The 72,089-nt window shown below is 47.0% G+C and overlaps 2 protein-coding genes across 5 annotated transcripts; both read right to left on the bottom strand.

The window, feature by feature from the left end:
- Positions 1–21,716: 21,716 nt before the first annotated feature.
- On the bottom strand, positions 21,717–44,625 carry cd74 (CD74 molecule). 4 transcript variants are annotated; one of them, XM_033029737.1, is made up of 10 exons: positions 44,356–44,625; positions 36,514–36,692; positions 34,417–34,499; positions 32,013–32,078; positions 31,164–31,259; positions 30,390–30,504; positions 28,518–28,628; positions 27,486–27,686; positions 26,631–26,672; positions 21,717–22,639 (listed from the first exon to the last, which is right to left on the bottom strand). In XM_033029737.1, exons 1-10 carry the CDS (start codon positions 44,466–44,468, stop codon positions 22,626–22,628), a joined length of 1,020 nt encoding a protein of 339 aa, XP_032885628.1. In that variant the 5' UTR covers positions 44,469–44,625; the 3' UTR covers positions 21,717–22,625. The 4 variants fall into 4 exon arrangements, with proteins under 4 accessions (XP_032885628.1, XP_032885630.1, XP_032885629.1 ...); XM_033029739.1 differs by lacking the exon at positions 27,486–27,686; XM_033029738.1 differs by lacking the exon at positions 26,631–26,672.
- A 16,785-nt stretch (positions 44,626–61,410) lies between these two features.
- rps14 (ribosomal protein S14) lies at positions 61,411–71,348 on the bottom strand. The gene is made up of 5 exons (XM_033029741.1): positions 71,264–71,348; positions 68,043–68,192; positions 64,468–64,629; positions 63,508–63,584; positions 61,411–61,525 (listed from the first exon to the last, which is right to left on the bottom strand). Exons 2-5 carry the CDS (start codon positions 68,189–68,191, stop codon positions 61,458–61,460), a joined length of 456 nt encoding a protein of 151 aa, XP_032885632.1. The 5' UTR covers position 68,192; positions 71,264–71,348; the 3' UTR covers positions 61,411–61,457.
- Between the last annotated feature and the right edge of the window lie 741 nt (positions 71,349–72,089).

Below are 72,089 nucleotides of genomic sequence, written 5' to 3' on the forward strand. Positions count from 1 at the left end.
CATGGACACACACACACACACACCAGTACACACACACACCCGCACGTGCAGACGTAAACATAGACACACACACAAACACACACAAACACACACACATGCACACACAGACACATACGTAGACGCACACACACAACCGCACAAACAAACACATTGAACCACTGTCTTTGGCACTATGAGGCAACGTTTCTACACGCTGAGCTTCAGGCTTGTAGGCTCATTACAAAATGAACAGTTAATAGGTACAAATTAAATTCAGCTGTTCCTCGACCTACGATGGGGTTACGTTCCGATAAACCAATCATAAATCGAAAATATCGTAAGTCAAAGACGCATTTAATGTAATGCAATCACGTGCCCGGAAGTGATGTGCGGCTCGCTGCCGTTGCCCAGCATCTGCACCATCGTAAAGTCGAAATATCGTAAATCAAAGCATCGTAAATCGGGGAGCATCTGTAGTGAACTGTTCGTTACAATGGCTAATCAGAGTTAATGGAGGGTCGAAGCTGATTAAGCCTCAGCGAAGCTGGTCTCTCTAGAGACCCTCTGTAAATGGCCTCCTCGTGGTTAGGGAGTGGATCTATAGTCGACGTGGACTCGGTGGGCTGAAGGGCCTGTTTCCATGGAAACTATTTTTTTGGAAATGTGGTTAAGTTCTCAAATATATTTTCTGAGATTAATTCCAGGGGGAGGCTTCATGGAATCTGCTGTCAGGCTTTTATATTTCATACCTTTATTAATCCCAGTGCTGCACAACTATATGGAAATGCAGTGAGGGTTTTTTTCTGTGTGTGCATTGTCACAGGTTTAACCTTGTGGCTTGTAAGAATATAAAGCAAAATCACAGTTTTTAATTCATCAGTGACTCATCTACTTCAGAAAGAAGTCGGAAGAAGAATTATTAGTGTCAATGAGATGGAGTCTCAGACTCCCTCTCCGAACCGTGGGTGCACAATTCATTTGAAGACGGCTAGTTTGTTTTATTTTAGTTTATTGTCACGTGTACCGAGGTACAGTGAAAAATGTTTTTGTTACGTGCTATCCAGTCAGCGGAAAGACTAGTTTAGTTTAGTTTATTATAAAACAGCATTTAAAGTATTGTGTTCAGTTCTGGGCCCCATGTTATAGGAAAGATGTTGGAAAGGGTGCAGAGAAGATTATTGAGGATATTGCCAGGACACGGGGGAGAGGCTAGGACTTTATTTCCTGGAGCGCAGGAGGATGAGGAGTGATCTTATAGAGTTGTCCAAGATTCATGAGAGGAATAGAGCGGGTCGATGCCCAGAGTCTCCTGCCCGGAGTAGGGAAATCGAGAACCAGAGAATAGGTTTATGAAGGGGAAAAGATTTTATAGGAGTCTGAGGGGTAGCTTTTTCACTCAGAGGGTGGTGGGTGTATGGAATGAGCTGCTGGAGGAGGTGGTTGTGGCAGGCACTATCGCAACGTTTAAGAAACATTTGGACAGGTACATGGTTAGGACAGGTTTAGAGAGATATGGGCCAAATGCAGACAGGTGGGACTGGTGTAGATGGGACATGTTGGTTGGTGTGGGCAAGGTGGGCCTAACGCCCTGTTTCCATGCTGCATGTCTCTATGACTCTATGATGCTATGTCACGCACACCGAGGTACAGTGAAACGATTTTTGGTATGTACTATCCAGTCAGCGAAAAGACTAGTTTAGATTAATTTCGTTTAGTATAGTCACATGTACTGAGTTACAGTGAGAAGCTTTTCGTTGCGTGCTATCCAGTCAGCGGAATGACTATACATGATTAGAATCATGCCATTTACAGTGTACAGATACAGGATAAATGGAATAGCATTTGGTGCAGGATAAAGTCCAGTATAGATTAAAGTTGGTCCAAGGTCTCTATTGAGGTAGCTGGGAGGTCAGGCCCGTTCTCTAGTTGGTCATAGGATGGTTCAGTTGCTTGATAACAGCTGGGAAGAAACTGTTCCTGAATCTGGAGATGTGTGTTTTCACACATGTACCTCTTGCCTGATGGGAGAGGGGAGAAGAGGGAGTGAGCGGGAGTGAGACCAGTGATTGATTATGCTGGTGGCCTTGCCGAGGCAGTGTGGTGTAGATGGAGTCAATGATTAGTGAGTACATTCGCCAGTCAGAGAAAGCATCAGTTTCATGTTATGAAGAAAGGTGAATTCAAATGTCACTCTTAGGATTATAGAGCTAGATGGCACAGAACTGGCCCCTCAGCCCAGCCTGTCCATGCTAACCATTGTACCCAACCACAGACAGCTGTGAAGGCCAAGTCTTTGGGTATTTTTAAAGCGGAGATTGATAGGTTCTTGATTAGTTCAGGTGTCAAGGGTTATGGGTAGAAGGCAGGAGAATAGAGTTGAGAGGGAAATATAGATCAGCCAAGATTGAATGGCAGAGTAGCTGAATGGCCTAATTCTGCTCCTAGAATTTATGAACATAAGCTAGCCTCTCATATCGCATCTCATTGTAGAAATAAGGAACTGCAGATGCTGGTTTACAAAAAAAGACACAAATGCTGGACTAACTCAGCGGGTCAGGCAGCATCTCTGAAGAAAATGTGTAGATGACATTTTGGGTCTGGACCCGGTGAGCTACTCCAGCACTTTGTGTCGATGTTTAAACCGTGTCTGGGAAGTGGAGTTGTAGTTGTTTTGTGGGCCTGTTGCTCCACCTGCTGGTGAAGATTTGCCAGCACCAGGGATGAACATGGACAGACCCTCGAGCTCAACCCTCAAGATCGGTCCCACAAACACTTCCGTGGCGAGCGTGGCCATACCCTGACACAGGCCTGGCCCCCCTGCAGCGGAACCACCGAGCCCGGCCCTTCAGGTGTCAGCGGTTACGGGAAGAAGACAGGAGAATGGGGTTAGGAGGGAGAGATAGATCAGCCATGATTGAATGACAGAGAAGATTTGATGGGCCGAATGGCCTAATTCTACTACTATCACTTCTGACCTTATGACCTTATAGCCCCTGCACACCCCTGAAGACAGGGAACCAAAGAGGAGGGTGGAGGGAGTCGGTCATGGTGGCAGACGCTGGAATAAAGGCCTGAAAATATCCAAGATGGCAGGCACGAGGAGCAGAGGGCCGGTAAGCAGACTGGCTGCAGGAGGTAGTGCACGGTCTCGATGGTGGAGTGGGCCGCTGGAGAACCTGCAGCAGCCTGGGGCTCACCTGGACCGGGGGCCGCTCCAAGAGGCCCGAGCGCATGGAGCGAACGTGGCCTGCATCTTGCCTGCAAACCTGTACATCTTTGGAGAGTGGGAAGAAACCAGAGCACCTGGAGAAAATCCACACGGTCACAGGGAGAACGTGCAAACTCCGTACAGACAGCACACGTAGTCAGGATCGAACCTGGGTCTCTGGCGCTGTGAGGCAACAGCTCTGCTGCTTTTAAAAACGTTTTAAAGACATGGAAAAGTGGAACAGGCCAACTGTCGTGACATTACTTAGACTCAAGGTGGTGACTGTGTTTCGTTGAAAGTATTGGCTGCATGGAACTGCCTTGGTTGCTGTAGAAACAAGGAACCGCAGATGCTGGTTATTGCACAAAAAGACAGAAACTTTCGTGCTGGAGTAGTTCAGCAGGTCAAGCAGAACTCCCTTTCACATAGGTCATTCCCACACTGACCTTTCTGTCCCGGGCCTCCTCCTCTGTCAGAGTGAGGCCCAGCGCAAATTGGAGGAACAGCACCTCATATTTTGCTTGAGCAAGAACGTTGATTTCCCCAATTTCAAGTGACTCCTGCATTGCCTCCCCTCACCTCTCTCCCCCTTCCCCACCCTAGTCCACTGTTTGGATCCTTGTATTCCTCACGTTATCACCGTTTCCAAGCCGACAATGGGACAATATATGAACCATTTGTTCAGGCCTTTTCTTGCCTCCAGTTTATGTCGACAAGGGACTGCAGACGCTGGTTTGCACAAAAGAACACAAAGTGCTGGAGTAACTCAGCGGGTCGGACATCATCGGTGGAGAACATGGATAGGTGACTTTTCGGGTCGGGACCCTACTTCAGACTGTGTAGGGGAGGAGAACTGGAAGCAAGAAAAGACCAGAACAACAATAGATGACCTCTGGCTGGGATGTTCATGGTGGACCAATTGTTGGTCAACTCAACTCTGCAGATGGCTGGTTTCTGCAACAACCACATCCCATCCTGCATCCAGGTCGTTAAACAGCTTGGACTTCTGCGTCGACTCCGTTACATCCACAGAGGCTCTCGGCGCAGGCGTGTTTGCGTCAACCACGGACGTTCCATTCCATCCGTCTGCTCATTACCACGCTCTGCCCCCCCTCAACCGCGTCACCCCCCATCCCAGCTGACCGCACGCACTGTCAACCGGGACAACCTCAGATCTCTCCAGCCTGCCCCCATCCCTCCACCCTCTCACAATGCCAACTTTGCCCTCCTCAACACCAGGTCGCTCAACAACAAAGCCCTTGCCCTCCATGAACTAATCCTTGACAACACTCTGGACTTCCTTCTGCTCACTGAGACCTGGCAACAACCCAATGTCTTCTTCTCCCTCAATCAAACATCCCCACCTGGATTTAATTACATTTCCAAACCCCGCCCCTCCCGCCATGGAGGTGGCCTCGCTGTTATTTTTAACCAGAATTTTCGTATCACTGAACTCACCTTCCCCCCAGTAGCATCATTTGAATTCCTCGCCTTCAAAGCCCTTTCCTCCATGACAGTCATCCTCATTTACCGGCCACCTAAACCAAACCCCTCCTTTCTATCTGACTTCACTGAACTCCTCACACTTGCCTCATCCCTCTCCTCACGTCTGCTACTACTTGGTGACTTAAATATTCACATGGACTCCCCCACCTGCAAGCTCGCATCTGAATTCGCCTTTTTACTGGACAACTTCTCTCTCTCTCAGCACGTCACCTTTCCCACCCATGACAAAGGTCACATCCTTGATCTGGTCTGCTCCACAAATCAACCGGTACTCGACCTCCATCCTTGCCTCTTCCCCCTCTCTGATCATAAGCTTATACGGTTCACCATCCCTTCTCCGACACCTCGCCCCCGCTTCCTCCGAGAAATCACCTTCCGGAATCTAAAATCCATTGATCCCCTCCATCTCTCTGACCTGCTCTCCACCACTCTCCCCCTGGACTCAACCCCCATCTCACCTGATGATCTCACAAACCATCTCAACTCCACCTTGTCTACCTCCCTCAACACTCTGGCCCCCCTCAAAACAAGAACCGTAACTTTCAACACATCCTCACCCTGGTACACACCTGCACTTCGTAAACTGAAACAGACTGGTCGCCAACTCGAACGACTAATAAAGAAATCATCTCTCACAGTCCACCTTGAAGCTTACAAACTCCACCTCACTGACTACAAAGATGCCCTCATTGCTGCAAAATCTGCCTACCTCTCCTCCATATTCACCGATCCCTGCCTAAACCACAGAACCCTCTTCTCCACAGTGGGCAACCTCCTCAAGCCTCGAGCCAACACTCTCCCTACCTCTACTCCGGCTCTCTGCAACTCATTCCTCCACTTTTTCGCTGATAAAATCAGCACCATCTATCAATCTTTATCCCCTGTACCCGACTCCCCAGCATCTACTCCACCACCTACCACGGCCCCTCCTTTCAACATCTCCACTGACCTCCTTACCCCTCCTCCACACTGCTTCCTCTCCCAGTTTGACCTGGTCACCCCTATTGAAATCTCCAAACTCATCAGCTCTTCCAAACCCACTACCTGCTCCCTCGACCCTCTCCCCACTCCCCTGTTGAAGTCCTGCCTCCCCGTACTCTGCCCCTACCTCACTAATCTCTTCAACTCCTCATTGTCCCAAGGAATTGTCCCCTCCGCTTTCAAAACTGCTGCCGTTACACCAATCCTAAAGAAACCTGGTCTTGATCCCTCCTCTCTCATTAACTACCGCCCAATCTCAAACCTCCCCTTCCTTTCAAAAACCCTGGAGCGTATCGTTGCGTCGCAACTTCATTCCCACCTCCTTGCGTATAACCTACTTGAACCCCTCCAATCTGGCTTTCGCCCCCTCCATAGCACAGAAACTGCTCTCCTCAAAGTCCTCAACGACCTCCTCACCTCTGCTGACACTGGTTCCCTCAACATCCTCATCCTCCTCGACCTGAGCGCAGCCTTCGATACAGTGAACCATAACATCCTGCTCACCAGACTCAAGGACCTCGGCATTGAAGGCTCTGCACTCAGCTGGCTCCGTTCCTACCTTTCCAACAGATCCCACTTCATCTCTCTCCACAACCACACCTCTGCTACAGCCGCAGTCACTCAAGGCGTTCCCCAAGGCTCCGTACTCGGCCCCCTCCTCTTCATCATCTACATCCTCCCCCTTGGTCAGATACTCCGCCACTTCAATCTGGACTTCCACTGTTACGCTGATGACACCCAGATTTACCTTGGCACCAAATCCCCCCACAACCCCCCCCTCTCCCATATCAACTCCTGTTTGTCAGCTATAAAAACCTGGATGCAACATAATTTCCTCAAACTCAACAGCGATAAGACAGAATTCCTCCTCATAGGCTCCAAAGCAACACTCAGCAAAATCAATAACCCCACTCTCACCATCGACGGCACCACTGTCTCCCCATCTCCCCAGGCCCGCAACCTTGGCGTGATCTTTGATTCCACCCTCTCCCTTGAGCCTCACATCCGCCATGTCATTAAAACCTCCTTCTTTCATCTCCGCAACATCGCCAAACTCAGACCCTCTCTCACTCCGCCTGCTGCTGAAAGACTCATCCATGCCTTCATCTCCTCCCGACTGGACTATTGCAACTCACTTCTCCTTGGCATCAGCTCCACCTACATCAACCGACTCCAACTGGTCCAGAACGCAGCCGCCCGACTCATCACCCACACCAAATCCTGGCATCACATCACTCCAGTCCTCAAAAAACTTCACTGGCTTCCCATCTCCCACCGGATCACCTACAAAATCCTGGTCCTCACCTACAAAGCCCTCCACCATCTGGCCCCCACATATCTCATTGACCTCCTCTCCCCCTACCAACCCTCACGGTCCCTCAGATCCACATCAGCCGGTCTCCTCTCCATCCACAAGTCCAACCTCCGCAGTTTTGGGGACAGAGCCTTCTCCAGGGCAGCTCCCAGGCTCTGGAACTCCCTCCCCCAACTGATCCGCAATTCCATGTCCCTCCCCATCTTCCAGTCCCGCCTCAAGACCCATCTCTTCACCTCTGCCTATCCTTAGCCCCACGTCCCCGTCCCTTTTCATCTGTGCATTAATTGCCTCATGCTGTGTTTTGTATTGAATTCTGTCTTTACTTTGTGTACTAGTCATGTCTCTACTATTTATTTCATTCCCCTTACATGTTTTTCCTATACATGCTCAATTTTTGTAAGGTGTCCTTGAGACTCTTGAAAGGCGCCCATAAAAATAAATAAATAAATGTATTATTGTTGGCTGGGGACAATGTAGTCGCGACGGGATATCTCGTTGCACCGGGATAACCAGCGGGCCTTGATGGACCGAGTGCAAGTGTTCGGCGAAGCTTGAATAGGTTTGTTGAACATGTCTTCCCTATCATGTTGCCTCTCGCTAATCCGATTAGGGCCCTGAAACCAGTTCCGTGTTGGTGAATTCCACCATTTGCTCGTGGACAGCACCGCACTTCCTCATTTTCTGTCTTCCTTTTTCTTAAATTGTCGTGCTCCACTTGCTACCCCCTAATCTGTCGGATCTGTTCTCAAATCCATGGAATTTGGGAAGATGGCCGTCAGGCTATCTTTAATCGGACTTTACTGGACTTTATCTTGCACTAACCGTTATTCCCTTTATCCTGTATCTGCCCACTGCGGAGGGCTTGATTGTAATCATCTATAGTCTTTCCGCCGACTGGATAGCATGCAACAATAAAGCTTTTTAACGTACCTCGGTACATGTGACAATAAACTAAACTAAACTAAATTAGAACGCATCAATTTCTCCATTGCCACCTCTCAAGCGACAGGTCCTTAGGCCCCACCAACCAATTCCTATTGATCTCTTCAGTACTACTTTAGTTTGAGCAGCACAGTGGCACAGCCGGTGGAGTTGCTGTCTGTGTGTACGTATATATATTTGTTGCTCATTATTCTATGTTCGCTCCTCTGGGTGAGATGCTAACTGCATTTCGTTGTCTCTGTACTGTACACTGCACAATGACAATAAAGATTGAATCTGAATCTGAACAGCGCCAAAGACCCGGGTTCAACCCTGACCTCAGGTGCTGATTGTGTGGAGTTTTCACGTTCTCCCAGGGACCAGGTGGGTTTTGTCCGGGTGCTCCGGTTTCTTCCCACATCGCAAAGACGTGCAGGATTGCAGGTGAATTGGCCCTCTATCATTTATCCCCTGGTGTGTAGGGAGTGGATGATAAAGTACAAGGTAATACCCTCAAGTTTAGTTTGAGTTTAGTTTATTGTCACGTGTACCGAGGTACAGTGAAAAGCTTTTTGTTGCTTGTTGACCAGTCAGCGGAAAGACAATGCATGATCACAATCGAGCCGTCCACAGTGTACAGATGCAGGGTAAAGGAGATAATGTTTAGTGCAAGATAAAGTCCGATTAGAGATAGTTTAAATGTTTACAATGAGGTCAGGACCGCTCTCTAGTTGGTGATAGGATGGGTCAGTTGCCCGATGGGAGGTCAGGACGAAAAGTCCAGGTACATGAATAGGAAATGTTTCGAGGGATACGGGCCAAATGCTGGCAAATGACACTAGCTTAGTTGGGGCAACTTGGTCAGAATGGACGTTTCGCCTGAAGGGTTGATCTTTGCTAAAAGGTTGCCTACAGGAATATAAGACTAATTGGTGTTAGAATGCAGACCAACTTCGAGTTGGTTGAATTATAGCATGGGCTGGAGGGACTGAATAGAAACATAGAAATTAGGTGCAGGAGTAGGCCATTCGGCCCTTCGAGCCTGCACCGCCATTCAATATGATCATGGCTGATCATCCAACTCAGTATCCCGTACCTGCCTTCTCTCCATACCCTCTGATCCCCTTAGCCACAAGGGCCACATCTAACTCCCTCTTAAATATAGCCAATGAACTGGCCTCGACTACCCTCTGTGGCAGAGAGTTCCAGAGATTCACCACTCTCTGTGTGAAAAAAGTTCTTCTCATCTCGGTTTTAAAGGATTTCCCCCTTATCCTTAAGCTGTGACCCCTTGTCCTGGACTTCCCCAACATCGGGAGCAATCTTCCTGCATCTAGCCTGTCCAACCCCTTAAGAATTTTGTAAGTTTCTATAAGATCCCCTCTCAATCTCCTAAATTCTAGAGAGTATAAACCAAGTCTATCCAGTCTTTCTTCATAAGACAGTCCTGACATCCCAGGAATTAGTCTGGTGAACCTTCTCTGCACTCCCTCTATGGCAATAATGTCCTTCCTCAGATTTGGAGACCAAAACTGTACGCAATACTCCAGGTGTGGTCTCACCAAGACCCTGTACAACTGCAGTAGAACCTCCCTGCTCCTATACTCAAATCCTTTTGCTATGAAAGCTAACATACCATTCGCTTTGCTGCTGCACCTGCATGCCTACTTTCAATGACTGGTGTACCATGACACCCAGGTCTCGCTGCATCTCCCCTTTTCCTAGTCGGCCACCATTTAGATAATATTCTGCTTTCCTGTTTTTGCCACCAAAATGGATAACCTCACATTTATCCACATTATACTGCATCTGCCAAACATTTGCCCACTCACCCGGCCTATCCAAGTCACCTTGCAGTCTCCTAGCATCCTCCTCACAGCTAACACTGCCCCCCAGCTTAGTGTCATCCGCAAACTTGGAGATATTGCCTTCAATTCCCTCATCCAGATCATTAATATATATTGTAAATAGCTGGGGTCCCAACACTGAGCCTTGCGGTACCCCACTAGTCACTGCCCGCCATTGTGAAAAGGACCCGTTTACTCCTACTCTTTGCTTCCTGTTTGCCAGCCAGTTCTCTATCCACATCAATACTGAACCCCCAATGCCGTGTGCTTTAAGTTTGTATACTAATCTCTTATGTGGGACCTTGTCGAAAGCCTTCTGGAAGTCCAGATACACCACATCCACTGGTTCTCCCCTATCCACGCTACTAGTTACATCCTCGAAAAATTCTATAAGATTCGTCAGACATGATTTACCTTTCGTAAATCCATGCTGACTTTGTCCAATGATTTCACCACTTTCCAAATGTGCTGCTATCCCATCTTTAATAACTGACTAGCAGTTTCCCCACTACTGATGTTAGACTAACTGGTCTGTAATTCCCCGTTTTCTCTCTCCCTCCCTTCTTAAAAAGTGGGGTTACGTTTGCTACCCGCCAATCCTCAGGAACTACTCCAGAATCTAAAGAGTTTTGAAAGATTATTACTAATGCATCCACTATTTCTGGAGCTACTTCCTTAAGTACTCTGGGATGCAGCCTATCTGGCCCTGGGGATTTATCGGCCTTTAATCCATTCAATTTACCCAACACCACTTCCCGGCTAACCTGGATTTCACTCAATTCCTCCAACTCCTTTGACCCGCGGTCTCCTGCTATTTCCGGCAGATTATTTATGTCTTCCTTAGTGAAGACGGAACCAAAGTAGTTATTCAATTGGTCCGCCATATCCTTGTTCTCCATGATCAACTCACCTGTTTCTGACTGCAAGGGACCTACATTTATTTTAACTAATCTCTTTCTTTTCACATATCTATAAAAACTTTTGCAGTCAGTTTTTATGTTCCCTGCCAGTTTTCTTTCATAATCTTTTTTTCCTTTCCTAATTAAGCCCTTTGTCCTCCTCTGCTGGTCTCTGAATTTCCCCCAGTCCTCCGGTATGCTGCTTTTTCTGGCTAATTTGTACGCATCATCCTTCGCTTTGATACTATCCCTGATTTCCCTTGTTATCCACGGATGTACTACCTTCCCTGATTTATTCTTTTGCCAAACTGGGATGAACAATTTTTGTAGTTCATCCATGCAGTCTTTAAATGTCTTCCATTGCATATCCACCGTCAACCCTTTTAGAATTAATGGCCAGTCAATCTTGGCCAATTCACGTCTCATACCCTCAAAGTTACCTTTCTTTAAGTTCAGAACCATTGTTTCTGAATTAACAATGTCACTCTCCATCCTAATGAAGAACTCAACCATATTATGGTCACTCTTGCCCAAGGGGGCACATACAACAAGACTGCTAACTAACCCTTCCTCATTACTCAATACCCAGTCTAAAATAGCCTGCTCTCTCGTTGGTTCCTCTACATGTTGATTTAGATAACTATCCCGCATACATTACAAGAAATCCTCTTCCTCAGCACCCCTGCCAATTTGATTCACCCAATCTATATGTAGATTGAAGTCACCCATTATAATGGTTTTGCCTTTGTCGCACGCATTTCTAATTTCCTGTTTGATACCATCTCCAACTTCACTACTACTGTTAGGTGGCCTGTACACAACACCCACCAGCGTTTTCTGCCCCTTAGTGTTTCGCAGCTCTGCCCATACCGATTCCACATCCTCCAAACTAATGTCCTTCCTTTCCATTGCGTTAATCTCCTCTCTAATCAGCAACGCTACCCCACCTCCTTTCCCTTTCTGTCTATCCCTCCCGAATATTGAATATCCCTGGATGTTCAGCTCCCAGCCTTGGTCACCCTGGAGCCATGTCTCCGTGATCCCAACTATATCATAGTCATTAATAGCTATCTGCACATTCAACTCATCCACCTTATTACGAATGCTCCTTGCATTGAGACACAAAGCCTTCAGGCTTGTTTTTACAACACTCTTACCCCTTATACAATTATGTTGAAAAGTGGCCCTTTTTGATTTTTGCCCTGGTTTTGTCTGCCTGCCACTTTTACTTTTCACCTTGCTACCTATTGCTTCTACCCTCATTTTACACCCCTCTGTCTCTACGCTCACACATTTAAGAAACCCTTTCCCTTTAACTCCATCCTCCACTATCCCATTCGACACCCCACCCCCCTTATTCAGTTTAAAATCACCCATGTAGCAGTGGCAAACCTGCCTGCCAGAATGCTGGTCCCACACCTGTTAAGATGCAATCCGTCCCTTTTGTACAGTTCCCCCTTATCCCAAAACAGATCCCAGTGATCTAAGAATCTAAATCCCTGCCCCGTGCACCAGTTCCTCAGCCACACGTTCAGGTCCCGTATCTCCCTGTTCCTGCTCTCGCCAGCACGAGGAACTAGAAGCAAACCGGAGATAACAACCCTGGACGTCCTGCTTTTCAGCATTTTTCCGAGCTCTCTAAAGTCACGCTGCAGAATATTCATCCCCTTCTTTCCGACATCGTTTGTGCCGACATGCACTACCACTTCCGGATGTTCACCTTCGCCCTTGAGGATTTTCTGCACTCTGTCCGTGACATCCTGGATCCTGGCACCAGGAAGGCAGCACACCATCCTCGCATCCCGTCTGTTGCCGCAGAAACCCCTGTCCGTACCTCTCACAATGGAGTCTCCCACTACAATGGCGTTGCCTGCCTTAGGCCTTTTTGGTTTTGGCTCAACAGCCCTATTCGCATCACAAGCCAGTCCGCCGCCCAGTGTAAACACCTCTTCTGTCCCGACAGCTTCTAAGTGGGTGAACCTGTTCACAAGAGGTCTCCACACTGCCCTCTGCCCCCTTTATGACTTCAGACTTTAGAGATACAGAACAGAAACAGGCTCTTTGGCCCACTGAGTCCCCACCAACCAGCGATTATCCTGCATGCTAGCACTATCCTACACACTAGGGACAATTTACAGTTTTTACAGAAGCCAATTATTCTGCAAACCCACATGATTTTGGAGTGTGGGAGGAAACCGGAGCACCTGGAGAAAGCCCACGCAGTCATGGGGAGAAGGCACAAACAACGCACAGACAGCACCCGTAGTTAGGATCGAACCCGGGTCTCTGGCGCTGTGAGGCAGCGGCTCTACTCAGTTTGTCGTGAGGTGTGTGACATCAGTCTACAGCGCACAAAACGGGAAGCGAGGGCAGGAAGGGGAAACGTGAAACCTCAACAAAAGAGAACTTCAAGAGAAAGTGGCAAAGGGGTCACTTCATTCCAGTCAGAGAGGAAACATCTGTTTTACCAGTGTATTTCATGACCAGAAGCCCATGAAGAACAACTTTAGGGGCGGAAGTGTCGAGTACAATGGAAACAAGAATGTTTACCTCAGACTTTACCCATTTCCTCTTTTGCACTTGAATGTACAGATTAATAGGACTTTGGTCAGGTCATGTTTGGGGTATTGCATGCAGTTCTGTCCCCCCCCCCCCCCCCCAATTACAGGAAGATGTGGAAGCTTTGGAGAGGGTGCAAAGAAGGTTTACCAGAATGCTGCCTGGATTGGAGGAAATTAGCTTTCAGGAGAGATTGGACAGGTTTGGATTATTTTCTCTGGAATGGCGGAGGCTGTGGGGGACTTAATAGGTTTATAAAATTATGAGTCATAGATAGGGTAGACAGTCAGAACCTTTTCCCCAAAGATTAGGGGGCATAGGTGAAAGGTGAGACAGGCGTAGTTTAAAGGAGATGAGTTTTTTGGCACAGAGGGTGGTGGGTGCCTGGAATACACTGCCAGAGGGGGCTGGTGGTGGAGGCAGGTACGATAGTGGTGTTTAAGAGACTTATGGACAGGCACGTGGATATGCAGTGAATTGAGAGATATGCGCAGGCAGATGAGGTTGGCATCTTGGTCAGCATAGACATGCGGGTTTGAAGGTTATGCAGAGTAGAGGAATCAAGAGCCAGAGGACATTTATTTTTAATAGGACACAAAATGCTGGAGTAATTCATGGGGTCAGGCAGCATCTCTGGAGAACATGGATCGGTGATGTTTTGGGTTCGGGCCTGACTGATCAGAAACATAGAACATAGAACACTGCAGCACAAGAATGGCCCACAATCTGTCTGAAGAAGGATCCCGGCCTGAAACGTCACCTATCCATGTTCTCCAGAGATGCTGCATGACCCGTCGAGTTACTCCAGCACTTTGTGTCCTTTTGGGATAGGGCTAGGTTTGGAATGACAGGATTGCACAGTGGTGCAGCGGCAGAGATGCTGCCTCACAGCGCCAGAGACCCAGGTTCGATCCTGACTACAGGTGCTGCCTGTATCGAGTTTGTACGTTCTCCCTGTGACCGCATGGGTTTTCCCCAAGTGCTCCAGTTTCCTCCCACACTCCAAAGACATGCAGGTTTGTAGATTATTTGGATTTGGTAACATTGTAAATTGTCCATAATGTGTAGGATAGTGCTAGTGTATGGGGTGGTCACTGGTCGGCACCGACTCAATGGGCGAAAGGGCCTGTTTCTGTGCTGTTTTTGTCCAAAGACTCTGTTAGGGTCAGGTGCTAATTTAGCACCTACGTAGGTGTCTATAACTCAGATGCAAAGTTATGCAGATCCTCTTTGCGAGTTCAAATGAAAGAGGAAGTGCCTTGGGGATTTTCCACAGTTGCACAGTTGCTGTGCATGCCGTCTCATTCTGTTGTTTAATCGAAGGGGTAGAAATGGGCCATCATGATCGGCATAGACGAGATGGGCCGAAGGGCCTGTTTCCATGCTGTGTAACTCTGTAACTCAGTTCCCACCACCCTACCCACAGTGAGTTTCACAATAAAGCACCCTTTCTACAAAAATGTTTCCCCCCACATGTTCCTTGTACATTCTGCCCAAAATATTAAATCTGTGGTTCCTATTCTTTGAATGTCATAATAATAATAATAATAATAATAATAATAATAATAATAATAATAATAATAATAATAATAATAATAATAATAATAATAATAATAATAATAATAATAATAATAATATATTTTATTGTCATTGCACATCAGTACAACGAGATTTGGTATGCAGCTTCCAACCGATGTCAAAAAATAAATAAATAAATAAACTGTGCGACGTGACCATCTGAGGGAGACAGTCCAGGGGGGGTGGGGGGCATTCAGCAGGGCCGGTTCAGAGCCGCTATAGCTCTGGGAATGAAGCTGTTTCTGAGTCTGGAGGTTCGGGCGTAGAAGGCCTTGTAACGTCTGCCGGAGGGAAGTAGTTACAAGTAGAACAGTCCATTACAAGGGTGTCCTTTCACAGGTCCTGTCTGAACAAACCGTGTTTAGTTTAGAGATACAGCGTGGAAACAGGCCCTTCGGCCCACTGGGTCCGCGCCGACCAGCGATCCCCGCACATTAACACTACACACATTAGGGACAATTTTTACATTTACCAAATGCCCAGATAGTTGTGAATAAGTTGCCAGTCCATAGAAGTGTGGGGAAGTTGACCATCATTATTTTAGTTTAGTTTTGTGTCGAGATACAGCCTGTCGAGATACAGGCTCTTTGGCCCACCGAGTCCACGCCGACCATCGCTCACACATTCCAGCTAGTTTAACAATATCTCATTTTCTCATCCCCTCCCTACACAGTAGGGGTAATCTACAGAGGGCCAATTAATCTACACACTTGCATGTCTTAGGGATGTGGGAGGAATCCGGAGCACCCAGACGAAACCCACACGGTCACAGAAAGAATGTGCAAACTCCACACACATGCAGCACCGAGGTCAGGATCGAACCTGGATCTCTGGTGTTGTGAGACAGCGGCTCTACCACCTGCACCATTTCTTCCATTCCAACAGAACAAAATTAATCTGTATTCCCTGAAAGATGAAACTCATAAGTTCAAAAATCACAGGAGCAGAATTAGGCCATTTGGTCCATTGAGTCTACTCCGCCATTTAATCTTGGCTGAGCTATCTTTCCCTCTCAACCCAATTCTCCTGCCTTCTCCCCGTAACCTTTGACACCCATAATAATCAAGAACTTGTCAATCTCAGTTTTAAAAATACCCATTGATGGCCTCCACAGCGTTCCGTGGCAATGAATTCCACAGATTCACCACCCTCTGACTGAAGAAAATCCTCCTCCCCTCCTTTCTAAAGGTGCGTCCTTTTATTCTGAGGCTGTGCCCTCTGGTCCTAGACTCTCCCACTAGTGGAAACACCTTCTCCACATCCACGTTATCCAGGCCTCTCACTATTCGGTATGTTTCAATGAGATCCCCTCTCATCCTAAACTCCAGCAAGTACAGGCCCAGAGCCGGCAAATATTCACAAACTTCCGAGGAAATCCAAGACAAACCACAGTGTTCTGAAGAGCTATCGACCCAAATTCCCCGCACACCAAAATGCTATAGAAGCTAGGAACTGCAAGCTATTCAATTACTCTGCTATTTCTTTATTCCACATTATCACTTCTTCAGCATCATTTTGCAGCGGGCCAATGTCCACTCTTGCCGCTTTCTTACTCTTTATATATCTGAAGAAACCTTTGCTATCCTCTTTTATATTATTGGCTAGCTTACTTTCATCTTTTCTCCCCGTATTGCCTTTTTTTAGATACCTTCTTTCGTTTTTTTAAAAGACCCCAATCCTCTGGCTTCCCACTAATCTTTGCAATATTATGTGCCTTCTCTTTTAGTTTTATACCGTCCTTGACTTCCCTTGTCAGCCACGGTCACCTCTTTCTCCCGTTAGAATCTTTCTTCCTCTTTGGAATGAAAAGATCCTGTGTCCTCTGAATTATTCCCAGAAATTCCTGCCATTGCTGTTACAGCATCATTCCCGCTAGGATCTCTTTACAATCAACTTTAGTCAACTCCTACCTCATGCCTCTGTAGTCCACTTTGCTTGGCTGTAACACCATCACATCTGATGTCATCTTATCCCTCTCAAATTGCAGCTTGAATTTGAACATATTATGGTCACTACCTAGTTGGTCCTTTACCTTAAGCTTTCTAATCAAATGTGGTTCATTACACAATATCAAATCAAGAATTGCCTTTTCCCTGGCTCCACTACAAGCTGCTCTAAGAAACCATCTCGGAGGCACTCTACAAATTCCCACTCTTAGGGTTCAGTACCAACCTGATTTTCCCAGTCTACCTACATATTGAAATCCCCCATGACCACCGAAACTGTGCCTTTCTTATTGAATTTGCCAATTTTAGGTAACCCCCCTTTTTGTCACCCCCTTCTTTCCTGTTCCCCACCCCAGTCCAATTCTCTAACTATCCTGCTCCATTTCCACCCACCCCCATTCCACCTATATCTCTAGCCCATACATTTGGCTTTACATTTCATTCCCTTTGTCTCTATCTCACACCCTTTGGTTTTCCTCCCATCTTTGGCATCTGACCATCCATCTGCCTAACAACCCTCCACCCCTCACCTGTAACCACCTATCACTTGTCAAGCTTTGTCCTGCCCAACCTCTCTTCTAGCTTTCTCTCCCCCCCCCTCCTGCCCCCCACTACAATCAGTCTGAAGAAGGGTCCCAACCCAAGACGTCACCTATCCATGTTCTCCACAGATGCTGCCTGACCCACACTTTATGTTTTTATAAACCAGTATTTGTAGTTCCTTCAGTTTTAGTTTAGTTTAGTTTAGTTGAGTTTAGTTTAGTTTAGTTTAGTTTAGTTTAGTTTAGTTTAGTTGAGTTTAGTTTAGTTTACTTTAGTTTAGAGACACTGCATGGAAACAGGCCCTTCAGCCCATCGAGTCCGCGCAGAGAATAGATCACCCGTTAACACTAGTTCTGTGTTATACCATTTTCTCATTCATTTCCTACACACTGGGGGTAATTTACAGAGGGCCTATTAACCTACAAACCCGCAGGTCTTTGGGGTGTGGGAGGAAACCGGAGCACCTGGAGGAAACTCATGCGGTCACAGGGAAAACATGCAAACTCCACACAGACAGACAGCACCCAAGGTCAGAATCGAACCCGTGTCTCTGGCTCCGCTACTGTGCCACCCTAATAATGCTGGTCTTCGTAAGGAGCAAAGAGGTTTGAAAAAGGAATAAAATGTAAAGCCAGAGGGAGGGAACCTCTTTTCTTACTTGTGTAGGAAGGAACTGCAGATGCTGGTTAAAACTGAAGACCCAGTCTGAAGAAGGGTCTCGACCCGAAACGTCAACCATTCCTTCTCTCCAGAGATGCTGCCTGTCCCGTTGAGTTACTCCAGCTTTTTGTGTCTATCTAGTCTTTGCTAGTTTTCTCCCCCCAACTCCATCAGTCAAAGAAGGGTCCCGGCCCAAAACGTCACCTGTCCATTCCTCCACTGATGCTGCCTGACCCACTCAGTTCATCCTGCACTTTGGTTTTTTTATATACATCAATATAATTTATCCACCCACTATCCTCATCAAAGTATCATATCTGCAATATGACAATAAAGTATCGTCATTCATTCATTCAAAGTGAGGCAGAATAAAGCAGACTCTATCACCGCACATGTCTGTAAGGTGAGAGGGGCAACGTTTGAAGGAGATGTGCGGGGGCAAGGTTTTTACACAGAGGGTGGTGGGTGCCTGGAACGCGCTACTAGGGTTGGTGGTGGAGGCAGATACAATAGTGGTGTTTAAGAGGCTTTTAGATAGGCACATGGATATGCAGGGAATGGAGGGATATGGATTAAGTGCCGGCAGATATGAGTTGGTGTTGGTATCATAGTTCGGCCTTCATTCATTTTCATTGATTTTCATTGAAATTTGAAATTGTCATTTTCATTGATGCATTATCAGAACACATGACACTTGAAGACACATATAATCCCACCTTTAGTTCATTAGGCAACAAAATATCTCGAGTCTGAAGGTTGATGGTTTCAAGTCCAGAGACACCAGCGTAAAGCCCAAACCGGGACTCCCTCTGCACGATGGAGGTAATACCGCACTCACTGTCACTGGCCTTTCTGGTCAGATGTTACCAGATGTGAGAATGGCACAGTGGCACAGCTGTAGAGCAGTTGCCTCACAACACTAGTGACCCAGCATCGATCCTGGCCACAGGTGCTGTCTGTGTGGAGTTTCTACGTTCTCTCTGCTGTGACCACGTGAGTTTTCTCTGGGTCCTCCAATTTCCTCTCACACTCCAAAGGTCGTTGTGTCCTTGGGCAAGACACTTCACCCACCTTTGCCTGTGTGTGAATGTGTGTGAATGTGTGTGAGTGATTGGTGGTGGTCGGAGGGGCTGTAGGCGCAGATTGGCAGCCACGCTTCCGTCAGTCTGCCCCAGGGCAGCTGTGGCTACAGAAGTAGCTCACCACCACCGAGTGTGACTGAGGAGTGAATGAATAATGCGATGTAAAGCGCCTTGAGTATTAGAAAGGCGCTATATAAATCCCATCCATTATTATTATTATTAAAGGCGTGAAGGTTTGTAGGTTAATTGACTTCCGTAAATTGTCCTTAGTGTGTGGGATAGAATTAGTATACAGGATGATCGATGGTCAGCGTGGACTCGGTGGGCTGAAGGCTTGTTTCTGTGCTGTATCTCTATACTAAAATTTATATTAATGCCCAGTCAGGTCAACAGTAAAAATTTCTTATAGAGATGGGAGTGTCTATGCTGGCCAACATTTAATTTGCTTTTACATCACACATTTGTATTTTCTATCATAATGCTATCGTAAAATTTGTGGTGGGCATTGTATTTGGAATATTGAGGTCACATTTGGAGCATTGGGTTCAGTTTTGGTAAGTTCAGGACTCGAGGGCCTGAGCTATAGGGAGAGGTTGAGCAGGCTATGACTATTCCTTGGAGCGCAGGAGACTAAGTGGTGATCTTATAGAGGTGTATAAAATCATGAGGGGGATAAATAGGGTGAATGCACAGAGTCTTTAACCCAGAGTAGGGGAATCAAGAACCACAGGACATAGGTTTAAGGTGAAGAGGGTGGTGGGTGTATGGAACGAGCTGCCACAGGAGGTAGTTGAGGCAGGTACTGTTATGCCCCTGTCTCACTTAGGAAACCTGAACGGAAACCTCTGGAGACTTTGTGCCCCACCCAAGGTTTCCGTGTGGTTCCCGGAAGTTGCAGGCGGTTGCCGGAGGTTGCAGGTAGTGGAAGCAGGTAGGAAGACTGACAAAAACCTCCGGGAACCGCACAGAAACCTTGGGTGGGGCACAAAGTCTCCAGAGGTTTCCGTTCAGGTTTCCTAAGTGGGACAGGGGCATAACAACATTTAAAAGGCATTTGCACAGGTACATGGATAGGAAAGGTTTAGAGGGATATGGGCCAAACGTGGGCAGGTAGGAGTAGTGTAAATGGGGCATCTTGGTCACCATGGAAAAGTTGGGCTGAAGGGCCTGTTTCCATGCTGTATGACTGTGACTCGATGACTGATCAGCTTTGCGATGCATTATGGTATTGTTTCTTATTGGCTGTAGATTTCTTTGGGACATTTAAAAAAGGCACTATATATATAAATGTAATTGAGTTCTTCTTTATTGGAGAACAAAGAAACACGATGTGTCGTTTTTTATCTCACGTCCATTTTGATCATATTGCCTTCCCCTTGATCTTTGATGGGGCAGGAGACAACACCATCAATGAATGGCTCATGAACTGTGAATGTCTTAAAGGTGCTGGAGTATCTCAACGAGTCAGGCAGCATCTCTGCAGAATATGGATAGGTGACGTTTTGGGTCAGGACCCTTTTCCACACTGACTGGAACTGAGAACAAGGGTCCCGAACCAAAACGTCACCTATCCATGTTCTCCAGAGATGCCCCCTGACCTGTTGAGTTACTCCAGCACTCTGCTTTTTGTTCAAGATTCCAGCATCTGCAGTTCCTAATGTGCCCAGTCTGCCCACCTCTCCACCTTTAACTCAAGATCTCGTGGCAATACCCATATGAATCTTGTAGGAATAAGGAACTGCAGATGCTTGTTTACAAAAAAGACACAAAGTGCTGGAGTAACGCAGTGACTCAGTCAGCATCTCCGGAGAACATGGACCGGAAAGTGACGTCTCCGTGACACTCCGTGCTTGAGAATTATTGAGTTTGAACCGAAATCTCTGACTCTTGGCTCTCCAGAAACACTAGACCATGCACTTCATCAACTTCTCTTTAAAATTTCTTGTGGTCTTAGATGGAGTTGCTCCCAAGCCGTGCTGTGATGCATCCCGATAAAATTTAGAGAATTGTGGACGCAGCCCAGACCATCACCCAAACCAACCTCCCTTCCATTGACTCCATCTACACTTCAGGCTGCCTCGGCAAGACCACCAGCATAATCAAGGACCAGTCTCACCCCAGTCAATCCCTCTTCTCCCCTCTCCTATCGGGCAAGAGGTACAGAAGTGTGAAAACACACACCTCCAGATTCAGGGACAGCTTCTTCCCAGCTGTTATCAGACAACTGAACCATCCCATCACCAACTAGACAGTGGTCCTGTCCTCCCATCTACCTCATTGGAGACCTTTGAACTATCTTTAACCGGACTTAACTGGACTTCATCTTGCACTAAACATGATTCCCTTTATCCTGTATCTGTACACTGTGGACGGCTTGATTGTAATCATCATTAGTCTTTTCGCTGACTGGATAAAACGCAACAAAAAAGCTTTTCACTGTACCTCGGGACACGTGACAATAAACTAAACTAAACTGAACTGAACTAAACTAAAGTAAACTAAACTAAAGTAAACTAAACTAAAGTAAACTAAACCCCTACCTTTACCTTTAGATCTATTCCATCCAATGCTTTCAACTTTCAACGATAATGGGCTGAAGCCTGGATGACAGGCCCCTAACACAACAACCCTTCATTTACCCCCAACATCCAATCCCAATTGTCACAATAATTCAAAGAGAGAGATGAAATAAAATTCCACACCCTTTATTGCAACGTAATATTCCCCAGCAATAGTTAGCCATTATCAATGAGCAAATATTAACATAATCTAGAAGCAATATTATTCTTCAGCAAATTCATTCTTGGCAATTCTTAAAACAAAGTGGTGAATTTTTATATCTTGAATGCATCTTTTAATTTGCTGATAATCATAAACTGTAGCCCCAACTCTACTGAATCCCAAAGTAATGGTGAGGGGGGGGGGGGGGGGGGGGGGTTATATACCCCTGCAATCCTTCAATCTCTGATGGTGGTGTTCCCAGTGTTAGGCAGAGCCATCTGGATTATGAACCAAATGTCCAAGTGTTCAGGTGAGAGGGTTGATAAAATCATGTGAGGAATAGATGGGGTGAATGTACAGACTCTAGAACCAGAGGGCACAGCCTCTGAATTAAAGGAGGTAACTTTAGCAAGGAGATGAGGAGGAATTCATATAGTTAGAGGGTGGTGAATCTGTGGAATTCATTGCCTCAGATGGCTGTGGAGACCAAGTCATTGGGGATTTTTAAGGAGGAGATTGACAGATTCTTGATTAGTAAGGGTGTCAAAGGTTATGGGGAGAATGCAGGAGAATGGGGTTGAGAGGGAAAGATAGATCAGCCATGATTGCATGGCGGAGTAGCCTTGATAGGCCGAATGGCCTAATTCTGCTCCTACGATTTATGAATTTATGAACTTATGAGCAATTTGATTGTCTACTTTATAGCTAAATAATCCTCACGGACAAATCATAAGCAGGATAGAAGATACATGTACTGGGTGCAAGTCAACAGCCCAATAATTATCAATCAAAGTAAATGTTAATCAATCTTTGCAATTAATGTAGGTCTGGGGAGCAAAGCTGGTCTTGAGGATCTGCGTCCATCGACATTTCATCCTTAGGCCTCAAAAGCTGTAAGAAAAAAGAGAAAAACATTGTTAGTTTGGGAGATATCTCAACAAACTTGTTTCAGCAAAGCCTTTATCTTTAAATATTGGGTAGATTCATCAAGCAAGGAGCTGAGAGATTGCAAGACAAGGCAGGGCAAGGGTGTCAGGGGTTATGAGGAGAAGGCAGGAGAATGGTGTTGAGAGGGAAAGATAGATCAGCCATGACTGAATTGCAGAGTAGACTGGATGGGCCGAATGGCCTAATTCTGCTCCTAGAACTTATGAATTGATGAACATGAGGAATGCAGTGGTTAGATCAGCTGTGTTATGGGTGGTTGGAGCGAGGCAAAGGGAGTGAATGGTTATGTTTGCTCCTGTTTTGTGCGCTTGCAGTTCCTTCATTCCATGTCCATGGTGAGGCAGGGCCGAGAAGAGGGACCTCTGTTAAGTACAACACCTAGCACTTTAGTTCGGACACATTTAGAGTATCGAATGCAGTGCTACTTGCCGCCTTCCATTGCGTTTGACTGGGCCTGTACTCGCTGGAGTTTAGGATGAGGAGGGACCCTCATTGAAACTTACCGATAGTGAAAGGCCCGGATAGAGTGGTTGTGGAGAGGATGGTTGCACTAGTGGGAGAGTCTAGGGCCAGAAACCATAGCCTCAGAATAAAAGAACGTACGGTTGGAAAGGAGATGAAGAGGAATTTATTTCATCAGAAGGTGGTGAATCTGTGGAATTCATTGCCACAGATGGCGGTGGAGGCCTTCTATGGGTATTCTTAAGGTGAAGATTGACAGATTCTTGATTAGTATGGGTGTTAAAGGTTATGGGGAGAAGGCAGGAGAATGTTTAGTTTAGAGATACAGAGCGGAAACAGGCCCTTCAGCCCACCGGGTCCGCGCCGACCAGCGATCCCTGCACATTAACACTATCCTACACACACTAGGGACAATTTTTACATTTACCAAGCCAATTAACCTACAAACCTGTACATCTTTGGAGTGAGGGAACGGAAGATCTCGGAGAAAACCCACGCAGGTCACAGGGAGAACGTACAAACTCCGTACAGTCAGCACCCGTAGTCAGGATCGAACCCGGGTCTCCGGCACTGCGTTCGCTGTAAGGCAGCAACTCTACCGCTGTGACACAGTGACCACCATGACTGGATGGCGGAGTAGCCTTGATGGGCCAAATGGCCTAATTCTGTTGCTATGATGTGAACTTATGAACTCATTACAGGAAGGATGTGGAGGCTATTGAGAGGGTGCAGAGGAGGTTTATCAGAATGATGCCCGGATGATAAGGAGAAGTTGAACAAGTTTGGCTTGTTTTCTCTACAGCGTCGGAGATTCACAGGAAGATCAGATAGAATGTTTATACACTCATGAGAGGTATAGATAGGGTACAAAGTCAGAACCTTGCCCCCAGAGTGGAATAGCAAGGACTATAGGGCATTGTTTTGTTTAGTTTTAGAGAAACTGTGTGGAAACAGGCCCTTCCGCCCACCAAGTCCGCGCCGACCAGCGATCACCTTATACACTATCCTAGACACTAGGAACAATTTACGATTTTTACCAAAGCTAATTAACCTACAAACCTGTACGTCTTTGGAGTGTGGGAGGAAACCTGAACACCAGGAGAAAACTCACGTGGTCACTGAGAGAATGTACAAACTCCGTACAGACAGCACCCGCAGTCAGGATCGAACCCGGGTCTCTGGCACTGTAAGGCATCAACTCTACCGCTGCCCCACCCTGCCGCCCCATTTACAGGAAGGATGTGGAGGCTTTGGGGATGGTGCGGAAGCAGTTCACAAGAATGATGCTCGGATTATAAGGGGAGGTTGGACAAACTTGGATTGTTTTCTCTACAGCATCAGAGGTTGAGGGGAGACCTGATAGAAGTTTATCATATCATGAGAAGCATAGACAGGGCAGACAATCAGAACCTTTTCCCCAGGGTGGAAATGTCCAAGACTAGAGGGCATTGCTTTAAGACGAGAAGGGTAAAGTTCAAAGAAGATGTGTGGGACAATTTTTGTTTATGCACAGAGGGTGGTGAGTGCATGGGACGCACTGCCAGAGGTAGTGGTGGAGGCAGATACGTTGAGGATTTTTAAAGACAGGCACAAGGTTATGCATGGAATGGAGGGGTGTGCATCACATCCAGGCAGAGGAGATTAGTTTATCTTGGCATCATGTTTGGCACAGACATTGTGGGCTGAAGGGCCTGTTCTTGTGCTCTACTGTTTTATGTTCTAGGTTCTATGTTTCCTTGAATTTAATTCTCTTTATTTGAACTAATCTCTAGAATCCTGGAACATAGAACATCAGAGAACAATATTAAAGCTACTCTTCACCATTTAGTTTAGTGTCATTTAGTTTAGGGATACAGCATGGAAACAGGACCTTCGGCCCACCGAGTCCAAGCCCAAACACCGATCACCCCTTCACACTAGTTCTATGTTATCCCACCTTCTCATCCACTCCCCTGCACACTAGGGCCAATTTACACAGGGCCAATTAACCTGCAAACCTGCACCTATTCGGAATGTGGGAGGAAACCGGAGCACCCGGAGGAAACCCACATGGTCACAAGGAGAACATGCAAACTCTACACACACAGACAGACACACGGAGATCAGGATGGAACCCGGGTCTCTGGTGCTGTGAGGCAGCGTCTCTACACCCTGTGCCATTTGTGTTGTTTTCTATCTTCAGTTTAGCTTTGAATATCTCCCATTTATAACTTGTCTCAGAATTTTACTCTTTCCAAATTGTAGACGCACTGTTTTAGGACATTAGTGCAAAGGTTAATGATCAAAGCGATGCGGCCGCTATTGAATTGTGGAATTCATTGCCACAGACGGCTGTGGAGGTCAAGACATTGGGTATTTATAAAGCAGAGATTGATAGGTTTTGATAAGGCGTTAAAGGCCCTACCATTACACCACTGTGCCGCCATTTCTTTAACCTGGCATCATGTCCAAAGGTGCTACACTAATAATAATAATAATGGATGGGATTTATATAGCGCCTTTCTAATACTCAAGGTGTAGTGCGTGGGTCTCGGAACGACCATTGGGAGCCGCCACAAAGACGCTTTACATCGCATTATTCATTCACTCCTCAGTCACACTCGGTGGTGGTAAGCTACTTCTGTAGCCACAGCTGCCCTGGGGCAGACTGACGGAAGCGTGGCTGCCATTCTGCGCCTACGGCCCCTCCGACCACCACCAATCACTCACACACATTCACACACATTCACACACAGACAAAGGTGGGTGAAGTGTCTTGCCCAAGGACACAACGACAGTATGCACTCCAAGCGGGATTCGAACCGGCTACCTTCCGGTCGCCAGCCGAACACTTAGCCCATTGTGCCATCTGTCGTCCCACTAGTCTATGTTCTATGTTTTCTACTAGTCTATGTTTTGTTAAAGCGGAGATTGTCAGGTTCTTGATCAGTAAGGGTGTCAAAGGTTACGTGGAGGAGGCAGGGGAATGGGGCTGAGTACGATGGATAGATCAGCCATGAGTCAATGGGCCAAATGGGACAAAGAACTCACTATAAAGTTAGGTTCAATTAGCCTCAATAGGGGCGGCACAGTGGCCTCATGTTGTTGCCTCACAGCACCAGAGACTCGGGTTGGAACCTGACTACAGGTGCTGTCTGTACGGAGTTTGTACGTTCTCCCTGTAATCGAGTGACTCAACGTATCTGCCTCCACCACACTCCAAAAACGTGCAGGTTAGTAGGTGACTAGGCTTCTGTAAATTGTCCCTCGTGTGTAGGATTATGCTCGTGTACGGGGTGATCGCTGGTTGTCGCAGGCTCGGTAGGCCGAAGGGAATGCTTCCGTGCTGTATCTACAAAGTCTAGAGGAATGGCCGAGGAAGGATAGACAAGCGCGGTTAGTGGATTAGGGAAGCTAGAGGCAACAAGGGTCTGTCTCTCCCTTTCGCCAAGTGGACATCTTGGGTTAACCATGGCCGATCCCTGCTACTCACCACCAAAGCCGGAAAAGTTTGGGTCATCTGGCTTTTGGTAGCCTGAAGGTGGAAAGAAAGCCGCATTTAAGCCGCAAGTGAGGCTAACATGTCACCTGTCAATGTGTTAGAACCTCAGTCAAAACTAGTCCACAATAGGAACCGTTAAAGTTCATCAACAATTTCATGGAATATTTCCCTAAGAACTAGGGTGGGCACGGTGGTGCAGCACCAGAGTTGCTGCCTTGCAGCACCAGAGACATGGGTTACATCCTGACCACAACTGCAGTCTGTACTGAGTTTGTACGTCCACCCTGTGACCGTGTGGGTTTTCTCCGGTTGCGCCAGTTTCCTCCCACGGTCCAAAGATGTCCGGGTTTGTAGGTTAATTGGCTTTTGTAAATTGTCCCTGGTGTGTAGAATGGAGCTAGTGTATGGGTCGGTGTCGACTCAGGTGCCTTTTTTCCACGCTGGATCTGTAAATTGATGGTCAACTTTGGTGATGGGGAGAGTGTCTCTGGAAGGGGATTCGGTGGGTGGTCAGGATGGACAAGTTGGGCCGAAGGGCCTGCTTTCATGCTGTATGACTATGATTGATTCTATAGCTCTATGGGACTATGATTATGGTTCTATGACTATGACTGGCTCAGACTCTATGACGTTACATGATCATGACTCTGGCTCTAAGACTGGCGCCAAAACGATGGCTCTATGACTCTATGGGTCTGTATGGGTCTATGACACTATGACTATCACTATGACACTATGGCTCTGACTGTAGCTCTATGACTATATGGGTCTATGACTCTATGCCTATGGTTCTATAACTGTGACTATGGCTCAGTACAACAGGTAGCTGAAGAAACTCAAGCCTACTTTGACAATTATCCAGTTGTTTCCTGGTTGCGGTCTCTTCAATCTTGGTCCCATTGGGATAGGAACACCAGCAGTAGCCAGTGCTTGGCCAGCATTGCTTTGGCTCATAGTTCCCATCCTTGTCACAGCTTGGGTGGAATGCTCCGGGCTTAATTTCCGCCACCCTTTCCAGTCTCTCACACTCAGTCTCTGCATGGAAAACTGCGTGAGGGAAAATAACAGCGGTCACATCAGTGTCCTGCAGAGCCTGAGGCTCCCCAGACCATCCAAGACCGCAGGAAATTGCAGAGAGTTGTGGACATAGCTTTGAGCGGTATAGAAGGCGTACAGTAATCTTGCCTTCATCAGTCAGGGCTTTAAGATATAAGTATAAGAGTCAGGAAGTCATAATGCAGCTCTGTAGGTCTTTGGTCAGTGCATTTGGAGTATTGCGTGCAGTTCTGATCGCCCCATTACAGGAAGGATGTGGATGCTTTTGGAGAGGAGGTTTACCAGAATGATGCCTGGATTAGTTACAGGGAGAGGCTGGACAGACTTGGATTGTTTTCTCTGGAGCGTTGGAGGTTAAGGAAGAGCTGATTTTACCAGGGTGAAAATGGAAAGGAAAAGTTTAAAAGGATACGAGCCAAACGCAGGCAAATGGGACGAGCTTAGATGGGGCATCTTGGTGGACTTTGATGAGTTGGGCCAAAGGGCTTATTTCCGTACTGTATGACTCCAGGGCGCACATGATTAAAGTGAGCGGGACCAATTATAAAGGAGATGTGCTGGGCAGGTATGTTACACAGATGGTGGGGGATGCATGGAACTTGCTGCCAGGGGTGGTGGTGGAGGAGGCAGATATGACAGTGGTGTTTATGAGGCTTTTGGATGGGTGCATGGATGGACATGTCGGGAATGGAGGGCTATGGATTACATGCAGGTACATAAGAGTTGGTCTTGGCATCATGGTCAGCACTGACATTGTGGGCCGAAGGGCCCGTTCCTCTGCTGTACTGTTCTATGTTCTGAAATACTCGTCGGCATAGTTACCCCTTTTTCTAGGAACGACTTCAGCAAGATCGGATTGCTTGGAGGCACTGTCTCCCAGAGAAGGAATGTTGAGCAGTGGGCTCATGACCATGCTGGAGATGATCTTCCTCCCTGTGGAAACAAGAATCATTTGGTCACTTCAAGGCAACTAACAAAACATTATTGTGACACAATAACATCCAAAGATACACGCTGCGATTTGCACGCTTGCTCTGCTTGACACTGCCTCCCACTCCAATAATGATGTGACCTTACTTTAGTTTAGTTTAGGTACAGTGAAAAGCTTTTTGTTGCATGCCATCCGGTCAGCAATTTTGTTGCATGCCATCCGGAAAGACTATACATGATTACTATCAAGCCGTCCACAATGATAAAGGGAATATGTCCTTATTGTCATCAACTCTGAAATCTAATCCCTCAAAGACAATGTGGGTAGAGCCGTTACCTCACAGCGCCAGAGACCCAGGTTCAATCCTGACCTCGGGTACTGTGTGTGCGTGTGTGCGCGCGCATGTGTGTGTGTGTGTGCGTGTGTGCGTGTGTGCGTGTGTGTGCGTGTGTGTGTGTGTGTGCGTGTGTGTGCGTGTGTGCGCGTGAATGTGTGTTTTCGCGCGCGCGTGTGTGTGTGCATGTGCGCGAGTGTGTATGCGCGCGTGTGTGTGCGTTCGTGCGAGTGTGCGTGCGTGTGCGTGCATGTGTGCATCAGTGTTTGTACTTTGTATGTTCTCCCTGTGACCACATGATTTTCCTTCGGGTGCATCAGTTTCCTTCCACATCCCAAAGACATGCCCATGCAGGTTTGTAGGTTAATTGGTTCATTAGCCCACTGTGAATCCCCCCTGGTGTGTAGGAAGTGGATGAATAGATGAAAAGTGGGATAACATAACTAGTAGAACATTGAGTGGCACAGCACAGGATGACACAAAGTGCTGGAGTAACTCAGCGGGTCAGTAAACCACTGGAGAACATGGATTGGTAACGTTTCAGGTCGAGACCCTTCTTCAGTACAACACAGGGACAGGCCCTTCGGCCCACAATGCCTGTGCCAAATATGAAACCAAGTTAAACTAATCTCCCCTCCCTGCACGTGATCCATATCCCTTCATTCCCTGCATAACCACGTGACTTCAATAGCTTCCTCTGGCAGCTCCTTCCAGATACGGACTACCCTTTGAGTGAAAATTTGTCCCTGAGGTTCCTCTTAAAGCCTGTGCCCTCTGGCTTTAAGATCTAAAGAAGGGTCCCGACACAAAACATCACCGATCCATGTTCTCCAGAGATGCTGCCTGACCCGTTGAGTTATTCCAGCACTTTGTGTCTATCTTTAAAATCCTATTCCCTTGGGAAAAAGACTGTGACGTTCACTTTAAACATGCCCCTCATGATTTTGCACACCACAAAAAGACCACCCTTTGGACTTTAACATACAGCGCGGAAACAGGCCCTTCGATCCACTGAATCAATGCCGAACAGCAATCACCCCGTACACTAGCACTATCCTACACACTAGGAACAATTTACAATTTTTACCAAAGCCAATTAACATCCTTGGGGTGTGGGAGGAACCCAGAGCACCCGGAGAAAGCCCACGTGGTCACAGGGAGAATGTACAAACTCCGCACAGACCTCACCCGAGGTTAGGATCGAACCTGGGTCTCTGGCGCCGTGAGGCAGCAACTCTACCGCCCCGCCACTGTGCCACCCTAGTCTAAACTAAAGTGCAAAGTCTAAATAAGGTCACCCCTCATCCTCCAAGGCTCCATACAAAAAAAATGTCAAGGCTGTCCAACCTCTCCCTGTAACTCAAGCCCGCAAGCCAAGGATCTTGGAGCATGGTCTCATTGGGATGGGGAGAAGAAGGTTGTCACGTACCTCTGGATGGCATCTCATGGCGAGGCAGTACTTGGGGTGCCTGGGTTGGTGCAGTCTTCTTCTCAGGCTGAACAAGTTGGAAGAGGAACCAGTTCTGCAGCCAAGATTCAAAATCCTAAAAAACACAAAAAAACGCACGTCACCAGGTTAATATTTCAGGGGTTGGCAGTGAAGAGTTCATGTTCATAAGACATAGGAGCACATTTAGGCCATTTTGCCTATCGAGTCTACCCCACCATTCAATCACGGCTGATCTATCTTTTCTGTCTGCCTGAAGACAAAGTCTTCACTGCATGCTCTTCAATTTCCTTGTCATCCTGACCTACAGCAAACTCACCGACCAAGAGAGTCCAGTCAGTTTAAGGTGTTGGCCGTAGCCAAGACTATCACACAACGATAGAGCTCCCGCTACCTGTATCTTGTGGATATGATTGAGGTTCATACCATAAGTCATAGGAGCAGAACTAGGCCATTCAGCCCATCGAGTCTACTCCACCATTCAATTGTGGCTGATCTATCTTTCCCTTTCAACCCCATTCTTTTGCCTTCTCCCCGTAACCTTTGACACCCTCACTAATCAAGAATCTATCAATCTCCGCTTTAAAAATACCCAATGACTTGGCCTCCACCACCATCTGTGGTAATAAATTCCACAGATTCACCACCCTCTGGCAAAATAAATTCCTCCTCATCACAAGGATCTGGAGATACGCGAGTCTTGCGGCGTACGCAAAGCGCTGGAGGAATTCTCACGTTGGACAATTAAACACCAACCTCCCAGTCGGATTCGTTCAGATTCTTTTTCAGCAGCTGGAGGTTGTCGGAGAAGCTTCCAATCATTCCCGGAATCCCTTCTGTTCGGTTTCCATCCTGAGAGGAAAAAATGAGCAGTAACGATCAGCCTAACGATCGGGCAAAAGGTCCCGTCAACGTGGGGGCAACAGGGGGGGCCACAGCGGGTAGAGCTGCTGCCTCACGAGTGCTCCAGTTTCCACACACATCCCAAAGGCCTGTCAGAATGTAGGTTCATTGGCTTCTGTAAATTGTCCCTGGTGTGTCGGGAGTGGATGAGAAAGTGGGACAACATAGAACGTGTGAACGGGTGATCGATGGTCGGCATGGACACAGTGGGCTGAAGGGCCCATTTCCATGCTGTGCGTCTAAACTAAACCATCCATTGTACTTGTGTGTGGCATGGTTGTACTCATATATCACCAGTTCCTGGATAGCATGCAGTACACAGCTTTTTCATTGTATCTCAGTAAACGTGACAAGATTAAATAAACTCCACCCTTTGTTCCAAATAATTTTAAGATGAAGTTTAGTTTTAGTTTAGAGATACAGCGTGGAAAGAGGCCATTCGACCCACTGAGTCCATGCCGACCACTAATCAGCTGTTTTCTATCCGACACACGAGGGATTATCCTACAAACCCGCACGTCTTTGAGTTTGGGAGGAAACCGGAGCACCCGGAGGAAACCACGCAGTCCCAGGAAGAACGTGCAAACCCCACACATTCACACCCAGCACCCGTAGTCAGGATCGGACCCAGGTCTCAGGAGTTGGGAGGCAGCATCTCTCCCGCCACCGTGACACCTGTTCTGTAATAGGTTGGAGAGGTACCTTCAGCAGCTGATGAACCTGTTCCATCAGGGTCATTGGTGGAGTTGTAGATTGAGGTGTGGTAGGCTGAGGAAAGACAAGGATAAAGAAGGTGACATTTCCGTCATCGCCCAACCAACACACACTGGTCCAGTTACGTCTGGCAACACAAGATACCTGCAGTTCCTGCAGTGCTGCCATCAGGCAAGAGGTACAGAAGTGTGAAAACACACACCTCCAGATTCAGGGACAGTTTCTTCCCAGCTGTTGTCAGGCAACTGAACCATCCTATCAACAACTAAAGAGTGGTCCTGAGCTACCATCTACCTCATTGGAGACTATCTTTAATCAGACTTGACTGGACTTTATCTTGCACTGAACATTTTTCACTGTACCTCGGTACACGTGACAATAAACTAAACTAAACTAAAGTTAACTAAACCAAAAACACAAAGTGCAAGAGGAATTTAGTGGGTCAGGCAGCATTTGTGGAGGGAAAGGACAGATGACCTTTCCCGGTTGGGACCCTTCTTCAGGCCGACGGAGGGGGGGAAGCTGGAAGAGAGAGGTGGGGGTGGGACAAAACCCGGCGAGTGAGAGGTGGATACAGATTGGGGGGGGGGGGGGGGGAGTGATGGCCAGATAGGTGGAGAAAGTGATAAAAGCTGGAGGTGAAAAGTAGACAAAGGGGTGTCAGAGGAGAAGAGAAAAGGAGGAGTGAAGCATAAAGTCAGAGGGAGGGATGTGGGTGGAAGGGAACTGGGGGGGGGGGGGTTAAAGGGAAATGGGAATCTCAGGGATGGGATATGAATGTATTGGGTAGGGGAAGGGGTGACTGAGGGGGTGGCTGGGAGATGGTGGTAGGAATAACTGGGGGTAGGGGTGGAACACTCAAAAGAGAGAGGGGGGTATGATTTAAAATTGGAGAATTCAAGGTTCATACTGCTGGGTTGTCAGCTACCCAAGCGGAACATGAGGTGTTGTTCCTACAGTTTGCATGTGGCCTCACTCGGGCAATGATGGAGGCCTGGGAATGAGTGTGGGAGCGGGAATGGGAGTTAAAACGTTTAGCTCCAGCAGGCCTTGGCGGACCAAGCGCAAGTGTTCGGATGTCGGTATGTGGCACCAAAGGCCAGCATTTGTTGCCCACCCCTAATTGCCCTTGTATATTGTGTACCTCGTGGGAGGTGCCATGGCCGCAGTGCCCGCCGGAAGGCTTTGTCGATGGGTGTGACCGGGAAGAAGCCGCTGGAGACTTTGGATGCGAGGAGCGAGGGGCGGTGGGTGGGTGAACCGGGGGAATGCCTCCAGCCCCTTCAAGGTGGGCTGCAGGAGGCCCCCCAGGGTCACAAAGATGGCCGGGGTGAGGAGAGAGATACAGGTTTGGGGGAACGGCTCCGATATATTGAGTCAATCGGGTCGACGGGACTTTGGACTTTTGGATTTCGCGGCAAAAACATGGTGGCGCCCGCATGTGTAATAATGCGAAATGAATTTCACAGTGCAGTTGCACAAGTGACAAATACAGCTCCATGGAACCCAGTCTCGGGAGAAGTTAACCGCGTTGGTGGGTGTAGGCTCACGCAGGGTCACTACGGCAGATTTCCTCCTCTGAGGAATGTTAGTGGACCTTCCAAGGACATCCATGATACCCATCCCATCCATGGACACCAGATGAGTGGACCATGCTACCTATCTCCACGCCTAGACCAACTGCTTCCATCTCCGTTATTGTGACTAGTTTTGGGCGCCAGATCTGAGGAAGGAAGTGCTGGCGTCGGAGAGGGTCCAGGGGAGGTTTACGACAATGATCCCGGGGATAATTGGGTTAACGTATGATGAGCGTTTGTCGGCACTGGGCCTGCACTCACTGGAGTTTAGGAAGATGAGGGGAGCCCTCATTGAACTCACCAAATTGTGAAAGGCCTGGACCGAGTGGACGTGGAGAGGATGTTTTCGCTCAGAATAAAAGGATGTAGCTTTCAAATAGAGATGAGGATGAATTTCTTTAGCCAGAGGGTGGTGAATCTATGGAATTCATTGCCACAGTCGGCTAAGAAGGCCATTGATGAATATTTTTAAGACGGATCTTGTTTACTATGGGTGTCAAAGGATATGGGATGAAGACAGGAGAATAGGATTGAGAGGGAAAGATAGATCAGCCATGATTGAATGATTGAATGAAGTCAAGCCACGACTCGAATGGCCGAATGGCCTAATTCTGTTTCTATGATTTAAGGACATGAACATGAACTTCATACCATCTGCCCCCTCCACAGCCTTTGTGTCTTAGCTTCTGAATCCCGAACCCTTGCTTTATTCTGTTAAGACTTAATGAGGGGAACGGAGGAGGCCCAGGGCAGAAAGGTCGGTGTGGGAATGGGAAGGGGAGTTAATATTCCATAATGTCTCGGTGAGAAGTCACCTTTGGTGCGTCGACATTGGGGTTGATGTAGGAAATGGGCAGATCCATCATCATCGGTCTCAGGTGCATGATTGGCTTCGGTCCTGAAGGATAAAAAGATACAAGAAAAAAATGGAGACACATGGAACTGTAGATGCAGCTTCACAACCCTCACCCCCCTCTCCCTTCCTCCAATCCCCCCCTCCCCCGCTCTTTTCCCTGTTCACCGGAATGCTGCCTGTATTGGAGGGTTTCAGTTACAAGGAGAGGTTGGACAGACTTGGATGTTTTTCTCTGGAACCTCAAGATGCTTGGGAGAGACATGATAGAAGTATATAAAATTATCAGAGGCATAGATGGGGTCAGAACCTTTATCCCTGAATGGAAATGTGCAACACTAGATGCCACAGCTTAAAGGTGAGAGGGGGAAAGTTGAAAGGAGATTCTACAGTATGATTTATGATTCTAAAGTTTGAAGGATTTTTTTTTACACACAGTGGGTGGGTGCCTGAAAGGCGCTGTCAGGGGGTGGGTAGTGGAGGCAGATACGCTAGTGGTGTTTAAGAGGCTTTTAGATAGGCACCTGGAAGTGTAGGGAATGTCGGGATATGGGCCACGTGCAGGCAGAGGAGATTAGTTTGACTTGCCATCATGTTTGGCATGGACATTGTGGGCCGAAGGGCCTGTTCCAGTGCTGTACTATGTTCTATTGCAGAATAAACAACACCGGTGTATCTAATCTGAGCTGATGAAAACCAAAGTGAATCATACTTCTAAAGCCAGACGGATCCCCAATTCTAGCTAACAGCTCACCGTGGGGCTCCCCCCTCAGAGTGTGTGTGTGTGTGTGTGTTGAGGATTTTACTTAGCCTGGGTTCTGGGGAAATTCAGTGCAGGCGAATAAACAGAATGAGGAACAAACTGAGTGGGCCGATGGTCTTTTTGAAATCCCCTCACAACCCCAGCCCAATGGTGGTGCAGCGGGTAGAGCTGCTGCCTCATGGTGCCAACTAGCAAGTAGTGGACCAATCAGTCAGGCAATCAATCAATCAATTAACAAATCAATTAATCAACTAATCAATCGGTCAATCAATCCACAACCAATTAATCAATCAAGGAATGTCGATTAGGAAAAGGGGAGATGCAACGAGACCTGGGTGTCATGGTACACCAGTCATTGAAAGTAGGCATGCAGGTGCAGCAGGCAGTGAAGAAAGTGAATGGTTTGTTAGCATTCATAGCAAAAGGATTTGAGTATAGGAGCAGGGAGGTTCTACTGCAGTTGTACAGGGTCTTGGTGAGACCACACCTGGAGTATTGCGTACAGTTTTGGTCTCCAAATCTGAGGAAGGACATTATTGCCATAGAGGGAGTGCAGAGACGGTTCACCAGACTGATTCCTGGGATGTCAGGACTTCCATATGAAGAAAGACTGGATAGACTCGGTTTATACTCACTAGAATTTAGGAGATTGAGGGGGTATCTTATAGAAACTTACAAAATTCTTAAGGGGTTGGACAGGCTAGATGCAGGAAGATTGTTCCCGATGTTGGGGACGTCCAGGACAAGGGGTCACAGCTTAAGGATAAGGGGGAAATCCTTTAAGACCGAGATGAGAAAAACATTTTTCACACTGAGAGTGGTGAATCTCTGGAACTCTCTGCCACAGAGGGTAGTTGAGGCCAGTTCATTGGCTATATTTAAGAGGGCGTTAGATGTGGCCCTTGTGGCTAAAGGGATCAGGGGGTATGGAGAGAAGGCAGGTACGGGATACTGAGTTGGATGATCAACCATGATCATATTGAATGGCGGTGCAGGCTCGAAGGGCCGAATGGCCTACTCCTGCACCTATGTTCTATGTTTCTATGTAATTGCCCAATCAACCAATGAATCATTTAATTAATGAATCAATCAGTCATTCATTCAATCAATCAGTCAATTAACCAGTCAATCAGTCACCCAATCAATTGATCAATCAGTGAATCAATCAATCATCCAATTAAACAGATTAATCAATTAATGTCAATCAATCAAGCACTCAATAAATCAATGAATCACCCAATCAACCACCCAATCAGTTGATCATTGTAAGTTGATCATTGTGGCGGCTCTGCTTACTGAATGGTCCGCGGCTCGCCGAGTACTTGCTCTCGATACGTCTCGTGGTCTTCTGCAGCCCGTCTATCTTGTCCTGTTGCTTCATCAGGAACATGATGCCGACCACCTGGCCGGCGATGAGCATGGCCACCAGGATGGATACGCCAGCATAGAGCAGCCCTCGGCCCCAGCTCAGGCCCCTGGAAGGCAGATGGCAATGGTGAGGAGGGGGAGCACCTCAATGCTTCACTGGCCATGTACAACATCTGAGAGGTGTGTGTGTGTGTGGCCCCTGATCCACAGAGAGACACAACGTACAAACAGGCCCTTCGGCCCACCCAGTCACTATCACTCATTTACACTAGTCCCATTGCAGTTCAGTTTAGTTTATTGTCACGTGTACCGAGGTACAGTGAAAAGCTTTTGTTGCATGCTTTCCAGTCAGTGGAAAAACTGTGCATGATTACAATCAAGCCGTCTGCAGTGTACAGATACAAGTTAAAGGGAATAACGTTTAGTGCGAGATAAAGTCCGCAACAAGTCTTTGGAGGGATTTGGGTATGATTGGTGTTATTAGTGATGTGCGACTTGTAATGAATTTGTCCAGGATGTTTCCCTGTAATTTGCAAGGGACTTTCCGGAGGTATGTGTCAATTAATCATTTCTAGTAACGGGGTAATTCCCTGGAAGTAAAACTGGTGTTCAGGACTTCCACTGGATGGCACAACAAATAACAATGAGCCGTGAATCCAATAAATGTCAGGATCTCTCTCTCTCTCTCTCTCTCTCTCTCATTTGCCTCCTTCCAAAGTCTCTCAGCTACTCTCCAGAATCCTACACAGCACGCAAACAGGCCCTTCAGCCCAACTCATCCATGCCGACCAAGATGCCCAATCTACACTGGTCCCAACTCCCTTGTCCAGGGATATGGATGGAAGACGAGTTAAGAATTGGTTCGCAATAGACAAAAGACAATAGGTGCAGGAGTAGGCTATTCGGCCCTTCAAGCCAGCACCGCCATTCAATGTGATCATGGCTGATTATCCCCAATCAGTACCCGTTCCTGCCTTCTCCCCATATCCCCTGACTCTGCTATTTTAAGATCCCTATATATCTCTCTCTTGAAAGCATCTAGAGAACCTGCCTCCACCGCCCTCTGAAGCAGAGAATTCCACAGACTCACCACTCTCTGTGAGAAAAAGTGTTTCCTCGTCTCCGTTCTAAATGGCTTACCCCTTATTTATACCCCTTAGCAACCGGGAGACCCCGTAGGCCTTGGTGGTCCCAGCGTAAATTGTTCAGATGTCTGGCATCGTTGGATTTATTGACTATCACTAATTGTTCTTGTATCTTGTGAGACCCAGTCTAGAGAAGTTAAGAGTCACCCACGATGGTGGGTGTAGGCCCAGGCAGGGTATGGAAGGCAGATTTCTTCCTCTGAGGGATGTTAGTGGCCCTTCCAAGACAACTGTTTCCATCTCCTTCATACCATCTGCCCCCTCTCCTGACTTTATGCCTTAGATTCTGCATCCACAACCCATGCTTTATTCCATTGACTTAATGTGGGGAGACAGGTAGTGCGAGTGGAGGGGAGGGAGGCCATGAATTACAGGGTTCATGGTCAACCTTCCATCCTGACAAACCCATCGCTTGGAGGGCAAGGACCAACAGTTTACACCACTAGTCTGAAGTAGGTCCTGACCCGAAACATCCCCAGTCCATTCCCCTCACACCTTTTCCCTGGCCAGCAATGGACAACCAGGCACCACCCTGCCTGAGGTCATTAATGGTCGTTCCTGCCTGGTCCTGGTCTTTCCTCGACTCCAGTTCTTCACCCCCCCCCCCCCCCCCCACAGTTGCATGAGTTTCCAGAAAATAGATTTACAGCTCACCACTGACCCCTGGTGGAGGTGGAGAGTGTCTACGGATCATGGTAGACACAAAAATTAACATAGAAACATAGAAAAGGGTCTCGACCAGTCTGGAGAAGGGTGTCGACCTGAAACGTCGCCTTTTCCTCCTCTTCATAGATGCTGCCTCACCCGCTGAGTTCCACCAGCATTTTTGTCTACCGTCGATTTTTCCAGCATCTGCAGTTCTTTCTTAAACATAGAAAATAGGTGCAGGAGTAGGCCATTCAGCTCGTCGAGCCAGCACCGCCTTTCAATATGATCATGGCTGATCATCCAGAATCAGTTCCCCGTTCATGCTTTTTCCCCATATCCCTTGATTCCATTAGCCCTAAGAGCTATATCTAACCCTCTCTTGAAAACATCCAGTGGATTGGCCTCCACTGCCTTCTGTGGCAGAGAATTCCACAGATTCACAACTCTCTGGGCGATAATCTTGTTCCTTATCTCAGTCCAAAATGGCCTACCCCTTATTCTTAAACTGTGACCCCTGGTTCTGGACTTACATACATGGGGAACATTTTTCCTGCATCTAGCCTGTCCAAACCCTTAAGAATTTTAGACAATAGACAATAGACAATAGGTGCAGGAGTAGGCCATTCGGCCCTTCGAGTCAGCACCGCCATACAATGTGATCATGGCTGGATTTTATATGTTTCTATAAGATTCCCTCTCATCCTTCCAAATTCCAGTGAATATAAGCCCAGTGTACATAGACCAGTACAACACAGAAGCGGGCTCTTCAGCCCATAGTGTTGGTGTTGGTGTTGGCATGATGCCAAGTTAAATGAGCAAGGGGGAAACAGCCAGGTGGATTTGCCAGTGTTTTGTGTTGGGGGTTTTCCATCCTACTCTCCCCGCCTCCCCATCCTGCCCCCACCCACCCTTCCCAAGCCACAACAGTCTGAAGAAAGGTCCTAACCCAAAGTGTCACCCATCCATGTTTTCCAGATCACTCCCTGATTGGCATCAAGAAAATGGTGGTGAGACGCACTCATGAACGGCTGCAGTCCTTCCCTTGATGAACTGTTGGTTTTGTTGACTCCTATGGTGTTGATGGGGAGGAACCTCCAGCATTTACACCTGGTGTGTGTCCAAGTCATGATGGTTTGTACCAAAGATGAACACAAAGTGCTGGAGTGACTCTGGACTCTGGTCCTGACCACGGGGGGGAAATGGAGGAGGACTGGCCAAATTTTGTGCCTTCCACCACAGTGATGAATGCTGTGGTGGATGTTTGTGTTACAGTTTTATTGTGGTTGTGTGTTCTTTATTATTGTATCGCTGCAGACAACCCAAATTTCCACCAGCCTGGCTGTGTGGCAATAAATTATATCTAATCTAATTTAATCTAACGCAGCAAGCAACTCAGCGGAACAGGCAGCGTCTCTGGATAGAGGAATGGGTGGCGTTTCAGGTCGAGACCCTTTATCGGACTCTGCATTACCTTCCTACACATAACGGATGATGGTACATAGACACACATAGCACAGAAACAGGCCATTCGGCCCACCGTGTCCATGCTGGCCACTCATCGTTACTAACCTTATTTACCAGTATTTTGCCTGAATCTTCCTTAACTATGGTGTTTTATAAGACCAGGGTCAGAATCAGGCCATTCAGTCCTACTCCACCATTCAATCATAGCTGATCTATTTTTTTCCTTTCAATCCCATTCTCCTGCCTTCTTTTCATAACCTTTGACACCATACTAATCAAGAACCTATCAATCTCCTTAAAAATACCCAATGACCAGGCCTCCACCACCATCTCTAGCAATGGATGCCACGGATTCACCACCCCCTGGCTAAAGAAAAAGTGGGCCGAATGACCGGTTTCCATGCTGTATGTCTAGTCATAGGGAGAGTGACAGCACAGAAACAGGCCCTTTGGCCCCATCAAACACAACACCATCTATTCTAATCCATCCACAGTAAACTTACAACCCGCCCTTATCAAAGAGCAGTCAGCCTAATTCTAAGAACTCCCACTTGGTGAGAGAATGCCAGAGACTCTCAATTATAAAAGTGTTTTTATTGCATGAAACCAGTTCTACAACTGGAAATTCCCCACAACAGGAAATGTAAATCTTTCAAGGTTTATAATTGGTATAGATGGGAGATCTTGGTCAGCTTAAGTTCATACATTTATAAGCTCTAGGAGCAGAATTAGGCCATTCGGCCCATCGTGTACTCCGCCATTCAGATTTATCTTTCCCTCGCGACCCCATTCTCCTGCCTTCTCCCCACAACCCCTGACAACCGTTACTAAATCACAAATCTGTCAATCTCCACCTTAAAAATACCCAATGATGGCCTCCACAGTCGTCTGTGACAGAATTCCACAGATTCACCTCCCTCTGACTAAAGAAATTCCTCCTCATCTCCTTTCTAAAGGTACGTCCTTTTATTCTGAGGCTGTGCCCTCTGGTCCTAGAATCTCCCACGAGTGGAAATATCCTCTCTGCATCCATTCTATCCAGGTTTGGACAAGTCGGGCCGAAGGGGCTGTTTCCATGCAGCATGACTATAATTCTATGACTTCAACGCAAGGGCAAGAACATTGAATTCTCCAATTTTATGTAACGACCCCCCCTCTTCCCCCCCTGTCTCTTTGCAGTGCCACTCTTCCACCCTGATGTGCACCCATTTCTCCCACCATACTCTTGAATTTTAGGCAACTAACTTTCAATAACCCTCCCCCTCACCCACCCCTCCTCCTGGTCCCCTTCCACCTATATTCCCTCCTCTGGCTTCACATTTTGCATTTCTTCTCTCCTTATCTCCTTTAGCCTTTTTTAATCTTGGAGACACAAGGAACTGCCGATGCTGGGTTACAAAATGAAGACCCAAAGTGCTGGAGTAACTCAGCGGGTCAGAGGCACCATCTGTGGAGAACATGGACAGGCAACGTTTCGGGTTGGAACCCTTCTTCAGACACAAGGAAGATGTCTTCTTCCTATCTCTGTCCACCCATTTGCCAATCAAACTCCCTTACCTGTATCCGCCTGTCACTTGCCAGACTTTGTCCCGCCCCCACCTCTCCCTGCTTTCTCCCCCCATCCCCATCAGTCTGAAGAAGGGTCCCGACCCGAAACATCACCTATCCATGTTCTGCAAAGATGCCGCCTGACCTGCTGAGTTACTCCAGCACTTTGTGTTTTGCTCAAGATTCCAGCATCTGCAGTTCCCTGTATCTACGAGATCAGCTGCAAGCTCTGGAATTAATTATCTGCCTTTGTACATTGCAGCTGCTCGCTCTTTAATGACGTCCTGGTTCAAAACTCTCCCTCATCTCCGACTTCTCCCCGGCAACTGGTGAGTCAACAGTCAGCCAATTGTCTCTCTCCCTCTGAATGCCTTGGGTGTCGCTCGGCAGGAGATGTGGACCTATTGGAGATAGTTCGGTCAATGTCACGTGTACCAAGGCACAGTGAGTGAAAGGTTCTTGCAAGCTAACCAGTCGGTAGAAAGACTATATATGATGTCAATCAAGCTGTCCACAGTGTTCAGATACAGGATAAAGGGAATAATGTTTAGAGCAAGGTAAATTCCAATTAAAGATAGTCCGAGGGTCTCCAATGAGGTAGATGGGAAGTCAGGTGTTGATAGGATGATTCAGTTGCCCGATAACAGCTGGGAAGGAATTGTCCCTGAATCTGGAGGTGTGCGATTTCACACTTCTGTACCTCTTGTCTGATGGGAGAGGGGAGAAGAGGGAGTGACCAGGGTGGGACTGGTCCTTGATTATGCTGGTGGTCTTGGATTCAATGGAAGGGAGGATTATTTGTGTGATGGTCTGGGCTGTGTCCACAACTATCACCAACCAGAGAGCAGTCCTGACCTCCCAGCTCACTAAATCATGGCTGATCTCTGCCTCCTAACCCTATTTTCCTGCCTTCACCCATAGCCCTTGACATCCATTCTAATCAGGAATTTGTCTACCTCTGCCTTAAATAAATCTACTGACTTGGCCTCCACGGCCCTATGTGGCAATTCCACAGATTTACTACCCTCTGGCCAATGAAGAAGTTCCTCCTCACCTCCTTTCTAAAAGAGCAACCAGGCTATCACCTTTGGTCCGAGACTCTCCCACCAGTGGAAACATCCTTTCCACATCCACACTATCTATGCCCGTCGGACTATCTTTAATCAGACTTTACTAGACTTTATCTTGCAATAATCGTTATGCCCTTCATCCTGTATCTGTAGACGGTAGACGGCTTGATTGTAATCAGGTATAGTCTTTCTACTGATTGGTTTGCACGCAACAAAAGCTTTTCACTGTACCTTGGTACACGTAGCAACTAAACTTCAAACGTCCAGAATTTTAAAACATAAAGGATGACACAGCCACAACCTTCTGAACCTTCTGAATGTTGTAGTCAGCAGGGCAGTACTCTGCATATCGCCAACTTGGACAATTTTACATTTTTATCAAGCCAATTAACCTACGTTTTTGGAGTGTGGGAGGAAACCGAAGATCTCGGAGAAAACCCACGCAGATCACGGGGAGAACGTACAAACTCCATATAGACGGCACCCGTAGTCGGTCTGGCACTGCATTTTGCTGTAAGGCAGCAACTCTACCGCTGTGCCACCGTGACCGCCCACAGATTTCCTTCAAATAATTAATCAAAATCAGAAGGATCAGTGACTAATACAGCACAGTACAGCATCGGAACAGGCCCTTCGGCCCACCATGTCTGTGCCGACCATGATGCCAAGCTAAACTAATCTCCTCGGCTACATCTGATATTTAGATTGCTTTGTCATACTGAAACTCACACTTCCTATTTTATGTTTTCCCCTGAAAGTTTACTATTTTAACTCCTGAATTTGACCTAAAACACCTCATGCATCAATGAACTGAAAGCAGAAGTCTGAAGTAGGGTCCCGACCCAAAACATCGCCTGTATATTCCCTCCGGAGATACAGAGATATTGTTCCTCCAGCACTCAATAAACTTGTTTCTATATTTAAGCTTGGGTCGCTTACGCCCAACGGTATGAACATTGAATTCTCCAATTTTAGATAATCTCCAACAAGTCCCCTTCCTCCCCATCCTAGACTCACACCTATTTCTCCCTCCCCCCCCCCCCCTTCCACCTACATTCCTTCCTCTAGCTTCACAATTTTCAACTCCTCAATCCTTTTGTCTCACACTTGCTTTTGTCTCTGGCGTTTGTTCCAACCATCTGCCTATCAATCCCGCCCCCTCCCCTCCCTTGTATCTACAAAAGACTGGCCCTTGATTATTCTGGTGGTCTTGCCGAGGCAGCGTGAAGTGTAGATGGAATCAATTGAAGGGAGGTTGGTTTGTGTGATGGTCTGGGATTCCAGCTTTTCACTGCACCTCGGAACTCGTGACAATAAACTAAAGTGTGCTGGACAGTTGCGGTTAAGGTTTCCAACCGTCCCGTATTAACTGGGACATCCTATATATTGGGCTAAATTGGTTTGTCCCACACGGGACCGCCCTTGTCCCGTATTTGACTGCTACTACTCGGGTCGAGGGGACTGTCGGGTCAGAGCGCCGCATCCAGCCCCGCCCGTGGCCCAGTCGGTCGGCAGTCCGGCCAGCTGTCCGACCTTCGGACCTTCGCTTACCGCCAACACCACCACCCCTCCTTCTCATGGCCGATCGTCAATTCATGAGTGTATGGGGTGCCGGACTTTGTGCGCGACGTCGCACGCCCAGGCCAAATCTCCTCAGCTGACCCACCGGCTGGGCTGTGTGTGCAGTCAACTCATCATTCACCCAGCCATGGCCAAGTCGGTCAACGAATTGCCGTCGGGCATTTGTTCCTTATTTTGACCTTTTGTCCCTTATTTGGGAGTGAGAAAGTTGGCAACCCTAGTTGCAGTCCATCCTTGAGGCCCCAGAACCCGGGAATCATTGACCTGCTCTCCGGGAATCGGGAATGGGAAAGTGACTATGGTTAAGACCTTACCTGTGGACTGGCACTGCAGCAGGGGTAGCCCCTCTCACCTCCACATCCGAGTTGCTGGCTATATCCTGTTGAGAGTCTCGCAGCAAAGAGTTCTGCTGCTCGTTCGCTGACATGGTTACGATGGACTTCACTGTCGACTGAAGGGAGAGCTCTTAGAGAGATGTGTGTGCAGACTGCGTGCAGGGCAAGGCAGGCACTACGTTTTAATCTCAACAAAGCCAAAACGAGGAAGTTGGCTCTCCCGCAGCTTGGAAAGTCCCTGCCGTACTTCACCATATATAAACCCGCCCTCGAATATAAGCACCAGCAATGTGTTTGTCTAATTGTGTTATCAGGCAACTGAACCACCCTCTCACCAACTGGAGGGCGGTCCTGACCTCCCTTCTACCTCATTGGAGACCCTTGGACCATCTATAATCAGACTTTAGATACAAAAAGCTGACTGAGTAACTCAGTCGGTCAGGCAACGTCTCAGGGGAAAAGGAATAGGTGATATTTCAGGTCGAGAACTAAACATTATTCCCTTTATCCTGTATCTGTACATTGTTGACGGCTTGAGTGTAATCATGTATAGTTTTTCCGCCGACTGGATAGCAATCAACAAAAAAAGCTTTTCGCTGTACCTCAGTAAACGTGACAATAAACTCAACTAAACTAAGCCAAACTGTAGTTTAGTTTAAACTACAGTACAGACATAGGTCTTGTACACATCTAGAGAAACTAGGAACTGCAGATACAAAAATAAACGACACAAACTGCTGGAGGAATAGTGGCGCAGAGGGTAGAGCCACTGCCTCACAGTGCCAGAGACCCGGGTTTGGTCCTGACCGCCGCGGGTGCTGAGTGTGTGGAGTTTGCATGTTCACCCTGTGACCGCGTGGGTTTTCTCTGGGTGCCCCGGTTTCCTCCCAAAATTCCACAAACGTGGGGGTTTGTAGGTTAATTGGCTTCAGACTGATTATAGGGGTTTAGGGGGGCTGGTAGATTTACAGCAATTTCACCAGGATGCTGCCTGAAAGGAAAGGAAAGACTAAAGCAGACAAACTGCTATTGCAACTTGTGAGTCATCGGCACAAAACTCATTCTCACAGAGCGGACTTCACCTGGCAACTGATGACTCAACCACTGCTCGCCAATCAGAAACTTCTGCACGGCCGCACTAACTCAACAATCCAACCACCACACGCAAATTAGAGGAACCGCACCTCACATTCCACGGGTAGCTTACAACCCAGCGGTATGAATTTTGAATTCTCAAATTTTAACTAAATTTTTACAATCTCCCCCCCCCCCCCTTCCTCCTTCTTGGTCGTATTACCGGTTCCACAGTTCTCCATATTGTTTCCCTCTTGAGATCACACCCAAAGATCTATGATCTTTGATCACACCTTCCCTAGCCAACACTGGGCCAAACAAGGGCACCATCCTGCCTGAGGTCGATCCTGATTAGTCCTGCTCTTTTCTCACCTCCAGCTCTTCAATCCCCCCACCCCCTACCTTCAGTCTGAAGAAGGGACCCGACCTGAAATGTCACCATCCAATTTCTCCAGAGATGCTGCCTGACCCATTGAGTTTCTCCAGCATTTTGTGTCTTTTGATAGGAACAATGAAATGTCCAATTAGAAACATAGAAAAACAGGTGTAGGCAGGAGTAGGCCATTCAGCCCTTCGAGCCAACACCGCCATTCAATATGATCATGGCTGATCATCTAAAATCAGTACCCCGTTCCTGCTTTACCCCCATATCCCTTGGTTCCTTTAGCCCTAAGAGCTAAATCTAACTCTCTCTTGAATTTTAAGCAACTAACTTTCAACAACCCTTCCCCTCCCCCACCCCTCCTCCTGGTCCCCTTCCACCTATATTCCCTCCTCTGGCTTCACATTTTGTATTTCTTCTCTCCTTCCCTCCTTTATCTCACAGCCTTTTGTGTAAACTTGAATAAATGAGACTTTGAAGGTACGCGATGGGAATTGGCTAGGATAGACTGGCAAATTATACTTAAAGGGTTGACGGTGGAGATGTAATGGCGAAGATTTAAAGACCGCATGGACGAACTCTAGAAATTGAACATCCTTGTCTGGCGAAAAAACAAAACTGGGCTCAACCGTGGCTGACGAGGGAAGTCAAGGATAATGTTAAAGCCACGGAAAAGGCATATAAATGGGCCAGAAGAAGCGGCAAACCAGAGGACTGGGAGAAATTTAGAACTCAACAGAGGAGGACAAAGGGGTTGATTAAGAGGGGGGGGGGGGGAGGGGTGAGCATGAAAGAAAGCTTGCGGGGAATATAAAAACTGACTAAAAATCACTAGATGTATGTAAAAAAGGAAAAGATTAGTGAAGACGAATGTAGGTCCCTTACAGACAGAGACAAGTGAATTTATAATGGTAAACATGGAAATGGCAGATCAGTTAAACGAGTACTTTGGTTCTGTATTCATTAAGGAAGATACAAACAATCCCCTGGAAATACTAGGGGACTGAAGATCTAGTGAGAGGGAGGAACTGAAGGGAATCCACATTAGTCAGAAAATGGTGTTAGGTAATCTGTTGGGACTGAAGGCAGATAAATCCCCAGAGCCAGATGGTCTGCATCCCAGAGTACTCAAGGAGGTGGCCCAAGAAATCGTGGATGCATTGGTGATCATTTTTAAGAAAGGAGGGAGAGAGAAAACGGGGAATTATGGACCAGTTAGTGGGGAAGATGCTGGAGTCGATTATTAAAGATGTTATAACAGCGCATTTGTGAAGTAATGATGGGATCGGTCAAAGTCAGCATGGATTTATGAAGGGGATATCATGCTTGAATAATCTTTTGCTATTTTTTGAGGATGTAACCAATAGAATGGATAAGGGAGAGCCAGTGGATGTGGTGTATCTGGACTTTCAAAAACCCTTTGGCAAGGTCCCACACAAGAGATTAGTGTGCAAAATTAGAGCACATGGTATTGGGGGTAGGGTATTGACATGGATAGAGAACTGGTTGGCAGACAGGAAGCAAAGAGTAGGAATTAATGGGTCCTTTTCAGAATGGCAGGCAGTGACTAGGGGGTGCCACAAGGCTCGGTGCTGGGACTCCAGTTGTTTACATTGTATATTAACGATTTAGACGAGGGAATTAAATGTAACATCTCTAAATTTGCGGATGACACAAAGCTGGGTGGCAGTGTGAGCTGCGAGGAGGATGCTAGGAGGTTGCAGGGTGACTTGGATTATAGGTTGGGTGAGTGGGCAGAAGCATGGCAGATGCTAGATAATGTGGGTAAATGGGAGGTTATCCACTTTGGGGGCAAGGACAGGAAGGATCCGAAACATCACCTATCCATGTTCTGCAGATTATTATCTAAATGGTGTCAGATTAGGAGAAGGGGAGGTGCAACGAGACCTGGGTGTGCTTGTACATCAGTCACTGAAAGTAAACATGCGGGTATAGCAGGCAGTGAAGAACGCCAATGGCCTTCATTGCGAGACGATTTGAGTTTAGGAGCAAGGAGGTCCTACTGCAGTTGTACAGGGCCCTGGTGAGACCACACCTGGAGTATTGTGTGCAATTTTGGTCTCCTAATTTGAGGAAGGAAAATATTGCTATTGAGGGAGTGCAGCATAGGTTCACCGGGTTATTTTCCAGGATGGCGGAAAAGACGTATGATGAAAGAATGGGTCGATTGGGCTTGTCTTCGCTGGAATTTAGATGGATGAGAGGGGATCTTACAAGAAACTTATAAAATTCTTAAAGGGTTGGACAGAGTAGATGCAGCAAAAATGTTCCCAATGTTGGGGGAGTCAGAACCAGGGGCCACAGTTCAAGAATAAGTGGTAGCCATTTAGGACTGAGATGAGGAGAAACCTTTTCACCCAGAGAGTTTGTTGTGAATCTGTGGAATTCTCTGTCACAGAAGGCAGTGGAGGCCAATTCACTGGATGTTTTCAAGGGAGAGTTAGATTTAGCTCTTGGGACTGGGGGAATCAAGGGATATGGGGAAAGAGCAGGAACGGGGTACTGATTTTGGATGATCAGCCATGATCATATTGAATGGCGGTGCTGGCTCGAAGGGCCGAATGGCCTACTCCTGCACCTATTTTCTATGTTTCCAATGTTGGAGACACAAGGAACTGCCAATGCTGGTTTACAAAATGAAGACACAAAGTGCTGGAGGAACTCGGCGGGTCAGAGACACCATCTGTGGAGAACATGGACAGGCAACGTTTCGGGTCAGGACCCTTCTTCAGATACAAGGAAGATGACTTCTTCGTATCTCTGCCCACCCATTTGCCAATCAAACCCCCTTACCTGTATCCACCTGTCACTTGCCAGGCTTTGTCCCGCCCCCACCTCTCCCTGCTTTCTCCCCCCATCCCCATCAGTCTGAAGAAGGGTCCCGATCCGAAACATCACCTATCCATGTTCTGCAAAGATTCCAGCATCTGCAGTTCCCTGTGTCTACGAGATCAGCTGCAAGCTCAAGAGTTAATTCTCTGCCTTTACACATTGCAGCTGCTCGCTCTTTAATTACGACCTGGTCCAAAACTCTCCTTCATCGCCGACTTCTCCCCGGCAACTAGTGAGTCAACAGTCAGCCAATTGTCTCTCTCCCTCTGAATGCCTTTGTTGTCGCTGGACCAAATCCAGACACAGCTCTACCGGCCACGGCTCAGTTCCCCTTCAGGCCTGCCACAGCTGCCGAGAAACTACCTGCGTTTATAGGAAGAGTACTTACGAGGCCATTCTACCCTTCAGCCCTATTCTATCATACAATTACCTGGCCTTTGACTAGTTTAGTTTAGAGATGCAGCATGGAGGCAGTTTAGTTTAGCTTAAATTAGTTTAGACATACAGCAATAGACAATAGGTGCAGGAGTAGGCCATTCGGCCCTTCGAGCCAGCACCGCCATTCACTGTGATCATGGCTGATCATCCCCAATCAGTACCCCATTCCTGCCTTCTCCCCATATCCCCTGACTCCGCTATCTCTCAGAGCTCTATCTAACTCTCTCTTGAAAAAATCCAAAGAATCGGCAGAGAATTTCACAGATTCACAGCTCTATGGGTGAAAAAGTTTTTCCTCATCTCCGTTCTAAGTGGCCTACCCCATATTCTTAAACTGTGGCCCCTGGTTCTGGACTCCCCCAACATCGGGAACATTTTTCCTGCCTCTAGCGTGTCCAATCACTTAATAATCTTATATGTTTCAATAAGATCCCTGCTCATCCTTCTAAATTACAGTGTATACAAGCCCAGTCGCTCCATTCTTTCAACATATGACAGTCCCGCCATCCCGGGAATTAACCTTGTGAACCTACGCTGCACTCCCTCAATAGCAAGAATGTCCTTCCTCAAATTTGGAGACCAAAACTGCACACAATACTCAAGGTGTGGTCTCAGCAAGGCCCTGTACAACTGCAGATGTACCTCTTTGCTCCTATACTCAAATCCTCTTGTTTTGAAGGCCAACATGCCATGACCTTTCTTCACTGCCTGCAAGGAAACAGTTTAAATTAGTTTAAGGATGCAGCATGGAAACAGTTTAGTTTAATTTAGCTTAGAGATGCAACATGAGTGCACGCCAGCCATCAACCACCCATTCACACTAGTTCTATGTTATCCCACTTTCGGGGAAATTTACAGAGGGCCAATTAACCCATAAACCCATACAATAGACAATAGGTGCAGGAGTAGGCCATTCGGCCCTTCGAGCCAGCACCGCAATTCAATCTGAGCATGGCTGATCATCCCCAATCAGTACCCCGTTCCTGCCTTCTCCCCATATCCCCTGACTCTGCTATTTTAAGATCCCTATATATCTCTCTCTTGAAAGCATCTAGAGAACCTGCCTCCACCGCCCTCTGAAGCAGAGAATTCCACAGACTCACCACTCTCTGTGAGAAAAAGTGTTTCCTCGTCTCCGTTCTAAATGAGAACTCCTCCTTTTCCTCCGCACGTCTTTGGGATATATGGGAGGAAGCCGGAGCACCCATAGGAAACCCACGCGATCATAGGGAGATCGTGCACACTCCACACAGACAGCACCCAAGGGCAGGATCGAACCTGGGTCTCTGGTGCTGTGAGGCCTTTGAATTCTCCAAATAAAGACATTGTGTGTGTATGTGTGGAGTTTGCATGTTCTCCCTGTGACCATGTGGGTTTCATTCGGGTGCTCCAATGTCCTAGTGTGAACAGGTGGACTTGGTGGGCCGAAGGGCCAGTTTCCGTGCTGTATCTTTCAATCGATCAATTAATCCAATCAACCAGTGTGAATGGGTGATCAATGATCGGTGCATTTGGTGGACCGAAAGACCTGTTTCCACGCCGTAAATGTAAACTAAACTACCTGTCGGTACTTGTGTGTGGCATGATTGTACCCATGTACAATCTTGGATAGCAAAGCCTTTTCACTGGAATGGCTAGATAGGGTAGACAGTCAACCTTTTCCCCAGGGTGGAAATGTCCAACACTAGCTTTAAGGTGAAAGGGGCAAAGTTTAAAGGAGATGTGCAGGGCAAGTTTTTCACACCGAGGGTGGTGGTGTTTGATATGACCGTGGCGTTTAAGAGGCTTTTAGATAGGCGCGTAGAGAATGGAGGGATATGGATCAAGTGCAGGCAGAGGAGATCAGTATATCTTGGCATAATGTTCACCACAGACATTGTGGGCCGAGAGGACAGTTCCTGTGCTGTACTGTTTTATATTGTATTGGCCCTCTGTAAATTGCCCCTGGTGTGTAGGGAGCAGATGAGAAAGTAGAATAACATAGAACTTGTGTGAATGGGTGATCGATGGTCGGCGTGGAGTCGGTGAGCCGAAGGGCCTGTTTCCAAACTATATCTGAGTTCAGGCAGCTATGGATTGAAAAAGCAAAGACACATGGACACACAAAGCTGGACTCATGGGATCTTAGCGCCGCGCCAAATCAGCAGGTCTGACTGCTGAAAGAGGAACAGGAAACGCAAACCAAGTTTCACATCCCCAGGATGTCCAAGAGAGGTTTGTGAAGCGGTTTGCACTCTCTGCGGGTAGCTGGTCACCGCTAGCAAGAGTCAAGTGTCGACTTTGCCTTAAACCTTAACCCTCTCACCTTAAGAGCATGAGTCTTTTAGTCTTTAGCGATACAGCACAGAAACAGGCCTTTTGGCCCTCCGAGTCCACACCGACCCGCAATCCCTGTACACTAGCACTATCCTACACACTAGGGACAATTTACAATTTTACCAAAGCCAATTAACCGACAAACCTGTACGTCTTTGGAGTGTAGGTGCAAACCTGAGCTCCTGGAGAAAGCCCACGCAGTCACAAGACGAAATTACAAACTCCGCACAGACAGTAACCATAGTCAGGATCTATCCCATGATTCTGATGCCATAAGGCACAAGCTCTACCACTGCACCACCCTGCCACCTCTTAAGAGTCATATAACATTGAAACAGGTCCATCGGCCCATGCTGACCAACATGCCCCATCTACACTGTTTTAGATTCTCTTGACCCTCAGTAAATTGTCCCTACTGTTCTAGAGAGTGGATGAGAAAGTAGGATAACAGTGTGAACCTGCCCGCATTTGGTCCATATCTCTCCAAACCCACTGAGTTACTCCAGCATTTTGTGTCTATCTTTGGTGTAAAGCAGCATTTGCAGTTCTTTCCTACACATTATTTTAGCCAGTAAGAACGGATGATCGCTGGTCAGCGTGGACTTCGTGGGCCGAAGAGCCTGTTTTCCATGCTAAACTATCTCTAAACTAAAAACACAATACAACTGGGAAGTCTGCCTGGCAACCGATGAGTCACACGTCAATCAATTGGTTGACTGGTTAATTTGGCAGCAAATGGAGCCGCAACAAGAACAAAGGGCATTAATATTGCAGCCTTCATAGTCAGAGACGGAACAGAAACAGGCCTTTCATAGAAACATAGAAACATAGAACTTAGGAGCAGGAGTAGGCCATTCGGCCCTTCGAGCCTGAACCGCCATTCAATATGATCATGGCTGATCATCCAACTCAGTATCCCGTACCTGCCTTCTCTCCATACCCTCTGATCCCCTTAGCCACAAGGGCCACATCTAACTCCCTCTTAAATATAGCCAATGAACTGGCCTCGACTACCCTCTGTGGCAGAGAGTTCCAGAGATTCACCACTCTCTGTGTGAAAAAAGTTCTTCTCATCTCGGTTTTAAAGGATTTCCCCCTTATCCTTAAGCTGTGACCCCTTGTCCTGGACTTCCCCAACATCGGGAGCAATCTTCCTGGATCTAGCCTGTCCAACCCCTTAAGAATTTTGTAAGTTTCTATAAGATCCCCTCTCAATCTCCTAAATTCTAGAGAGTATAAACCAAGTCTATCCAGTCTTTCTTCATAAGACAGTCCTGACATCCCAGGAATCCGTCTGGTGAACCTTCTCTGCACTCCCTCTATAGCAATAATGTCCTTCCTCAGATTTGGAGACCAAAACTGTACGCAATACTCCAGGTGTGGTCTCACCAAGACCCTGTACACCTGCAGTAGAACCTCCCTGCTCCTATACTCAAATCTTTTTGCTATGAAAGCTAACATACCATTCGCTTTCTTCACTGCCTGCTGCACCTGCATGCCCACTTTCAATGACTGGTGTACCATGACACCCAGGTCTCGCTGCATCTCCCCTTTTCCTAGTCGGCCACCATTTAGATAATAGTCTGCTTTCCTGTTTTTGCCACCAAAATGGATAACCTCACATTTATCCACATTATACTGCATCTGCCAAACATTTGCCCACTCACCCAGCCTATCCAAGTCACCTTGCAGTCTCCTAGCATCCTCCTCACAGCTAACACTGCCCCCCAGCTTAGTGTCATCCGCAAACTTGGAGATATTGCCTTCAATTCCCTCATCCAGATCATTAATATATATTGTAAATAGCTGGGGTCCCAGCACTGAGCCTTGCGGTACCCCACTAGTTACTGCCTGCCATTGTGAAAAGGACCCGTTTACTCCTACTCTTTGCTTCCTGTTTGCCAGCCAGTTCTCTATCCACATCAATACTGAACCCCCAATACTGTGTGCTTTAAGTTTGTATACTAATCTCTTATGTGGGACCTTGTCGAAAGCCTTCTGGAAGTCCAGATACACCACATCCACTGGTTCTCCCCTATCCACGCTACTAGTTACATCCTCGAAAAATTCTATAAGATTCGTCAGACATGTTTTACCTTTTGTAAATCCATGCTGACTTTGTCCAATGATTTCACCACTTTCCAAATGTGCTGCTATCCCATCTTTAATAACTGACTCTAGCAGTTTCCCCACTACCGATGTTAGACTAACTGGTCTGTAATTCCCCGTTTTCTCTCTCCCTCCCTTCTTAAAAAGTGGGGTTACGTTTGCTACCCGCCAATCCTCAGGAACTACTCCAGAATCTAAAGAGTTTTGAAAGATTATTACTAATGCATCCACTATTTCTGGAGCTACTTCCTTAAGTACTCTGGGATGCAGCCTATCTGGCCCTGGGGATTTATCTGACTTTAATCCATTCAATTTACCCAACACCACTTCCCGGCTAACCTGGATTTCACTCAATTCCTCCAACTCCTTTGACCTGCTATTTCCGGCAGATTATTTATGTCTTCCTTAGTGAAGACGGAACCAAAGTAGTTATTCAATTGGTCCGCCATATCCTTGTTCCCCATGATCAACTCACCTGTTTCTGACTGCAAGGGACCTACATTTGTTTTAACTAATCTCTTTCTTTTCACATATCTATAAAAACTTTTGCAGTCAGTTTTTATGTTCCCTGCCAGTTTTCTTTCATAATCTATTTTTCCTTTCCTAATTAAGCCCTTTGTCCTCCTCTGCTGGTCTCTGAATTTCTCCCAGTCCTCCGGTATGCTGCTTTTTCTGGCTAATTTGTACGCATCATCCTTCGCTTTGATACTATCCCTGATTTCCCTTGTTATCCACGGATGCACTACCTTCCCTGATTTATTCTTTTGCCAAACTGGGATGAACAATTTTTGTAGTTCATCCATGCAGTCTTTAAATGTCTTCCATTGCATATCCACCGTCAACCCTTTTAGAATAAATTGCCAGTCAATCTTGGCCAATTCACGTCTCATACCCTCAAAGTTACCTTTCTTTAAGTTCAGAACCATTGTTTCTGAATTAACAATGTCACTCTCCATCCTAATGAAGAACTCAACCATATTATGGTCACTCTTGCCCAAGGGGGCACGTACAACAAGACTGCTAACTAACCCTTCCTCATTACTCAATACCCAGTCTAAAATAGCCTGCTCTCTCGTTGGTTCCTCTACATGTTGATTTAGATAACTATCCCGCATACATTCCAAGAAATCCTCTTCCTCAGCACCCCTGCCAATTTGATTCACCCAATCTATATGTAGATTGAAGTCACCCATTATAACGGTTTTGCCTTTGTCGCACGCATTTCTAATTTCCTGTTTGATACCATCTCCAACTTCACTACTGTTAGGTGGCCTGTACACAACACCCACCAGCGTTTTCTGCCCCTTAGTGTTTCGCAGCTCTACCCATACCGATTCCACATCCTCCAAACTAATGTCCTTCCTTTCCATTGCGTTAATCTCCTCTCTAATCAGCAACGCTACCCCACCTCCTTTTCCTTTCTCTCTATCCCTCCTGAATATTGAATATCCCTGGATGTTCAGCTCCCAGCCTTGGTCACCCTGGAGCCATGTCTCCGTGATCCCAACTATATCATAGTCATTAATAGCTATCTGCACATTCAACTCATCCACATTATTACGAATGCTCCTTGCATTGAGACACAAAGCCTTCAGGCTTGTTTTTACAACACTCTTACCCCTTATACAATTATGTTGAAAAGTGGCCCTTTCTGATTTTTGCCCTGGTTTTGTCTGCCTGCCACTTTTACTTTTCACCTTGCTACCTGTTGCTTCTACCCTCATTTTACACCCCTCTGTCTCTACGCTCACACATTTAAGAAACCTTTCCCTTTAACTCCATCCACCACTATCCCATTCGACACCCCACCCCCCTTATTCAGTTTAAAACCACCCGTGTAGCTGTGGCAAACCTGCCTGCCAGAATGCTGGTCCCACACCTGTTAAGATGCAATCCGTCCCTTTTGTACAGTTCCCCCTTACCCCAAAACAGATCCCAGTGATCTAAGAATCTAAATCCCTGCCCCGTGCACCAGTTCTTCAGCCACACGTTGAGGTCCCGTATCTCCCTGTTCCTGCTCTCGCCAGCATGAGGAACTGGAAGCAAACCGGAGATAACAACCCTGGAGGTCCTGCTTTTCAGCATTCCTCCGAGCTCTCTAAAGTCACGCTGCAGAATATTCATCCCCTTCTTTCCGACATCGTTTGTGCCGACATGCACTACCACTTCCGGATGTTCACCTTCGCCCTTGAGGATTTTCTGCACTCTGTCCGTGACATCCTGGATCCTGGCACCAGGAAGGCAGCACACCATCCTCGCATCCCGTCTGTTTCCGCAGAAACCCCTGTCCGTACCTCTCACAATGGAGTCTCCCACTACAATGGCGTTGCCTGCCTTCAGCCCGCCGAGTCCACGCCGACCAGCGATCACACTTATTATGATCGATGTTATCCGACTTTCTCATCCAATCCCTAAACACTGGGGCAATTTAGAGGGCCAATTAACCTGTAAACATTCACGTTTTGGGGATGTGGGATTAGTACGGGTGTAGACTTGATGGGCTGAATGGCCTCATTCTACTGTCACTTATGAATTAAACCGGAGCACCCAGAGGAAATGCACATGGTCACAGGCTGAATGTGCAAACTCCACACAACAGCACCCGAGGTGAGGATCAAACCTGGGTTCTCTGGCACCGTGAGCCAGTGGCTCTACTGACTGTTCTGCCTTAACCACACTATTCCTGAACTCCCACCTACCACTTCAATGCGGCCCTTGCACTTTTTTAAATCTCTGTACTTCCTCTTTGCGTGCAACACTCTATTCTGCACTGTTTAGTTTCTCTTTTGTACTCATGCAGGGTATAATTAGCCTGGATAGCATGCAAAAGTGTTACTGTATCCCACTACCCAAAAAAATCATAAACTAATTCCAATATCCTCCCCCAAAGGGAAAATAACTACTGACCCAGACACTTGGACAGGTACATGGATAGGAGTGTTTTAGACCAAACACAGATTCAGATTCAACTTTAATTGTCATTGTCAGTGTACAGTACAGAGACAACGAAATGCAGTTAGCATCTCCCTGGAAGAGCGACATAGAATATGATTTCAATAAATAAATCTATTTACATGCATAGTCATAGTGTTTTTCCTGTGGGAGGAGTGTCCGGCGGGGGGGGGGGTGATTGGCAGTCACCGAGGTACATTGTTGAGTAGTGTGACAGCCGCAGGGAAGAAGCTGTTCCTGGACCTGCTGGTCGGGCAACGGAGAGACCTGTAGCGCTTCCCGGATGGTAGGAGGGTAAACAGTCCATGGTTAGGGTGAGAGCAGTCCTTGGCGATGCTGAGCGCCCTTCGCAGACAGGACCAGTGTAGGTGGGGCACCTTTGTCGGCTTGGACCTGGTGGACTGAAGGACCTGTTTCCATGCTGTATCTGTAAACTAAACTCACAACGCACATGCCGTTTGCTGGAGTGACTCAGCGGGGCAGCCAGCATCTCTGGAGAACACGGACAAATTAAGTTTTTGGTCAGAACCCTTCAACAGACTGAAACACTTGGTCTTTTTTTGTAAATCAGCATCCGCAGTTTCTGTTTCTCCGTGCAGTTTGTTGTTGAGTTTATTATATCAAGCTACAACAAGTAAGACTGTCATCGTTCTGGTTCAGTTGACAAGTAAATACTCTTGACTCTTGATTTTGCAACTCATGAAGTTTTTATGAAGCGTAGTCCGTTGAAACTTGGGAAACAAGCATCTCCTAACACACATAAGAACTCAGGCATGACATTGTCATCGAGCACGGGTTTTATTGATTGAAAAATACTGCTTGCAAACAGGCCCTTTGGCCCACGCCGACCATCGATCACCCGTTCACACTAGTTCTGTTATCCCACTTTCTCATTCACTTCCTACTCACTAGGGACAATTTACAGAGGGTCAATTAACCTACAAACCCACATGTCTTTGGGATGTGGGTGGAAACTGGAGCACCCGGAGAGGAATAGATAAGGTAGACAGTTAGAAGCTTATTCAAAGGATGGAAATTTTTAAATTAGTATTTAGCATTAATGTGAGAGGGACAGTTTAAAGATGTGCGGGCAAGTTTTTTTACAGAGGGTGGTGGGTGCCTGGAACGCACTGTATTGGGTGGTGGTGAGAGGCAGATGTGATAGCGCTATTTAAGATACTTTTGAATAGGTACACGGATATGCAGGGAATGGATCACATGCCAGCAGATTGATATCACGCTTGGCATATTATTGGTTGAAGAGCCTAGTCCTGTGCATTGAGATGCAGTGCAGCACTCTCTCACTAGCACCCCTGCCGTAGTGCAGTGAGGTTGCAGCCTCTGTTCCAACATCTAAAGGGGCTGCTCCTTGCCTTCACACCCACCATCCTCATCTTTGGACACCCTGTGCATAGGGGAGGGTAGAGCTGGTGTCCTGGTTGGGTTGCTTCTGGGCCTGGCCAAGCTGGCCATTAATGAGTCACGGCGCCAGCCCGAGCCGGCTGCCTGCTCCTTTACCGGCGTTACATCTGCACCCGGGTGGTATAGCGAGACTACACGCTGTCCAGGTGCGCCCTGGGGGATTTTCGGGACTGCTGGGCACCGCGGGGGATATAAAGTGTCCTTAATAAGGATGGTGAAATATCTAATACTTAGTTTTTAAGAATATTTGTTTTACTTTGTGTTATATGGGTTTGTTTGTATTCTTTTGTGTTGTACATGTTATTATAAATAATTGACGCTTATTTATTTTTGGAAAAAGGTGCGCCGCTCCCTCAGTACTGCCCCTCCCAGAGCGGCACTCACTCGGAACCATGCCCTTTCTGGGACATTGCTTTGAGTAAGTTTACAGAAATGCTGCTGAAACCACCTCATGATCATTACTTCACCATTCCTCGGTATACCAAAACACATCTCAACCTGGTCCCTCTGCCCAGCAACAGGTGAGTCATCCCGGCAATCAGGATTTAGTGCAGGGGTGGGCAACCTTGTTCTGCACGTCTGTTAGTGGATGGCAGGCCACATCTATCACGTGTACACATGGATCTCATCCCGGATGGCAGGCATCAAATCATGTTCACGGGTAGACAAAAATGCTGGAGAAACTCAGCAGGTGAGGCAACCTCATGCAATCCTTGCATGTCTCCCCCCACTGAGTTTCTCCTGCATTTCTGTCTACCTTCCATTTTTCCAGCATCTGCAGTTCTTTCTTAAACATGTTCACAGAAGTTGCGGGCCGGATGATTTCGGGTTACGTGCCGCATTCAGCCCGGGGGCCGTAGGTTGCTGACCCCTGATTTAGTGTTTAGGCTCATCATCCTAAAATGTAAGTGTCAGAAAGACCTGCAGTTGTGGGTTTAAATTGAAGGTAGATACAAAATGCTGGAGTAACTCAGCGGGACAGGCAGCATCTCTGGAGAGGAATGGGTGACTTTTCGGGTCTAGACCCTTCTTCAGAATGTAAGCTTGGTGCCATCTACCTGTGGTTCACAGTACAGCAGGTGGGACAGAGACCAGACACACATTACATTTAATATAGCGACCTCCATAATGTTTGGGACAAAGACCTATATTTTTTATTTATTTGCCTCTGTACTCCACAATTTGAGATTTGTAATAGGAAAAATGACGTGGTTAAAGTGCACATTGTCAGATTTTATTAAAGGGGTTTTATTTTTAAATCCATTTTGGTTTCACCATGTAGAAATTACAGCTGTGTTTATTCATAGCCCCCCCCATTTCAGGACACCATAATGCTTGGGACACATGGCTTCGCAGGTGTTTGTAATTGCTCATGTGTTTAAATGCCTCCTTAATGCAGGTATAAGAGGGCTCTCAGCACTTAGTCTTTCCATCACCTTTGGAAACTTTTATTGTTGTTTATCAACATGAGGACCAAAGTTGTGCCAATGAAAGTCAAAGAAGCCATTTTGAGACTAACAAGAATAAAACTGTTAGCCAAACCTCAGGCTTACCAAAATCAACTGTTTGGATCATTAAGAAAGAGAGCACTGGCAAGCTTACTAATCGCAAAGGGACTGGCAGGCCAAGGAGGACCTCCACAGCTGATGACAGGTTTGTCAATGACCACTGTCCATAGAAGTACTTAAAAGAGCAACCACAGTTCTGGAAAAAGGTCTTGTGGACAGATGAGGCGAAGATTAACTTATATCAGTGATGGCAAGAGCAAAATATGGAAGAGAGAAGGAACTGCCCAATATGCAAAGCATACCACCTCATCTGTGAAACAAGGTGGTGGGGGTGTTATGGCCTGGGCATGTACGGCTGCTGAAGGTACGGGCTCACTTATCTTCATTGATGATACAACTGCTGATGGTAGCAGCTAATGAATTCTGAAGTGTGTAGAGACATCATATTTGCTCAAGTTCAAACACATGCCTCAAAACTCATTGGCCGGCTGTCATTCTACAGCAAGACAATTATCCCAAATATCCTGTTAAAGCAACAAAGGAGTTTTTCAAAGCTAAAAAATTATCAATTTTTCTGTGGCCGTCAATCACCCGATCTGAATTCAATTGAGCATGCCTTTTATATGCTGAAGAGAAAACTGAAGGGAACTAGCCCCCAAAACAAGCATAAGCTAAAGATGGCTGCAATACAGGCCTGGCAGAGCATCACCAGAGAAGACACCCAGCAACTGGTGACATCCATGAATCGCAGACTTCAAGCAGTCATTGCATGCAAAGGATATGCAACAAAATACTAGACATGACTAATTTCATTTACATGACATTGCTGTGTCCCAATCATTATGGTGCCCTGAAATGGGGGGACTATATATATATAAACACTGCTGTAATTTCTACATGGTGAAACCAAAATGTATAAAAATGGCCTTTATTAAAATCTGACAATGTGCACTTTAACCACATGTGATTTTTTCTATTACAAATCTCAAATTGCAGAGTACAGAGGCAAATAAATAAATGATGGGTCTTTGGCCCAAACATTATGGAGGGCACTGTATATATAAAAATAAAACAAGCTTTCAGCCCACCGAGTCCATGCTGATCAACACCGAGATGAGAAGAACTTTTTTCACACAGAGAGTGGTGAATCTCTGGAACTCCCTGCCACAAAGGGTAGTCGAGGCCAGTTCATTGGCTATATTTAAGAGGGAGTTAGATGTGGCCCTTGTGGCTAAGGGGATCAGAGGGTATGGAGAGAAGGCAGGTACGGGATACTGAGTTGGATGATCAGCCATGATCATGTTGAATGGCGGTGCAGGCTCGAAGGGCCGAATGGCCTACTCCTGCACCTAATTTCTATGTTTCTAACACATACATAACACTATCTTACACACTAGGGACAATGTAGCTTTTTTTTTAAACCAAAGCCAATTAACCTGAAAACCTGTATGATTTCAGAGTGTGGGAAGAAACCAGACAGAACATTGTTTTGCTGTCGGTATAAGACATTTCTACTCACTGCCCTGGCTACATCCACTAGAGGGAGTGTCTAGAACTGGAGGGCACAGCCTCAGAATAAAAGGATGAACCTTTTGAATGGAGACGAGGAGCAATTTATTTTACCAGAGGGTGGTGAATCTGTGGATTTCATTGCCGCAGACTGTTGTGGGGGCCAATTCAATTTTTAAAGCATGGATTGACAGGCTCTTGATTAGTAAGGGTGTCAAAGGTTACAGGGAGAAGTAAGGAGAATGGAGTTGATAGATCAGCCATAAATTAATGGTTGATGGGCTGAATGGCCTAATTCTGCTCCTATGACATGATCTTACCCTGCCGTCTCCGCATCCTTTCCAGTTGATGGATGGAACACAAACACAAAGCTACTGATGCGGGTACCCTGACAAAAGTAAGTAGATGTACGTCATTTATAGATGTAATCTTGAATATGTGAGTTGGCAGGAATTGAAGTGGAATACAGTGATCAGCAGAACTCTTTTATTAGTTATACTGCTGCAGATAGAAAACCTCTACAAACGGCGACCACGGCGGCCCCCCTTCCTGCGTGTGCTGTCTGACGGGATGGGAGTCACATCCTCTGTGGAAGGAACAGGAACACAGTTAGGGGTGTTGGGGGAAAGAAAAGAGGGGAGACAGGGAAGAGAGGAGGGAGTGGCGGATCAATCACCAACTAGTTTTAAATACAGCAAACACAAAGTTTACAATCCAAACCAGCCCAGTGATTATTTCTCACCATTTAATCAACATCCATGCTATTTAATTATTTTACTGGACCACATTGATTGATCGTAGAAAGATACAACATGGAAACAGGCCCTTCAATTCACACCGACCACTAATCACCCGGTCATACTAGTTCTATTTTATCCCACTTTCTCATCCACTCCCTACACACTTGGGCCAATTAATCCACAAATCCGCACGTCTTTGGAATGTGAGAGGAAACCGGAACATCCGGAGGAAACCCACACGGTCACAGGGAGAAGGTGCGAACACCATGCAGTCAGGATGGAGCCCAGGTATCTGGCGCTATGAGGCAGCAGCTTTACTGTGCCAGGGATGTTGACAAGTAGGGTGTCATTTGTACAAAGTCCTTTCACTTTGAATCAGTGGCAGATCAACCAGAGGGCAAACCAGGAGAATGTTTAAATTGCTGTTGGTTGGAACTTTCTGCCTGAAAGGGCAATGAGAGCAGAATCAATGGACATTTATTTTAAAAGTAGTCAGAAATTACTGAGAGGAAATATCTAATGTTTTACTGGGAAAAGGATTGGAGAGATTCAATGAGCTAAACCACCTCCTTACATCGTACAACATTTTTGCTGGTCTTTTGTTCTATATTGAGATCATGGTCTCTCAGTCTGGATTTCTCCGGTAGAAGTGCTGGTGTCCAATTCATTAAACACCCTTCTTTCTCTTCGTCCTTTTCTGCACATAATCATATATCTATCCAAAAGTCTCTTAAAGGTTACTATCGTATCTGCCTCCACTACCAACCCAGGCAGCAGGTTCCAGGCACCTGTACAAAAATACGCGGCCCCGCACATCTCCATTAAACTTTGCCCCTCCCACCTTACAACTATGCCATCTAGTGTTGGGACACTTCCACCCTGCGAAAAGGGTTCCGACTGACTACCCTATCGTGCCTCTCATCATTTCATTACTTCTATCAAGTCTGCCTGCCAGGCAAGAGGCAGAGAAGTGTGAAAACACACAACTCCAGATTCAGGAACCAGCTGTTATCAGGCAACTGAACCATCATATCGACAACTTGAAAGCAGTCCTAAGCAACTGTCTACCTCATTGGAGACACTCGGACTATCTTTAATTAAACTTTACCTTACACAAAATCGTATTCCCTTTATCCCATATCTGTACAAGGCGGAAGGCTTGATTGTAATCACGTATAGTCGCTCTGCTGAGTGGATAGTACGCAACAAAAAGCTTTCCACTGTACCTCAATGCAAGTGACAATAAATTAAATTCCTTGCCGCCGAGGCCCTCTAATCAAGGCAGCATTCTGCTAAAGCTACTCAGCACCCTCTCGAAAACCTCCAGATTTTTCCTGTAATGGGCGACCAGAACTGCACGCAATACTCCACAGGTTTTGTTTTACTATTATCACCTGTACCAAGCGTTTTGTTGCGTGCTATCAAGTCAGATTGTACTATGCATCACCCAATAAAGTCAAACTCAAGTACAATAGGTGGAGCAAAGGGGATGGGGTAAAGTTACAATACAATAGAAGAGAGATTTAAAAGAATAGTGTGATTGTATGGGATGGTGCTAGATGGCTACACTCCAAATGAAAGGTTGATACAAAACAAGTCATCTCAGGGAGCAGGGCTCCCAGCGAGAGGGAGCAACGTGCCTGGAATACTGGAGTTAGTGTACGTGACCAAGCGTCCCCATCAGCCAGGGGTTGCTGGCAGACGAGGATAGAAGGAAACGTGTTGCTTTGTGCAGGGGGAACGACACCTTCGGCACGGAGCAGCCGGGGTGTAACTTATCCTGCACCCAACCCCAGAGGGGTATGTATCCACGTAGCCAAGCACTCACCGATCCGTCCAATCTTCATTCCAGATCGAGCAAGAGCTCTCAAAGCCGACTGTGCCCCAGGTCCAGGGGTCTTGGTCCTGGGAAAGAACATGAGAACGATTCTTTAGACTTGAGAAACAGCGCGGAAACAGGCCCGATGGACCACCAAGTCCACGCCAACCAGCGATCACTCCGTACACTAGCACTATCCTACACACTAGGGACAATTTACAATTTTACCGAAGAAAATTAACCTACAAACCTGCACGTCTTTGGAGTGTGGAAGGAAAACCGAGCATCTTGGAAAATCCACGCGATCACAAGAACATACAAACACCGTATAGACAGTACGTGTAACCAGGATTGAACCTGGATCTCTGGCGCTATAAGACAGCAACTCTACTGCTGCACCACATTGCTGCCCTAATACATGACAATAATAAACCTAAAGCTAAGACCCAATTACATACCGGCCCCACGGAGATACTTGGAATGAAATGTGCGTGACCTACCAACCTGTCAACACAAAACCGTTTTTTGTTTTTTTTTAAAACAGGAGGAATGACAATTGCAGCACCAAACAGCACGATGTACCTTGCCCTGCATTTAATGCCGTCCCTCCATTCCATTGGAAAATCACGGTATGCTGGAATAATAACACCCTCCCCATCCCTTCCCCAAACCCTGGTTTAGTTTAGATACACAGCACGGAAACACGCCCTTTGGCCCACCGAGACGGCGCTGACTATCAATCACCCGTTCCCACTAGTTCTGTGATCCCACTCCCTACACACTAGCGGCAATTTACCAATTAACCTACAAACCCGCAAGTCTTTGAGATGAGGGAGGAAACCAGAGCACCTGGAGAAAACCTACGCAGTCACAGGGAGAACGTGCAAACAGCATCCTAGTAATAATCGAACCAGTCTCGGACATTGTGAGGCAGCAACTCTACCACGGTGTCATCTCAAAGTCACTGACCTGTTGCCTCCAGTAGCACGGAGTTTTATGTGGAGAGCGGTGATGCCCAGCTCCTTGCACCTCTGGGACACGTCCTGGGCTGCCAGCATGGCGGCGTACGGCGAGCTCTCGTCTCTGTCTGCCTTCACCTTCATGCCACCGGTGACGCGGCAAATGGTCTCCCTGCGACAAGGGAGAAGCTGGGTCACTAAGAGATTCCACACTCCCATTGCAGCAAGGAAACACGCCCCTCCAATGACAGATTGTGTCGACGTCCCAGAACCAGCCAGAGGAGCCCATGGACATAACTTGTCCTGCACCAGCTACATTAAAACAATGGCCAAAAAAGCACACCAACCCCTCTTCTTAAGTGACTTAGGAAGTTCAGCATGTCCCCAACAACTCTCACCAACTTCTACAGATGTAAAAAGCATCTTTATCAGGATGCATCACAGCATGGGTTGGGAACAGCTCCATTCACGACTACAAGAAATTGCAGAGCTGTAGACACATCCCAGACCATCGCACAAACAACCTCCCTTTCGTTGACTCCGTGTACAATTCACACTGCTTTGGCAACGCCAACAGCAAGGACCAGTCACATCCCCCTCACTCCCTCTACATCCCCCTCCCATCAGGCAAGAGGTCTGAAAACCCACACCTTCAGATTCTTCCCAGCTGTTATCGGGCAACTGAACCATCCTATCAACAATCAGAGAGCGGTCCTGACCTCCCATCTACCTCATTGGAGACCCTTGGATGATCTTTAATTGGATTTTACCCTGCACTCCCGTTATCCTGTATCTGTACACCGTGGACAGCTTGATTGCAATCAAATATAGTCTTTCTGCCCATCAGTCTGAAGAAGGGTTTCGGCCCGAAACGTCACCTATTTCCTTCGCTCCATAGATGCTGCTGCACCCGCTGAGTTTCCCCAGCAATTTTGTGTACCTTAGTCTTTCTGCTGACTGGTTAGCATGCAAAAACTTTTCACTCGCTGTACCTCGGTACACGTGACAATGAACGAACTTCATCTCTGCCGAACCACAAGTGGTATTCAGTGAACACGGATCACTGCCAACTTGAGGATAGCCATCTCCAGATGCCTAGGCATAGACACAGTTCAGTCTGAGTCAACCTGTACAGAAAGGTCAGATTCAAGCTGTGCAGAGTGCGTCAACTACCCTAGCTCTCTGCCAGGCAGAGCCCTTGACTAGAGATGGTTGGTGAATCTGTGGATCACTACTGTCCATGCTGTCATAGTGATGCAGTACTAGTTACTGACTCGTCTCAGGGCTAGCTACCAGCGCAGCCCCAAGCCAGAATCATAAGACATAGGAGAATAATTAGCACGTTCAGTTCATCGAGTCTACTCCGCTGAATAATCATGGCTGATGTATTTCCCCCTCTCAAACCCATTCTCCTGCCTTCTCCCCGTAACCCTTGACACCCTCAGTAGTCAAGAACCTGTCGATCACCACTTAAAAAATACCCAATAGATATATCCACAGATAAACCACCATCTGGCTGAAATCCCTCTACAACTCCATTCCAAAGACACATCTTTTTATTCTGAGGCTGTTCCCTCCTAGCATACTCTCCCACTACTGAAAATACCCTATCCTCATCCACTCTATCCAGGCCTTTTATTATTTGGTACTAATTGATGTACATAGATAAGCCCGTCAGCCGGGGTTGCTGGACTGACGAGGACAAATTGTGCTGTACAGCTCAATGATTGCTTGGGATAACATACAAGAGCAAACTCTTTCACTCTATCCCCATACATGTGGCACAATGAACCAGACCTGTCCGCCCACCCACTTTCCTCTCTTGCTCCTGCAACCCCACTCCCTCCTCTCACGTTCCTTTCTCCCCTCCCCGCCTCTGGCATTCCAGAGAAAACAATCCATATTTAATCCAACCTCTAAACTAATTCCCTCTAATCCAGGCATCCTTCTTGTAAATCTCCTCTGCACCCTCTCCAAAGCCTCCACATCCTTCCTGTAATGGGGCAACCATAACTGCACACAATTATGCCATTTCCTGTTGGTAACAAACATTTGCAGCAATTTCATGGTATTTTTCCACATGCAATCCCTGTTGCTCAGTACCTGCTCACCAATTTCATCTTTGTGAGTTTAAAGTGTTGTGTTTCAGTTTGCCATTGTCACTTGTACTGAGGTACAGTGAATAGCTTTTTGATGCATGCTATCCAATCGGATAATGCTAATCATAAACACACCACAGTCAAAGTGAAGTGCGATATGTGAAGCAAAGGAGATGGGGTAGATTGTGATAAAGCCAAATTAAGTTAAAAATATAAGAAGATATTAAAATGGTTCCTGGGCTAGCTTACACCTTATATTTAGTCCCAAATTAGGCTTTTCTCCAGTAGATTGATACAGAAAGGCATGTGTCTCCCAGGTGACGAGAGGAACCAGAGAAGTAGCTAGATCTCTTTGATGTATTTGAAAAGTAAAATGTCGTAAACCAAGTGTCCTATGTTTATGAGGGAGGAGGTGACGAGAGGGGAACCAGAGAAGTAGCTAGATCGCTTTGATGCATTTGAAAAGTAAAATGTCGTAAACCAAATGGCCAATGTTTTTAATATATCTTGTACCATGTGACAAAATGCCTTTGATGTGATGCATTCTGTAGAAACCTTTATTTTCCTGTACCTCTGACCATGACTAATGTCTGTGAAATGTGCTACGGTGACAAAAAAACACTATATAATACAATGTAATTCTGTTGTTCAGAGAAGTGGACCGAGGACAGTGAAGTGTCTATATTGGTCACTTGACTGGAGTTCTCCCTCCCTTCTATCGGCCGATAAGTAGTTTTGAACTGGTCTACCAAACAGTTTGTGTGTTGCCTGTTTATTAAGAAGCGAACCCATTTAGTTATTATAAAAGTAACTTTTTCCAATTACAGTACCATAGAAGAGAGATTTAAAAGGTTAGAGCGATTGTACGGGATGGTGTTAAGATGGCAACCCTCCAAATGAAGGGTTGGTGCGAAACAAAAAGCCACCCAAGAGCAGGGCTCCCAGCAAGAGGGAGCAACGTGCCGGGAACGCTGGAGTTAGTGTACGTGACCAAGCGTCCCCATCAGCCAAGGGTTGCTGGCAGACGAGGATAGAAGGAAACGTGTTGCTTTGTGCAGGGGGAACGACACCATCGGCACGGAGCAGCCGGGGTGTAACTTATCCTGCACCAGAACCGCACGCAAATACAGCCCAGCCAAAGTCCTATAGAGCTACATCCTCCCTCACCTCCCCCTTTCCACCCTCCAGCTCTTATCTACCTGCATGTGATCCCCATCACTCCATGCACCTCTTAAACATAACTACCTTATCTACCTCCATCATGATCCTCTGTGTAAAAATCTACCCCATACATCTCCTTTAAACTTTGTCCTCTTTGACAGCGATATCAACATTTGAAACATGGAAGATGGACACGAAAGAAGGAATAATCTATTCTGTATGTTGTTCACATTTCTGTGTGCTGCTGCGAGTAAGAATTGCATTATTCCATTTCAATACACATGACAATTAAACATGATATATTTCAGCGCAATCGTTTACTTACTTGCCAGACAGGTCTGTCACGTGGACAAACGTATCGTTGAACGAAGCGAAGATATGGCAGACGCCAAAGACATTCTCGCCCTCAGCCACCTGTGGTCCCAGGCTGATCACCTGCTCCTCCTTCTTCTCCTTTCCCTTCCGGGGAGCCATTCTGAAAGCAGGTAGGAGAGCGGCAATTTAACGTGAGTGTGGAACATAATACAGACACTTCACATCTGAGGATATCCCCAGATGCTGCACAAACTACTGGCAGACAAGATGGATACTGCAAGATCTCATTGACAGCAACGCGGAATTGGAGTAAGGATCAGTAAGGGAATCAGGGGAACTTAGGGAGTCCTTGAATACTCAAAGGTGGATACTTCCATCTTCTCCCTCATTGTCTCTCAAAGTGGTAAAAAAGTCATATGGTATGCTTGCCTTCATCGGTCACGGCATTGAGTACAAGTCAGGAAGTCATGTTACAGCTTTATAGGAAAGATAAATGCAAAGTGCTGCAGTAACTCCAGCATCTCTGGAGACCATGAATAGGTTTCAGGCTATACACTTCTTCTGACTGATTGTATGGGGTGGGGGGGAGAACGCTGGTCGAGATGGTGCATGACCCACCGAGTTACTACTGCATTGTCCCTTTCCTCAACAAAAAAACGCTCTACTCTTCTATCGGTAAAGCATACTTCAGAGGTTATGGGAAGGCAGGAGAATGTGGTTAGGAGAGATAGGATCAGCCATGATTGAATGGCGGGGTAGATTGATGGGCCGAATTGCCTAATTCTACTCCCATTGCTTATGACCCAGTTACCAGATCTCAAGCTGTGACCTAACAAGAACTGAACATTTTGAACTAGAATAACTTCTCTACTCTTATATTCTATGCCTTGGCTCAAGGGAAAACATCACATTTACCTCCAGAATCACCTAGTCTATCTGCCCAGTTACTATTAAGGATCCGTCAACACTGAAGATTCTGTTCCTCCAAACTTCTCACCTCACTCCCATTTCATTTTGTAGCATCTTCCCAGCTTTACTGCAAACTGATCTGCCACATTTATACATAACAACTGACCATGTTTAATTGACTGAGGCAGGCACAATCAACACCTTGTAAAAGACAGAAACAAGGACAGGAAGTATTTTAGAGGGACATGGGCCAAATGCAGACGTATGGGACTAGCCCAATTTGCCAACATGGACAAGGTGAGCAGAAGAGCCTGGTTTTGTGCTGTACAGCTCAATGATTGCTTGGGATAACATACAAGAGAAAACGCTTTCACTCTATCCCCATACATGTGGCACAATGAACCAGACCCGCCTGCCCACTGCCTATCCATGCCGCCCACCCACTTTCCTCTCTCACTCCTGTAACCCCACTCCCTCTTCTCACGTTCCTTTCTCCCTTCCCCGCCTCTGGCATTCCAGAGAAACATCTTTTAATCCGACATCTCCTTTGTAACTAATACCCTCTAATCCAGGCATCATTCTGGAAAATCTCCTCTGCACTCTCTCCAAAGCCTCCACATCCTTCCTGTAATGGGGCGACCAACTGCACACAATTATGCCGTTTCCTGTTGGTAACAAACAGTTGCAGCAATTTCATGGTATTTTTCCACATGCAATCCCTGTTATTCAGTACCTTCCCACCAATTTCACCAAGTGCTGTGTCTAAGTTTGCCATTGTCACATGTACTGAGGTACAGTGAAAAGCTTTTTGATGCATGCTATCCAATCAGATAATGCTATAAACACACTGCAGTCAAAGTGAAGTATGATAGGTGGAGCAAAGGAGAAGGGTAGATTGCTGTACTATAGAAGAGAGATTTAAAAGGGTAGAGCAATTGTACAGGATGGTGTTAGATGGCAACCCTCCAAATGAAGGGTTGGTACGAAACAAAAAGCCACCCCAGAGAGCAGGGCTCCCAGCGAGAGGGAGCAACATGCCGGGAACACTGGAGTTAGTGTACGTGACCAAGCGTCCCCATCAGCCAAGGGTTGCTGGCAGACGAGGATAGAAGGAAACGTGTTGCTTTGTGCAGGGGGAACGACACCCTCGGCACGGAGCAGCCGGGGTGTAACTTATCCTGCACCAGAACCGCACGCAAATTCAGCCCAGCCAAAGTCCTAGAGCTGCATCCTCCCTCACCTCCCCCTTTCCACCCTCCAGCTCTTATCTACCTGCATGTGATCCCCATCCCTCCATGCACCTCTTAAATATAACCACCTTATCGACCTCCACCATGATCCTTTGTGTAAAAACATACCCCATACATCTCCTTTAAACTTTGTCCCCTTCCCTGTATGCCCCCCCTCCCCCCCCTCCCAGTCCACCTTGGTTATGACTGTCGACCCTATCTATGCCTCTCATAATATATATTTCTATCAGGTCTCCCCTCAACCTCAGCAGAAAAAAATCCAAGCCTGTCCAACCTCTCCCTGCAGCTGAAACCCTCTAAACCAGGCAGCATCCTGGTAAAACTGAAGATAAACACAAAATGGTGGAGTAACTCAGCAGGACAGGCAGCATCTCTGGAGAAAAGGAATGAGTAACATTTTGGGTCAAGACTCTTCTTCAAAAAGGGTCATAAATTCCTTCTCTAGAGATGCTTTCTGACCCGCTGAGTGACTCCAGCATTTTTTTTAAAATCTATCTTCGGTTTAAACCAGCATCTGCAGTTTCTTCCTACATCATTCGGCCAGACCTCCGCTGCAAATCCTCCACATCTTTCTTCTCATGGGGCAACCAGAACGGCATGCGATACTCTAAAATGGCCAGATCCCCTCCCCAAAATTCTCCCCCCCCCCCCCCCCAACCCCCCAACCCAACCCACACACCCCATCCCCTCCAGCATCGCCAATGCAGCCTAACCAACATCCGATAAAGCCGCATCCCCTTCCTCCATTTCCCTTCGCACCCTCTCCAAAATGCAGCCTAACCAACGTGCTATAATGTTGCATCCCGACCCTCATCCCCACCTGCACCTTCCCCCTCACTCCCTCTGTCTCCACTGTCGCCGCCGCCACCACGTCCCAGGCCCGTAGGCCGCGGCCACCGCGCCATCCACCCTCTCCCTCACCACGGCCCCGCTGCGCCATCGTTGCCGCCCGCGGCCCAATACGGATGGCAGCGGGTGTGGGGAAGGCTGCTGGCGGCGCTGGGGTGAGCGGTCGGGCTGGGACATGGAGCCCGGCCTCGATGGACGCGGATCCGCCGCCGCCGTCTCTCACCTGCGTCTCGTCCCGCGGAGCGGCCGAAAAGAGGGAGGTCAGGGGTGAGGAGTCGCGCACAGCCTCATGGGAGACACGCCCCCACCTCTGCAGAAACTACTTGTTTTTACATCTCAGCTGCAATAGCGGCTTTAAAAACATCTTAGCAATTGATTCTCACTTCACTGGTGTAAAAATCAAAGATCCTATAGCAGCTCCGCTGTAGGACCTTTGGGGAAAATGAAGTGAATTCAGATTTTAAATCGTTCCCCTCACGGCTGCCCCGCACAAACATGGCGACCGTGGACAAACCAGTGACGCAACGACATTGCCAAAGCGAGTGTCAATCAAAGATCTTTGGAGTCAATTGTCTCATCCACGTTCTCCAGAGATGTTGACTGACCCATTGAGTTACTCCACTTCCTGTCTTTTATTTCATGATTAATTGTCCATATGTACTGACAATGCAACAATTCTTACTTGCTACGTACGGCTTTACAGGCCTGTAAACACAATTAAAAACACAAATATACCTCCCTACTGGTTCTAAATTGACGCAGTGTTTGTTCAGCATCACTCCATGGCAGGGGGCAGTCTGAAGAAGGGTTTTGGCCCGAAACGTTGCCTATTTCCTTCGCTCCATAGATGCTGCTGCACCCGCTGAGTTTCTCCAGCATTTTTGCAGGGCTGCCAACTCTCATGCTTTGAGCGTGAGACTCACGCCCTCAAGCAAACTCTCACGCCCTCACGCTCATCAGAAATTTCTCACGCTCAGTGGCGAGAAATTTTGTGATCAACGAAAATTTCAAAACTCGGATAAACTGCATGGTCCGTGGTTGTTGGAGAG

Source organism: Amblyraja radiata, chromosome 11 (assembly GCF_010909765.2).
Source record: "Amblyraja radiata isolate CabotCenter1 chromosome 11, sAmbRad1.1.pri, whole genome shotgun sequence".
NCBI lineage: Eukaryota > Metazoa > Chordata > Chondrichthyes > Rajiformes > Rajidae > Amblyraja > Amblyraja radiata.

Excerpts from the sequence above, each read along its gene's own strand:
- cd74 (XM_033029737.1), bottom strand. The coding sequence starts at position 44,468 with ATGTCAGCGAACGAGCAGCAGAACTCTTTGCTGCGAGACTCTCAACAG. Across the intron at positions 34,500-36,513 it reads GGCGAGCCGCGGACCATTCA|GACCGAAGCCAATCATGCAC; the intron begins GTAAGCAGAGCC and ends TTTATCCTTCAG. Across the intron at positions 27,687-28,517 it reads AGTCGTTCCTAGAAAAAGGG|TTTTCCATGCAGAGACTGAG; the intron begins GTAACTATGCCG and ends TCCCTCACGCAG.
- rps14 (XM_033029741.1), bottom strand. The coding sequence starts at position 68,191 with ATGGCTCCCCGGAAGGGAAAGGAGAAGAAGGAGGAGCAGGTGATCAGC. Across the intron at positions 63,585-64,467 it reads CGTGCTACTGGAGGCAACAG|GACCAAGACCCCTGGACCTG; the intron begins GTCAGTGACTTT and ends GTTCTTTCCCAG. Across the intron at positions 61,526-63,507 it reads AATGAAGATTGGACGGATCG|AGGATGTGACTCCCATCCCG; the intron begins GTGAGTGCTTGG and ends TTCCTTCCACAG.